Source organism: Spermophilus citellus (genome assembly GCF_964194105.1).
Source record: "Spermophilus citellus genome assembly, chromosome: 11".
In the NCBI taxonomy this organism is placed as follows: domain Eukaryota; kingdom Metazoa; phylum Chordata; class Mammalia; order Rodentia; family Sciuridae; genus Spermophilus; species Spermophilus citellus.
In genome coordinates, this window is record NC_138192.1 from 99,496,894 (window position 1) to 99,568,982 (window position 72,089).

Sequence of the window (72,089 nt, forward strand, 5' to 3'; positions counted from 1 at the left end):
TCCTACCTAGGACTGCAAACTCCTTTTGTTTTCTAGGTTTGGGAGAACAATTATAGAAAACAATTATAGACTCATGTTAATATATGAGTCCATGGCAGCATGACTCCAACACAAAGCTGCTTATTCTTCTTCTGTTTTTTTCTATTTAGGAAAAATGTCAAATCCTCTCTGTTACTCTTCCTATGAAGCTCATTGTGTGAAAGAACAGTGACTCTTTTCTGGGTCTACCCTGGATTTGGTTGGATGCCAGGCCCATAAGGATGTAGAGAAGAAATAAACTGATGAAGTAGATGGCCTTATCTACTCCAATAAGTCCTGAAATTTGGATGGGAGAAGGGAGCAGATGTAAAAGAGCAACATGAGGCAAGAGAGAGAGAGTGAAGGAAAACTCTGTCCCTGCTAAGAGACAATTAAGTGTTTGCCATGTAGCATGGGTCCAACCTGAACTTTTGACACTTTTTCCCATGAGAGAGCAAAAAATAATATTTTCAAGGGTAGTGGCTGGCTTTGGAAAGGGCATCTCCTACACTCTCCATTTAGGAACACTGTAATAAAGAAATGAATGGATTCAAAGGCTCATAGCTATGAACATTTTAGGAGGTTGTAGAAGTGCAGTATAAAAATAGAGAACACTTTGGAAATAAAATCACCATTCATCCCAGACATGGAGAAGAGCTAGTCTGACAGGGCCTGTATCTTCCAGTGATATCCAGACTGTGGGCTGAGGATGGGTTTGCCATGGTTAAAATCAGTACTACAAGACTTGTGTGTTTAAAATGGAAAAAAGACTGGTGGTTGGAAACCTCATTTCTCTTTGTTACTGTTTTTGAAACATCAGGACATCAGCTTGTCTCTTGGGCCTGTGCCCAGGAGGTCTAATTTTGCTGAAGGATCCAGTCAAGCCTTTGGAGTTAGTTTAGTATTCTAAATTAGTTATATTTTGATTTTACTTGGATTTGTGGAAAAACTAAAAAAGTCATCATCTAAGAGAGGCAACTCCAGGTTCTTCCTACCTCCCCTGAAATTGTATTTTGGTTGTTATGTTGAACACACAAAAGTAAAAAATATCTCTCTGAAAATGTTCATGCAGCACAAGCAATTCCTCTTTGAGAACTAACTCATATTCCCTTGGACTGAACGGCATAATTTCATTCTGAGAAGCATAATAGGGATTCCCTTCTCTTGCTCAGTGATTAGAATGTTGGAATAAATCCTTGCGGCACTACAGTGTAGGTACCTGGAATGCTGTGTAGATGTTTCTGCATCACTAGAGAAATGGAAGGGAATGGAGAGTGGGGAGGGAAACAGAATTAGATATTCAAGTTACAACCACCCAGTGAAGCCAGGAAAAAAGTGAATCAGAGAAAGTCAAGACATAAGAGATGTAGGACATAATCAAAAACTGGAAATCAAAGTGGAGATCTGACTCAGAATCAAGATGGCAGTGAATGTGGAACTGGAAATGGAATAATATTTATAAAATAAGTGAACAGAAACATACATAGTTTACTAGACCTATCTACATGGAATTCTGCCTTACCTTATCATTTTTCTGACAGAATGAGGACCAATGACTGGTATGAGGAGACTGGTATGAGGCTCAAAGGCCTTGCAGCGCATAGCCACACACTGTTGTCTGAGCGGGTGAAGGGTTCTGAAATGCCCTAGAGGTTTGATTTTGGAAAGGATGATTATGCTATGAATCCTTGTACTTTCTGTAAATTACATCAGCATTCCTTGGTCTATGCTATTCGGAAATACGTATTGCAAATTTAATTTGGTTAATTCACAAGCCTATTTTTTACCTGTTCAATTTAATACCATTCAAATTTGCCAACAACTGATATACCAGTTTCCTGCCAGACTGCTCAGGAAAAATGTGAATCATCAGTGGCTAAATGGCTTTTCTTGACATTGAACAAATTTCCAATTTCCTATTTAGCAATGATGCATGTATATCACTGACCTTAATAGGAAAATAAGGTCTTTCTATACTTTATCTAACTCAGGTCTTCACATAATTCTGCTCCACTGTAGACTTTTGTGCGTGCCAGTACAGCTTGTTTTATATGTATATACACATGCATCACATGGTATGAATACATATAGATTTACATATAAAATACTCATGGATATGTATAATAAAATTATCAACTTATAGCTTTTATTTAATGTTAATTTTTTAATGTGCCCAAGGAATAAGCACTTTTCAAGCTTATTTTACTTAATCCTCTTAACATCAGAAGAAAGATATTTTGAGAGGTTAAATAACTTTCCATAAAACTCTGATTCAAACTAAATTAAAGCTTATATTTATTTCTGTTTTCTCTTGTTGCCTTCATTACTGTGTTCTTATCCTTGCTGGAAACATGGATCCATTTGCTTCATTGTTATACACCACAGATCCTGAATCTAAGTGCTAACCTATTGCCATGCTACATTCATTATACCTGTTGCCCTCCATTGCTGATGCGTGGGACTGAACCAAGTGTATGGATAATACATATTAAGCATAAATTCCTAAGAATACCAAAATGCTTGAATTCTTTCTTGATAACCACATCAAAGGTAATTCTTGTGGTTTAGAGACAAAAATATTCTTTGGAAAAACAAAAGAAAATTAGCAAAAATTAGTCCAAGCACAAACACCACAAGGAGAACTGTATAACTATATTCCCATAAGTATATGTCAATAAATTTAGCAACAAAAATATATAGTGCTTCATGATGTGACTCATTAAAAATGAATTTAACTAGATGGTGGTAGAATATGAAGGCATGTACAATGGTTACAGTAAATGTGCAAGTGTAGTCTTTCTTTTAGACCAAGTATTAGGGAAGGAAATTGCATACTTGATGTCTCGTGGTTTCTAGAATGCTGTTTTTGTTTACGGGTTGGGAAAATGCCAGTGGTTTCAACAAAATAAGAATAGAAATCGTACATTATTGTGAAGTTATTTTAAAACAGCAGATGCAAGGCAGGTCACAGAATTTTTTTTTTTAATGTTGGCATGAAAATGGAACTAGACTCAATAAAACTCCTGATGGATTGAGGGCATAATTTTCATTTGGGTATCCCTATACTTAATATTGTTAATACTTCCCCTGATAAACAAGTTATGGAGAAATATAAGATTACTAGAATATTTGACCTAATAAGTAACTGAAAACTGAATATTTTTATTGAAATATAGATGGAAGTTTTTCATTTCAACAACCTCCATGAAGCTAGAATGATGTGGAAATCTAAAAATCTGTATTTTACCTTTTGAAATTTTTCTTAGTGCTACGCTCACTGAATCCATGGATTGCATTTTAGTGTCACACAAGTAGCATCTTAACTTGTCTTAACTATGGCTAAGACCTTCTGAGTCTTTGGCAAGGTGCATATTTCATCATCTCAAAGATTGAGATAAAGTAGTTTATGGAAAGGAATGAATCACAAGAAAATATTTTCAAAAGTGTGTTCCTTTATTTTCAAGCCCATACTATTCATTGGAAAGGACTGCTTTATGTGAAAATTTGCAGAACTTAAATCAGTAAGAGTGATTCACAAGGTGAAGGCTTTGGTGATCAGAGGTCTTATGCAGTTTGGGATATTTTATATATAGCTTATGGTCTTCCAAATGGGTCACTGTCATGGCTATTTCTTGAGAAACCATTGTTTAGGTGTTTAATTCATTTCTTGAATAATCTACTTACTGTAATGATTGCTTTCTGGTGACATTTAAAGGTTAAAATGTAATATATAATTTTTCTTTTTTGTAGGAATTTCCAAATGTGTGTGGTTATTGCAATCTTTCTTTTAAACACAATTTCTAAACCATTGTGCTATTTTCCTCAACTCCTCCCACAAACAGACATTTAAAATTTTTATAAGTCATGTTTTCATTGCTCAATGTGATCCTCTAATGGTTCCATGTACTTCCTGTTTGGGACATCCCTGGTAAATGTCTTAGGAACTCATTTTTTTCCCCTCTGAAATCTGTTTGTGTTATCTTGGTTTATCTGTGCCAAGATAGCAAAGGGCCATGCTGTGTCACCTGGCTAATACAGGCCAGGCATAGACATTCAGGCCTTAGTTCATTCCATTCCGTTCTCAAAACCACCAACCAAGTGTCCTAACACATAAACTGTGTCCTTACTGAAATCCTTCAAAAGCCTTTGGGATGAAGTACAAACTCCTCATAGGGTACACAAACTTCATGATATGGCTCTGGGCTCATCCCTAGAGGTCTAGAGAACTGGTTTTGACTGCTCTGAGTTCATGGCCACTAAAACTACCTTCCTAGTGCTACAAGGACCTGGGTTGGTTGCAGCTGCTTAGCAGTCCCTGCTATGGTGAGCAGAGAACTGTCCCTTCTCTGGATTTACTCTCACTGAGAGGTGTTTACAGGAAGTTTTCTGGGGCTCTGACTTGCTGCATAGCCTATGGACTTATTTCACTTGATCAAGGATCCTCCTTTGTCTAAGGCACACACATACCACTACATTTGCCGAGTCTGAATGGTAGCAGGCACAATGTTTTACTTTAAGCCATTCCTCCCCACTGATACTATTACCAGTGGAATCTGCTCACTCTTCCAAATACTTGTCCATATGATACATTCCTTCCTCTGGGGATATTTTAATACCTACTCAAGATTTTGGCTTCCCCTCAACATTCAGATAAGACTAAACACCAATTGTAAATGCAGCTCAAGTTGCTTTATCTAGTCAGAATTTCTTTAGCCACCATATGAATCAGTGGAAGCAAAATGGGATATTTGGAGAAAGGGATGCACTTTTACCACATGGCTCTGCATAACTACTTTATATTTCACAATATATTGTATTAAAATTGTCTATTATCTTTCTCTTTCACCAATCTATAAACTCTTTGAGGGCAGGGATTGTTTCAATTCAATTTTGTACAATGGAAGTGGAATACATGGCACAAGAATAATTGTATTTGGAGATAATGAACAAAGAGGAACAGTGTTCTGTCTCTAGGAATGATTCCTCAAGTCATTTGTTTGCTAGTTCATTTTTTTCAGAGCAAAATGATAAAATTTCTATTGCACAGACCCATTCCGAGTGGTTTGAGTGTACGTGGAAGATTAGTATATTTGTTGCCATTGTTTATACTGTACCTGCTTGGTGGCAATAAACATTGGTGTTCTTGGAAATGGTGCTTGCCTAAAAATCTTCTGTTAGTCTTTGTTCATGAGGTCACACTATGATAAGGAAATGGGCATGAATGGATTTACCAAATCTGCCATCATGTGACAGATCTATGGTCAATATATATTTAATGCTGAATGATTAATGTATTATGGCATGCATGTAGAGTAATGATACTTTAAAAATGTCACAGACAAGCAAACAGGACACTTGATATATATGTACTCTGTCTTTGTCTTCATGTAAGAATTACTTTGTCAATAATTTTAACAAAAAAGAAAAAGTACACTACACTAAAAAAATCACTTGACAGAAACATAAATAATGGTATAATTACAAATAAATGCTAAAATAAGTTTACATTTTTAAACATGTAGGTCAGGTTACATATGGAAAAGCATAAACAAATAGGCATCATTACTTCATTGTCTATAATTATTTCCAGTCAATTAGTTTATAAATTCCAGATTCTTTTTTTATTTCACAGCATAATGTGATATGAATAAATACCTGTTTTTCAGAAGGGAAACAGTGCACTGTGGGTATTGGCCTAAAGATATAAGCATCTCTCTATAATTTGTGTGCTGTTTTTTGCTAGCCATATAATTTTGTTTTGATAAATAACACATGATACAGTTGGCCTTGCTGGCTGACCACCCTAAAGAAGATGCCTCAAAGACTCTCTGTAATATTTGCAAATGAGCTAGGTCAGTGACCACAGACAATGACTTCTCCTAAGCAAATAAACATGCAAAAGGCCAGTGGTGGTCACAGCCCACGGAGAACAGCAAGTCAATCTACAGATGGCAGAGAATAGAAAACAGTGGAATGGGGAGGCCCATTCAGCTCTTCAGTAAGTTCTTCAGAAGGGCATGTTCACCTACCATGCTGCCTTCATCTCCACCAGAAACCTTTTCTTTTAATTAGAATTTAAAGATATAGTTAAAGTGTTAATATAAAAAAAAGAACAAGACATTAGTTAACTCTTTACTTACATCCTTGTTTTCTCAGTTTCTCCGTCTTTGGTCTTGGGTCTGTCCTCCTTATTCTTCAATTCCCTCATCTGCAGCAATGGAATAATCCCTGAACTTTAGAATTGAAAAATAAAATCAGGTAATGCAGGTGAATGTATCCAGCACAGTACCTGTCATGTGGCAGGCAGTTCACCAATGTTAGTTTCTTTCCTCCACCCATTTAATCATGAGTCTTTCCACTGAACATATTTTTGTGGAGTGCTAGGCCCTGTTTTTGTTTCTTCAATTCCAAAATTCATGTCCCTGCAGGAATGTAGCTTCCACTCAGACCTCCTTACTTTTTTCTTATTGTTGTGTTGTGAATGTCTTCTATGAGACATTTTATATTTTTTAGCCAAATGTGTGCAGCATTCCAAACATGGTAACTAATTCTTGACACCTAATCTCTGTAGATGGCAAGCCCTCCTTCTCTTTCTTCTCTTTGGCTTCTTTTAACCTGTCATTGAAAAGTCTTTTCTAAGTCTTTTTAGACCTCATAAAATCAGTGACTGTGGTCCCTAGAACTTTGTCATGCTTGTATATAACTCTAATTAGCAATGCATGTCCAATATGTTTTTGGCCATTTGAAATTTTTTCCATATTATATCATATGCAGTAATATAGAATATATTTCCTTTGGATTCCCAAGTCCTAATAACTGCTCTCAAGGAAATGAGTTTTTTTTTTTTTAAAGAGAGAGAGAGAGAGGGAGAGAGAGAGGAGAGAGAGAATTTTAATATTTATTTTTCAGTTATCGGCGGACACAACATCTTTGTTTGTATGTGGTGCTGAGGATCGAACTCCGGCCGCAGGCATGCCAGGCGAGCGCGCTACCGCTTGAGCCACATCCCTAGTCCAAGGCAATGAGTTTTTGAAAATGAAGACTGATCCATTAATCTTCCTTTATTCTTTACTTTATACTTATCATGATAGAGATGGGGTGCTTCTTAATGCTCTTGACTTGGGGCACGTTTTATACTTTCATCACACACAGAGCCTCCACCTCTTTTAATTAGCATATTTTTGCTTCAGTGCTGTTCACAATCTTTACCTGAAGCTTGAACTGAGCTTCCAGTGGAGTCTTCAGCAACCCTAGGTTATGTAGATGGTTGTGTTGCAATAAAAGACCTGATGCCAAACAGTTATTATTCCATCTGAATTGTGTAATGATAATTTTAAATTCAAAACGATGATATAGAATATTCTACTTATAAACAAAGTGTAAGTCTTTCAAGTTTCACATGTCAAATATATATATATATATATATATATATATATATATATATATATATCATGAGATATAATTCAAGGTAGCTAACTGAAGGGTTTGGAAGAAAAGTCATCTTCTAGAAAAAGAAAACTATGCATTATTACATTTTAGGATTTGTTACTTGAAATTAGCAAATTTGCCTTTCCACTATTTATGTTAAAGTATGTGGCCAGTGCAGTTTATTCAAGATGAAACAAAAGCCCTTATATGAACTACACTATCATATTTATTAACCTCTAGAGAATCAGCTTATAAGCCATCACTGCCTGTATGAACTTTGAAGGTGAGCCAATGATCAATTAGATCCTGAAGGAGGATTCAATGATCAATCATAAAAATCTGATATATGTCTTAAACATATATCATAAAAAATACTGAAAAATTGACAGTTTTCAAACATAAGAAATGTGGATTTCCCAATACTCTGTGCTCATAAAAAGGGTAGGAAAAATAAGAGATGCTTAGGTCAGCCCATGCAGTTGTTCAACAGAAGTACAGTCAGAATGGTGATGAATATAGTGATAAGACAAACCAACACAGGGAGTTCTGTCCTTGGAAACCCTGTATAGCCTTCAACAGACAAAATTTGCATAATAAGCAAATGTGAAAACAGGCAAAACAAGCAAGGAACTGACAGATGATTAAGGGACCTACTGAATAAAGCTTTTTGAAATGTTCAGTTAACTTAATTATTCTTATGTAAACTCGTGAGAAATTTAGGGTAAAAAATTAGGATGTATAAAGGAAAGTCATTTGATTTTTTAACAAAAAAGGAACAGTCAAAATGTTTCCTAAATTTATGCTTTTTATATTTCCATTACACATTTTTCTAGGTGATTGATTCAATGAGAAGCAGATTTAATCTAATAATATTGCAATGGAATATTATATTATCCTGTAATATCAGAAAAAAACAAATATAGTGAGTTATATTAGATTACAGTCAGTATCATCTGAAATTTAGTTCTATAAAATCAGTTTGATTTTTTTTTTCATACTAGTCAGAACAGGTGGCAACAGCAATGGTTTCCTTCTGTAATTCTTGGTTTGAACTTTTTACACAGCAGGCCTCACCTTTGCTTGAACTTCAAAGAGTGCATAAGTAAGATACAGGGCAGCCACAGTCCCATTTTATCCCATTAAACTTCCCTAGGTCTTGGAAGTTCTTATTTGATTTAAGATGTGGAGGTTGGACCAGGAGAGTCAATTTTTTATCAGTCTGGTACATGATTGACATTTTAACCGTTTGTCTTCCTCAGAGCGCACCATGTTTCCTAGACTTTTGTAACTCAAATCAGACAACGATGTGAAAATGAGCATTTGACTCAAAATTTATTAATTATCTTAAAAGTGCTGTTCAAATTGATGAATGCTGCTTTTCTGAGTGTTTCCAGAATATTGAATTCATCTAATACTTGTTTTCTTGCAGTTTGAGCTTAGGGAAAATACAGTTCTCCATTATTCACTCTATGCTCTTGCTTGGACGAAACTCCTTTGCCCCCAACTTTCCTTTCTTATTCTTAAAGAGGGTTGAGGTCATGTGTAAGATCTCTGGTTAGGGCTACTTCCATGACCTTAACTTTTATATGCTCTTTCTGGAGACTTTCTTGTTATTAGAGGTTGAAAAATATCTATATAGCTTCTCTATTGCTTTTTTTTTTTCTGAATCTTCTATGACTTCATTATACTTCTCTCTCTTTTCCTAGTTATGGCTTTATCAAAAAGTTCACTCCTTTAAATTTATGTCCACTATAAATGTTTCTACCCTTTTAATCAAGATTAGCTGATACAACGAGTACCTATTGCTTTGGCACAGTTTACAAGCTAATAAGGGAGAGAAAAATGTAGGTAGGAGATCACATGTGCGGTAAGTGTTGCAACAATCATAATGCACGATGAACATGTTTGTCTGGCTGCAGGAATAAACAAAAATCAGTGTCACTGCTAGCTGTGAGAAGAGGAATTGAAGCAATCAGATTCTTTTTTACAGGAAACTGAATTGGAAATACTGAATAGGAAATAATTAGCCAATTAGCATCAGGAATTTATCAGAAAGGTCATGAGAAAAGGTAAGAATTTAGTATCATCTTGAGGTAGCAGATCATACAGGAAAACAAAAGACACTAGTTAATGTCTGGAGAAATGTAGAACAGGCAATATTAAAAGAGAATCATAAGCACCACAAGGGAGCAGGCAGCTCCTCCTAAGTGGTATAATTGCTGGAAAGGTTATGGAGATGGTGGGAGCATGGGAAAGAAAGAGCCTTAATAAGGCCTAGTAAACCACACATTGGAATTGTGATTTTTCAAGATACATTTACTCTGTTTTCAGAGGTGAGGCAGGAGATAATAGGGTATAGCAATTATCAGTACTGCATGTAGAATGATATGGCTATATTGTGTGTACAGAACTGTAGCAAACCAACGAACAGTTCTACTCAATGTTGTCCTCTATAATCTGGAGTAGCACTTAACTTTTAGGGTTATCTTAACGATTCGATGAAATAAACCAGATAAAGTACTTGGCACAGCTTCTTGTTCTTATGTTTTGAAATACATTAGCTATTATTATTTAATTCTATCTCAAAACTAAAAAGCATACTAAACTGGTGGCTTTTTCAAACTGTGGATCGCAATCATGAGTATTTTATGTGGTAAATTTAAGGAAGAATAGCCAGCCATTTTAGATAAAGAGATAGCTTAGAGTAAGAAGAATTTTCTACAATAAAGATATTATTTGTAAAACCTTTTTTCAGGTAAATGTGTGTATATCTGTGTGTATGTGTGTTTACACGGACCATGCTCATGATTTGGTGGCCACTATATTAGATTAGTGCTAGAGAGAACAGATTGGTCATGATAAACATCTCTGTATTTTTACTATAGTTTGTTCTCAACAAAGAAATCAGAGTAATCCTTATAAATAAAAACCTTATAATCCTCATAAGTACAAGTAAGTAAAACTTATTTCAGGCCATTTAACAACTCCAATGGGTGTCCATATCAATAAGAGTAAAAATAAAATTCATTGCTATATAAGCTTTCATTCAATACCCTTACTGAATTTATTTTTACCTATTGGAATATATCTCCTATTACTCTTTTTGCTGTCCAACACTCTCTTCCTAGAAATCTCTTCCTGTGGTACTTTGATAACTCAAATATTCCCTCATCTCTTCAGGTTCTTCTAAAATGTCATTCTTTCCATAACTGGACTTGACCACTGAATTATATCTCTGTGCTCTCTGCTCTCGCTCCTTTCTTGATTTATTTTTCATCAGTCATTACTACTTAACACACTCTGCATTTTACTTTTTTCCTATATTTTTCCACCATAACTATGCACCAAGAATTTTCATTGGTTCTATTTTCCATTGTATTCCTAGTCCCCAGAATAGAGCAATGCCTAGCACATAGAAGAGACTTGCTGAATAATTCTTGAATGAGTATATAAGTCAGTAGACAAGGCAGGTATAAAGGAAATGTATGCAAAACAGGTGGCAAGTAAAGAATTAATACCTACATAGAGAAATATATTTTATTAATTCATAATAAGAAGACAACTCAATGGAAAAAATGAGCAAATAATATTATTCTAATGTTCAGATGGTCTACCCAATGTCCTTTCTCTCTTTCTAACTATTGGAGCACTAATCTCATTTAGTACAGCCAAGATTCAACTAAGGAGCTTCCTCTACAGCTGGAGTGTCCGTGCCACATGGTCTTGGCCCTGGAGATAGAAGCACAAATCGATCTGTGGACTTCTGAGAAAGTGATTTTGGCCTTTTGCACTTTCTTTCTTCTCTGATTGATGGGGGTTCTGTAGCTATTTTGTGAGTAGGGAGATGAGTTCATGTTTCAAGGAGGGAGAAAGGGAATGTCTAAAGCAGCCTAGGTGCCCACTGGCCTAAGAAGCCATTGCATCAGGACTGGACTGTTTACCTTTGCTCTTGTTCTTATGTGAAAGAAAAATTATATCACTCTTCTTTGGGCTTTATGTAAAGGCAGCACAATTGAATCCTTAACATAAACATAAACAAATAATTCTTTGAAGAACATACCTAAATTGGAAAATAAAAACCTGACTCTATCACTTTAGTATTCAGGAAAAAAATGGAATTAAAGGAAGAAAACATATCATTTTTGTACCATTTTTCTGGCAAAAAATTAAAGCAAAGTAGCGCAAGATTAAGAACAAGAGCTATGAAACCAGATAGTCTAGGATTGACTTCCTGCTTCTTCATTTAAAACTGTGTATCCTTGGGGAAATTCCTTAATCTTGCTGAGTCTCCATTGCATGAGTTAATATGTGTAGCAAGTTCAGAATTACGCCTGGAATATAGTATTTTAATTATTGTTATTTAAACTCCTTCTATAGTGAGAGCTGAAGAATGCAGGTTATTATCATATATTTCTGGTAAATTGTAGCCAATTTAGAAATGATTCTGATGATACCTTAAAAATGGTGCATATATAACCACCAAACCAGTATTACCAAACAAATAAAGGATCCAGTGTGTAAGGATATACATGCAAGAACAATTAGATTGCATCAGTTTCGAAGTAGCAAGAAACAATTGGTTCACACAATCTGAAAATCAAGTGAGTGCCTAGAACCAGAGGGGTGTCAAATAATTTGCATTGCACATCTATAATGTGACATTATACAGTCATCAAAAAATCAATTTGGTGTATATCAGTTAACTTGGAAAAATCTTTGCTATGTACTATTATCCAGGGTTTATACAGATTCAGAAACCCTACATACTGTATCACTGTATCTTTGCAAGCAACTATATGAACAGGAAGACTTGTAATGAGGATTTAGATCAGGTGGTTAATATTAGCTACCATAATTAGGGTATATTGACATTTTAAAGGGGTGGGACATAAAAAATGAACATCATTTTAGAAAGATGACAATAATGAAGTATGATACCATATATGTGAAATTATTGGTATGAGAGGGCTTACACACAAGAATTGCAGCATGCAAAAATGTATCCCAAATATTAATGGTGGTTATCTCAGGAAGGTGGGGTTTCAGACTATTTTTGTCTTCTTTCTTGCAATTTAATTCATGGTTTGCTTTGTAAAAACCACTATGTATTTTATACAAGCAGAAAAATTGTTTTATTATTATGAGGTTTAAAAAAGGGAAAAGAGAATGGGAAGAAAGATGGTGGAAATGCCTTCTATAGTTTTTGTTTTTGTTTAAGATGCTGAGTTTAAAAGAGACATAGACGGGATGTGGAAACTAGAGGTGTCCATGGGCTTGTGGAGGCAATGGTAGTTACCAGAGTGGGTTTCAACACTCAAAGTAATGATTTTATAGGGTGGGAGGATTTGAAGATTCAGTTGACAGAGGGTGTAACTGAAGAAGGGAAATCCTGGAAAAGGTGAGAAGACTGGAGGATGAGATCCAGAACCAACATGTAAGGCTTGGGCTTTGGCAAGAGGAAGGACTGACCTCAATTTATTAAAAGGAAGATATGGAATGGGTGGAGAAAAGAGAAAAGGAGAAGGAGGGGAGGGAAGACAGAAGAGACAGGAAGATTTGGAGTTGGAAAAGATGGGATGTTCTCAACTGATATCTTTTATGCTCTTGTGAAGTTTGAGGAGTTAGGAACTTGTTGGGAGTGTCCCAGAAGGCAATTTGATGAGAAAAGCTTAAATAGTTATAGGGAGAAAAGAGACACAGGGCTCACTAGGAAAATATGGAATTGCCTGGCAGTGGACAGTGTGTGTGTCCTGTTTCCTGGCCAGCTGCCTTTATGCTCTGGCTAAGCTGGACCAACAAAAAAAGACAGTGTTCCAAGTAGTGAGAAGAGTGACTCTACACTGGATGTGAGCTTAAAGAATAATTCCCCACTGAGCAGAAACATGGATACCATGATATTTTCTACATAACAATGTTTAACAACAACTCAGTATTGTGTGTGCAACAGTGGAAGTGCCTGTAAAATAGGAGCAAGACATGGCCATGTTATGGGGAAAAAATTGACCCATAATTGGTAAACATTGAACACCTTTTATGTATGTACAATTGTAGGCATAGAAAAATACAGTATAGTTGTTTTGCTCATCAAATATTCTAAGACAATTAGAAAATGATTAATGGAGGTGATGTATGAGCCAAATTTTACACTGCAAATGAGGAGTCCCAAGTTATTAGTTGTTAAGATTCATCTAATGATGTACAGTATTACATCTACATTTTTAGTTTTTTTTGCCACTGTGATCAAAAGACATGACAAGAATAATTTTAGAAGAGAAAAAGTTTTATTTGAGGCTCATGGTTTCTGAAGTCTTAGTCCATAGACTGTTCATTGCTCTGAACTTGAGGTGAGGCAGGATATCATGGTGGAAAGGTATGGAGGAGGAAAGCAGCTCAGGACATGACACCAAGGAAACAGAGAGAGAGAGTGCCACTTACCAGGGATGAAATATATACCCCAAAGTCATGGCCACAGTGACCCACTTCATCTAGCCATAACCTACCTGCCTACAGTTACCATCTAGTTAATCCATTCAAGCAGATTAATTCATCGGCTAGGTTAAAGCTCTCATAACCAAATCATTCACCTCTAAACTTTCTTGCATTTTCTAACACATGAGCTTTTGGGGGATACCTCATATCTAAACCATAACACTTAATAAAGTTGCTCTGTGTTTTGGAGTACCCCTTCCTTTTCTATTGAGGTAGTTAAACCAAATTTTATGAATCTACTTCTAACTTTGACATTCTGTTAGTGATGAGTGTTATAGTTCTTAGATTTTGCATGGTTGAGGACTTCTTGAGGTGTTAGTTTAAATGTCACCTCCTTAGTAACTGCCTTGTTTAAGTAAATACTCGAAATATTCTCTAGCATTGTTTAATTTCTTGATAACATCGATTACAATAAGTGATTATTTAATTGTTTGCCTCTTGATTTTTGGTTGTTTTTCTGAAGTGACAATGCCTTTTGTAAATTCACCAATTAAGTGCCAGTGCCTTGCTGAAGTGACTCAAGAGATGATTTGATATGAATATGGAGGCAGCAGATACTTAGATAGAGAACTTGCTTTTGTTATAAAAGGACTTGTAAACTTGTCCTTAAAGGAATCGTAGGATTCTGTGGAAGCAAAATGAGATGGTATTCTTTGTGTGGAGAAGAGTAAGAGCTATGATACAAGGGAGAATGGACATGTGTTGTGCAAGTGATAAGGAGATCTGCTAGATTAGACTGGAAGGTTGTGGCAGATTGGCCAGGATGAGCAAAAGGAAAAAGACCTTAAATGGGAGAAACTTGGGCATCATTTTTGCTTCTTAACACATGAAATACGGCTCAAAGGATGAAAGTGGTGTAACTCAGGAGGGGAAGCCAACCAACCCACCTTTTGATAACATGGTTCTTTTGCGTGGCTAATAGGGAAGGTAGGAAACTAAGTAGGATATTAGATGCTCAGTATTCTTTTAACATACACTCAATCCAGAGATATTTTCCCCCATGTTGAAAACATCAAATCTACTCTTAATTTTTTTTTAAAAGGTCCCATCCTAAAACTCTGGGTAGGTTATCTATGCTAATGGTTTATATGGCTGGTATTAAAATTTTCAGATGGCATGTACCTTCCCTCTTCATCTCATGGACTCCAATGGCCAGCTTGCAATAGGGCTATCATGATTTATGGGTGTCTTACTCCTTTCTAGCCTTCCAGTCTTGATTTGTCTAGCAGCCACTTCTCTTGATTCCAAGCAATTTAGCAGTGCGTAATGTTTGAGAGTGTAGTGTCCCTTTCACCCTCAGACTTCTACTGGCTATCCACAACACCTCCCACAATGGTTTTTTGTTTGTACCGATTTATAATCTGTACAAATTAGGGTACTTTTGGGGAAGACAAAGGAGGCATTGTTAATAAATAAGCTGGGATAATGGGTGTAAACTGAGATCATACTGAATAACTTGGACATATAGACACCCTACTATACTATATTCTTCCCATATATTCAATTGGAGTCTATTGGAATCACACTTTTTTTTTAACTTTTTTTATAGCAAATTATCACAAATTTAGTGACTTAAGATAGCACAAAGTTATCCTCTTACATTTCTGGAGGTCAGAAGAAGTCTGAAGTGAATGTAACAGTGTTAAAATCAAGATGTGACATGCTGGTTCCTCTGGAGAGAATCTGTTTGCTTTTTCCTGTTTCTAGAAGCCTGCCCTCCTTGGCTCGCAGCACCTAAGCATACTGACTTTTTTCTCCTGCTTCTGTTGTCACCTTGCCTTCTTCCTCCTGTGGTTCTCCTGCCTCCCTCTTCTAATGTTTGCTATGATTTAGGACCTGTCCAGGTAATCTAGGAGGCTCTCGGATCATCTCTTATCACAAAGTCCTTAAGGTAATCACACTTGCAAAACTCCTTTGACATAATACTCACAGGTTCTAAGTACTTGTGGACCATTATACCCATTATTCCAGGAGAGCTTTCTAGGAAACTATGAACTATTTCCCTCTGTGATATTTCTTGATGTTGACTTCTGGGAGCATATACTCATTCTCTTATATTGCATTAGGATTAGTTATAACTCTACTTTATTCCCCTAAGAAGCATAATGTAAAACACAAGAGATGAATTAAATAAAAATCCCATCCTCCAGCACCTTATATTTGAGCGAGAGAACTGCTAGAGTTTTATCAAATATTTGTTCTTCCCATAGTTTCTCTCAGGTAATGACAAGATTAATTTTTTTAGCTGGCCATCGTTCATAGCTTCCCATTGCACTCAGAATGAAGTTCAAAGTCTTTATATTGACCTACAAGGTCCTAAATGATCTAACTTGGCTACCTTCCCTGGTCTTGCTTTGCACCCCTCCTTTACTCCATTGTCCAAAGAGTGCTAGACTTGGTTATCTCCTCATATCTGTCCCATGCTCCCCTATAGATGAATGTGCTTATGTGTGAACATGTGCATGCACACATAAATACACACTACACAGCCTTGCCACTAGAATATATCTTTTTTTCTCTTTGAGATCTTAGCTTAGAAGGCAATCACTTATACTCACTTACCCGACCCTTTAATTAGTCTGGGTCTGTTTGTTACACACTACTAGTTCAGTATATCCACTTAACATCTCTTTGCACAATTATTTAATTTGTCATCATTTGTTTGTCCTTCTCCCTTTACTTTCCTAAATTGACACCTTGTCTAGGGAACTTGTCTGTTTCATTCATCTTGATCCCCAGCATAATGTTTGACATATAGAAGAGGATACCTTAGCAAGTTTTTACTGATTAATGTACCCTGAAGAGGACCCTCATTTTGGTGATAATTTTCTCGATATCTGCTCATTCATTTGACTTTAAGAGAATATTTCCACTTTTTAAAAGATCCTAGAAAAATCTTGATCTTTTAAGGTACTGCAAAACTTTCCCCATGTATATAAACAAAGAATCTGCTTCCTCTTAGAGTACTCTTATTGTCTGAGCTCTGAATTCAAGGGCAGGTGTAAAGAAATCTAACTGTGGTCCAGTTTTATTGTAAAATATAGGAGAATCTTTGTTTTATGTGCTTTGATTATTTTCACCACATAAAGTTATAAAGAATAAGTTCATGAAGGGACCTGACAGGTCTCTTTGACCCCCCAGGAAGGGCTATTTACCCTAGGTATGCATGGGGCGCACCTCTGATATATTACATCTTCAAGGAAAGCTAGGTATTTTTTTTTCCTGTTAAGTGTTGACCTTGATCTGCTACAAACCAGTTTTCCTTTTGTTCACAAAGTGTTTTCTGTTTTATTACAAAAATTTTATTCTGTCTCAGTGTTAAATATGTGTGCTTTTGCTATAGTTGCCCAAACTGGGCATGTGCTAGTATCATATTTCTCTTTCTAGTAGATAATTCTTTAAATGTAGAAAAGTATTCATTTTCAGCTTTGCAGAGACTCTAACAAGAGTCTATTCTGCTTTTTGAACCTTTCTGGTTTGTAACAATGTGCGCCATATGGCCTCCACAAACACTCCTTTGCAATGCCTAATTTTTTTTTTTTTTTTTGCAGCCTGCTTTCCCTCTTGAATGTATGTACTCATGTGATTTTGCATATGCTTCTTTTATATAATGATCCAGATTCTTTGCTCTTCTGTTATATTCTTTCGCCACTGCTTCAAGGTCTTTAGCTTAAGTAAAAGATGACAGTGTCATCTACATATTTGAGGTATCTCCGGGTCCTTGAGTCCTTCTCTTTATCGTAGAAACCTTGAAAAGTTTTATCAAGGCAGGAGGTGAAGAGTCTTAGTGAGATACCACCTATTAATTCTACACTACAAGTTGACCTTGACCACCTAATTTTCGAGTTAAATGTGACGGTATCACTTGTGAAGATATGTTGGGGCACTTACCATGTGGGGCTTCTATTGCTGCTTTTGCAGGGCTCCCAACAAAGCATCAGTTTCCATTAAGTCAAAATTCTTTTCAAGTCCCACAAAAGTCATACAAAATGACTTGTTTATTGTCTATTGTTCAGCCTGCTCTGCAGTTTGAAAGCAAATACAAAATAATGCCCACTTTACCTACCCATACTCACTGAGTTACATCAGTTGTTACATGTTGTTTATTGTCCATAGAAATGGTGTATCTTTAACTGAGCTTCTGGGCCACAGATAATATTAACCAAATGATTAATGAAGCAGCAGCAACATTGAGTGGATAAATGTTAACAAGGGAAATGACCACACTTTCAAATTGATGCAGCAAACACTGTCACCCAATTCAAAAGGCAAGCAGAAATAAACAAAAAATAAATAGAAGTGTTGTAAACATCAGGATCACTGTACATACCAGGAAAATGCAGAAACAGTTTCCATCCAGGCAGACTGTAACTATAGTCTCTTACATTTAAGTTCAGAGTTTCTCTCTAGGATAGGGGATACGCTGAGGTGCCTCTGCCATATCTTTTTTCCCCTTCCTGCCTCCTTCCCTTCCAATATCTTCTTTCTTTCTTTTTTTCCTCCCATCTTGCTTCCTATTTTTCTTGGTGAAGGTTGTTTGTGAAACAGGCTTTTATGACAAAAATCTATGTATGGGTGGTTCAAAATGGAATATTATAAGGAGAAGCTGAAGTGTGTGAAAGACGCTTTATTGATTGTTTATGGCTGAGTCACACATTACTCCAAAGCAACAATTTAAAACAACAAACATTTGTGACCTCATAGTTTTGGGGGGTCAGGGATCTGGATACAGTTTAACTGGGGGATTCATTTCTCTCATGAGAATTGTCAGTGGGGCTGGGGAGTCATTTGGACTTGCTGTGAGTGGGGCAGCAGAATCTACGCTCAGGTTTACTGACCTGGTTGTTGGCATATTTCAGTCTTTCACCACATGAGCCTTTCTACTGGCCTTTCTTGTTTGGCGACTGCTTTCACTGCTCACACTGTTTCAAGGAAATATTTGGAGGGAGAACTCAAAATGGAAGCCTCAGTCTTTTTATAACTTGTCTCAGGAGTGACAACCTTTCTGCTATATTTTAGTCATGAAAAGTGAAGCCAACAGTTCCAACCACCCCAAGGGAAGGTTGTACCAGGACATGAATGTCAGGTGGTGTGGATTATTGGGGGCCATTTTAAAGAGGCTGCCTACCACAAAATCCAAAGACTTCTGCCTCCTCTTCTATCTCCTCCCTTCACACAGAATTTACATCTAGTTCATATATTTTCTGCAGTTAAATGTAGAATTAATCATTTGTTTCTGTTTTGACATGTTTGTAAATATAGATATTTTCATGGGGGAATGCTTTTTTGTTCATAATCCCTACCCTGCTTCATCTCACTGAAATTCTGCCTATCCACGAAGGTGGCTCACCTAACCTACTTTTGTTATTTATTTGCCTTTGTATCCCTGGTGACCAGCATAGTATAGTGTGCCCAATTGACCATCAATAATATTTGCTGAATAAACAATATATGCTATATCCTTCAAGAGTCATTACCAATGACCTCTTCTAGTCGGGCACTCTCCTTCCCACTAACCTCCATGCCTCTGAGAGGCTGTGGTTAAACACCCCATCTCTGGAGACAGAATTAATACATTCATACCCTAATTTGTCCCAAATGTCCCTGGGAAAGCTACTGAATTTTTCTGGGCCTCAGTTTCATCACCTGGAAATAATAGTAGGGTGGACGTAAGAATTAGACTGAGATAACTCATATCAAGTTTAGCAGAATGTTTTCATTTGGCTGATATTTATTAATTCTTTACATGATTAGTTTTCATTACTTGAGTATTTCTCATTCTTCAATTATTCTCATTCCACTTTTCTTTTGAAATCATGCATTGTTGTTGTTTATATGCTTCTTTTATCCCAAGTAGAATATCTCAGAACAATTACAGTGGAATCATTCATCCATCTCATTTTTCTTCGCTGTGAGATCCTTTAAGCCAAGACCATGTCTGATTTGTCTTAGTCTCCCCACTGTAGGGTTGACACACAATTACTTTTCAACATGAATTTTTGGACTTCAGACTAAATGGGAATGGTAGCTTTTCTTTTTGTTTTTTTGTTTTGTTTTTAACCCTTATGATTTAATAGTACAATATCTTTTGTAAAGCTGCTCAAGATTTTTGTTTTGAATTATTTTGAATAATGTAGATAACTTGTCCCTTTACTTCTACCTAACCCTATCTTTTCCCCCGGAATTCTCAGTGGATGAACATAGCAAATCCAGGCATGCCATAATTTATTTTAAGCTACCAAAATACATTTCAGACTAATGTGGGGCCTGCCTAAATAAATGACCTGACTCACATGTATATCTTTAGTTTCAATCTAATTTTCTTTACAACATTTTCTATTTCCCAGTGATCTCTAAGACAAATAATTAGGATTATTTTCCAAAATACATAATTCTAGGGTTTTTTTGCATAGGTAATAATGGTTAAGTATTAATGACTATGATAATGAAGTATAGAAATGCTGCTTCAAACAGATACAAGAAGGGTGAGAATGTATGGTGTACTGATATTTTCAATAACAGGATTTGTTGGGTTCTTTCTTTTCTATACAAAGTTATGGCACATCTACACTTGAAGAATGAGAACTTCCGGGGAATGTTGCATGATGTTGAGCTTGAATATATATATATAATAAGATGAAATTTAGGGAATTCACAGATATAAGAAGGAAGAAACCAGATAACAGCCAATGATTTATTTTTGATGTTTTATGAAAAGAGAAAATGGCGGCTAAATAAAAACTAGGCTCTTCATTTTATTGTAAGTATACAAACTAAAAAGCATGGTTAGATGCTGCATTTAGAAATTGTTTAGTAGTAGAATTCATTAAAATATTTTATAGTTAGCGTTGTTTCAGAAGGGTGTTCCAAAGAAAATTCAAACAAGAGACTTGCCTAGGTGTTCAAGAAAATGTGGGACCAGTTTTAAAATAACTTATTTTACTAAAATGTAAAGTATAAATTCTCATTTGGAGACAGTTCCTACCAGCTGTCTTGTAAGTATTTATGATTATAGCATATAGCAAACTAGAATTGAATAAAATAGTATGATTCACTTTCTATGTCTCCAGATTATAGATTTTCATTTGAGGTTTGTACTAGAGACATGTTGTACTTTTGATCATTATGGATACATGTAGACTTATGGTTAAAATTTTGAAAAACTGGTAACAAACAAAAAAAAATTGGTAACAAACAAAAATAGGTAAAGATGGTACAATGATGTCCCCTTTCTTACACTAGAAAGAATACATTCTTCCTATTCTCCTATATGCAAAGATCACTCTGAATTTCTCTTGTCAGACATTGCAAGACTATTTCATGTCACTATAGTGAGTATCACATAAGAATGTCCAGATATCCTTAAGTTGGTTGATTTGAATCCCAAAAGCAGTGGAAGAGAAAAGGAGGTGGAAATCCCTACAAAAAAAAAAAACATGTAGGATACTGATGCTAAATAAAACCCATAATAAACTAACTACTAATATAGAATGTTAAGAGAATGCTGAGGAGAGTAGTGGGTAGGGAGGGCTGGGTGGAAGTTGACCATGGATTCTTAGAATCAAGAAGTTTGGGTGTCACTGCACAACAGAGTGACTAGAGTTAATGATAATGAACTGTATGTTTAAAAAATCTGGAAGAAAGGATTTTGAATGTTTTCACCACAAATAAATGTTTGAGGAGATAGATATGTTTCCCCTGAGTTAAACAATATCCAATGTATACATATATCAAAATATCTTTTTATGTTTTTTTGTATCAGTAAAAATAATTAGGAGAAAAAAATAAGACTTTCAAAAAGGAAAAAAAGCTAAGAGAAAGAAAAATGGAAAATATTTAAGTGAAGCTCCTACAGTTTGAGCTCTAACATTAAACGAGGAAAACACATTCACAAACTCACTGCCCCTTTCTTCTGCTTCTCCTAGACTTCACTGTGGTATCACCATGTACTTTTCCTATCAAAACATGGTGGTGCCATGTCCTGTTCCCTCTGAGATCCCTTCTGCATCAGGTGAGAAATTCTGGAAATGGATCCATTTATTCCATAATATTAGAGCCTTAACAAATTAAAATACTTATTCTTTAAAAGGATGAATTAGAAATGATTGTCAGTATTGAAGGAGTCTTTCTCCACTTTCCTGGATTACCCAAGATTTCTCTGTCTCATATCACTTTTGAGGGAGAGGGTGAAAAATGAGAAAATACTGAGTTTTGGAAAAATAAAATATTTTGCATTCTTAAGAGAGAATTTTAAGTTTTCTATTGCATTGGTGAAGTAGGATGTTAGTGACATGAATAGAACGTGATTCCTTTTAATTAGTAGTTGTTGACTTTATTTAATTTAGTAAAAGGACCTTTAGGTAATTAATTTTTATTTACTGGACTCTTTAAAGTGAAATGATAAATACAATGAATATGCTTAAAATATAATATGGGCTCTTAATTTGTTCACCTGAACTATTTTTAGCTTGAATTTACCCTCCTTTTGAGTCTGACATACCAACATTTAGATTGTACAAAGTATTACACAATAAGAAAAGATAAAAATTCGAAGAGAAAGTGTTTTTATTACAATTCCCAGGCCTATGATAGAAATGTTAAGAAACATAAAAGGTATTACAAACTGATCTACTTAATAAGGTCTTTCCTGACAGCAGATGTTAAGTTCTAGGCACTAATTATATTCTTTCTTTGTATGTGGCTTTAGGTTCAACTGGAACCAAGGTGGTACAGAAACATCAGCCACTTCTTAGCCCTGGTTTCAATTATTGTAGAAATGGTAAATTTTCCTTTAAAGTTCTTTTGGTTTATAAAATTGCACATGTCAGATATTTTAAGAATTAGAGATGGGTCGAGTGATTTGAGAGCCAATACTTTGCACTCATCTTAGACTGTGCCCCCATGATCTCAGAAGGTTTAACATGCATAGCTTTACCCTGCCCATGGGGGTGGTGGTTGCTTAGGGCATGCCCTTGAAGCTGCTTCCCTGGGACCCCATGGCTGCTCACAGGTGTTCCTTTTCTTCTTTACAGGATCCCAAATGCCATTACAAAATAGAAATCACCTTACTTCTGGTTAATTTATGTTTTGATCTGAATCTCAGTTTGGCTCCTCAGATATAAAACTTTCCAATTTATTGACTGAAGTTAGGCATCATGAGTCTTCCGAGACTGTGTGTAGCATAAGAAGGTAGTATGAAAGAGCGTGGTTTTGGAGCCATGGGTTTGTATGAATAGCCCACTCAGGGTCTCAGTGTTTTCATCTGTGAAATGGAAATTCTGGAAAAGAGCATAAAGAGTACTGCATAGCACTGCAGTGGTAAGCAAATAAAATGACAGATAAAAAAAATCTAGCCCAGGATTTCATTCATTGTAAGCATACAATACTCCTTTATTCTTTTCCTCTAGGACCTCCTGAAGTTCAGTTTAACTCACTGTGGGGCCCCTGATTGTCGACCAGCTCCCATGAACTTTGTGCCTTCTTCCCAGGTAGCAACATGAATAGTGGTCTAAACATTTAGTAAGTTGGGATAAATTGACACTATCATAAGACAAATCAGGGCTTTTAGAAAAAATATAACTAATGTTTTGTGTTCTTAAAAAGAATATGTGTTGAATGTAAAGATTTTTTAAATTAAAAAACAATAAAAACTAAAACAAAAAATACTCATAATTTCTCTTCTCAAATAAACAATCGATAACATTATTTCAGATCTATTTTTTGTGCCTATGTATATCCATGTATCTCTCTCTTACTTTGTATAAATATACAAGATATAATTAATTATATACTGTTCTGTTGCATCGCTTTCTTAATATTTTATTATAACCATTTTCTGTTGTTATTAAGTATTCTTCAGAGTTGACTTTTGCAGGCTGATAATATTTATCATATGACTAGTTTTTCTCTGATTTTTCTTCTTGTTAGTGACATTTAGGTTGATTCTAATATTTTGTGTACTGGTAGTAATACTTTATTAAACATCTTTGCATACAAATCTTCATGCATCACTCTTAAAGTAAATGCATCTGCTTAAAGTAAATCCTAAAAGTAAAATTGTTGAGTCCAAAAAAATGGACAATTTAAGGCTGTAAACATATTGACAATTTGCCTCCAAGATTAAAAGGTTGAATCAAATTACACTGTCATTAGTGGCGTGTGAGAGTGCTTGCTTTCCTAAAATGCTCACCGACATAGTGCATCTTGGATATATTTAAAAATGTGATAGTGCCATTGGGAGGAGGCAAAATATTTTAGGTTAAAAAAAATGGTATCATAGAGAAAGGGCACGGGGAGTAAGGAATGGAGGGAAGGGGATAGATAGTACGGGGTTTGAAGTGAAGCAAATTATGTTACATGCACTTAGGCATATGTCAAAAAGAACCCCACAATCATGTATAGATATAATGCATTAATTTAAAAAAAAACATAAAAAAGTGGTATTTTGTTATATCAAAGGTATTTGTGTCTATATATTTTGTGAATTCAGTTTGGAAAAGATGTTTAATTTTTTATATTTAGATTATTTTATATATCATACTCTTAGATTTCTAGGAGGTCATAGGTTTTGAATTTCAGTAAATACTTGTTTATCCTTTATTAAAATATTTTTTCACCCTGTACTTAAAAAATGTTAATATTTTCTTGTGATTAGTCAATGTCTATTTAAACTGGAGCACAGTAGCCATAATCTAATTCCTTAAGGGTCCTGAACAGTTGGGTTCTTAGGAAATGAAGTTTTTACTTATCAAATTTCAGCTTTATTCTCTGAATATTCAAATACATTTGTCAACTGATTTTAGAGGAGAAACTGAGACTGTGGAAGGATGAGGATAAATCTGGAAATATAATTCTAATCTTTTGAAATGTAAATCTGTGGCACAAAGAGCAGTGGTCCATGGGTTCTAAATCTTGGCCACACCAGAATCACTGGGGAGATAGGAAAAAAAATCTCCAAAAAGTGGCCCTGAACACATGAGCTAAGAAAGTAGGGAGGGCTGAAATGTTGGTAATGCTTTTCATGGAGCTTTCTAGTTGCTTATAATGGACAGCTACAGTTGAAAACCATTAAGGTGATGGGGTTCAGGTCCAAATCTAAAACCTGCCCCTCCGACTCAGTTGTGGCACCTTAGATGGTTCACCTGGGCCTTCAAAATGGCTGGGCCTTGAAAGAAGGGGGAAGAATGCAAAGAGCTCCTGAAATTTAGGCTTTCTACCTGCTCTATAATAAGCTAGTACTTCTTATATGCCCGAATGTCCCCAGCCTGATGAAATGGGGAAGAAATGTTAACATCACAGGTACACAACGATGTATCTGATAGAGCATATATGTGTGGTTTATATACAGAATATATCATTTGAAATTAAAATAGAGGAAGTTTTAAGTGATTTCACTTCAGGGTCCTTGCTAAAGGCCGGGTAACGCTGCCAGTTCTTCTGTGAGAATTACAGATTAGCAAAGTGAGAATTGTAGCAGTTTGGCTGTAAAGATATTAAAAAGTCTAGTAAGTTTAAGTTATTTTCACTCCAGGAAAACTATAATCATTTGAAAGATCAAAGAACAAGAGTGAAATTTAAAATAAGATTACATATTCGCCAAGCACCGTGTTGTTGGTAAAGAGGCATTGGTGACTGTTGACCTGCATGTCATTGTACTAACTGGTGAATATCTTTATTTTGAAACCAACTTGCTGAAGCTACTATGGATGCTTTAACTTTTTAAGATCTAACAAATTTGCTTGACAGGTTTTTGTTGCTTTTTGTTTTTAGGGAATCATCTCATTTCATACCAAGAATTGAAATGTCACTGTATTAATGGATAGAAATGTCAAAATGTCGCTGATGGTCTTCTCTGTATAGCTCTCAAGATCTAAGCAAATACAATGATTTCTTGCATAGAAATTCTAGAATTGAGAGTTTGCTGACCAAACAACTTAAAAGCAACATACTATAACACAGCTTTTTGAAGTGGAGACTTAAAAAATTTTCTAGCAGTTAAAAAGTGTATGTCTGAATTTATAAGTGTTGATGTGAGTTGATGTGAATTTCCATGGCCTTATTATTTAATCTTTGTATATGTGCATCATTATTAACTTTTTATGCAACAACTGTCCCTGTGTTGAGTACAAACAATGCGAGAGGTGAAGACAGCCTAAGTGGCAGGCAGAGATTTCTTGATCCAACTCTTAAGGATGGGTTACTTCAGGAAGAAAGTAGCATGAAAGATGGAAGAACCCAGCTTTCTCATGAAATTTATATTGTATAAATTCGTAAGCTAAAATTACTGCTTTTAGCTCTCCTGTTTTACCGGTATATTTTCTAAACTAGGGCAACTAAACTAAAATTCATAATTTATAAACAATCTGTGGAAAAATTAGTGAATTATTTATAACACTTTCGAAAAATGTGTTTGTATCTTATACAAAAATTAGCTACACTGTTAATCACAGTGGTGCCACAAATATGCTGGAAATTAGGACTTGCAAAGTAAGTGGAAAAAAAATGGTCCTGTAACTCAATCTGTGATCAGAAAACCAAACTGATCCTGAATGGTCTATTTAAACAAATGCCAATTATTGAATAATTCTCTGACCTAAACAGAAAGTTATTGTATATGGAAAGACTTTTTTTCCCTTAGAGTGCTTTATTCCAGATGCCCTTTTAAATTGTTTTTAATTCTCTGTGGGCAGTAGATAACTAAACCTACAGAATGCAGTAATGGCAGGGAGGAAGCAATCACGTTGGCCACTTCTAGTTAAGAGTCATGGAGAAGGCGTCTGTTCTGTATGAATTGCAGACTATAAGGACTTTGACAGTTCATAGACCAGACCTAATTTATTAAACTAAGTTTCTAATATAAACAGTAATTTGTTTCAGGCACTGACACTGCAGGTCTGGATTATGTGAACCAAATAGAAAGAACTGTATTTCCTTTTTGGAAAGTGTGTGCCTTTGGAGTGTTAGAAGAAAATAATCTAATATGTCATATAGTAAATATGATGAACATGGCTGCCTTCCTGAGCATGGGTTGATCACACTCCCTGCTTGTTAAATTTTCCAGAAGTTGTTTTAAAAGTATGGAGGCATGGTTTGTAAACTTCAAAGAACACCTGTGCATAATATTCCAAAAATGATGAGAAAAGGGTGAGACTACAAGAATACGTTCAGTCTTTTGTGCACTAAGATATAGGTTAGTTTAAATTACTGGTGAAAACAGTCTCACTATAAAATCAACTGTTTAATTAGAAAAATGTGAAGATTCTGTTACTCTGTTGTGTTATTTTACAGACAATGTTTGGAACAGACATCCTCACATTTGCATATTAAAATAACCTAGACGTTTGAAAAGACTATGTACTACATACAGCTGTATTTCAAGACTTTGGAAGATATGTTTCAATCAGACCAAATAACATGTGGCTAGATTTTTAAGTGGCTATGTTTTTTATTGTTTGTGAAAACATTAACATACATTCTCACATATACCCAATACCAATTATTAAATTATTTAGATGCTGCCAATTTCTATGTAAGGTAAGAAAGAATCTACAATCTACTTTTTTCTTGATCTAAAGGACAGTATATTTGTTGGAATGATTTTGGCTATGTTTGGCAATGATTCAGTGTACCTATATTGTATTGCAGCATAACAAACTCATCATAAAATGTGTCTAAAACATAAAAAGCATTTTATCTTGTATGACATAAAGTGGCTGGTTAATTCGATAGTTCATTAGTTATTTTAGTGACTTTCTTTTAGCATCCTCACCCAACATTACCCCAAATTGAGACAAGGTAAGGGCTCAAACTAATGAACATATCACCCTCTATTGTGAAGAACAAGGCTTTTGAATACCTAAAAAAAATCAGGGCACATTTAACAAGTAAGAAGTGAGAAATTGTTGTTAAGTAGGCAGTCAACAGTGTTTGCCAAAGGTAGGAACAAGAAAGAGCATAAGTTTATCGGTAACATGTTAGGTATATATATCGGTAGATGTTAGGTATACAAAGAAAATCTATACAATCTATACAATATTATTTTATTACCTACCTGAGTCTGATAAGAACTTTTAAAACATTTTACTATAATGTTTTATGTAATGCAAATAAAAATACTTATAGCAATTATATGAATTAGATCATTAGTCAAAAATATGATTAGTTTTCTCAAGCCATTAGGACTTATATAACCCTGAATTGACAAATTATTGACTGATACAAGCAGCCAATAGGTTGTTTTCATGTTTTAGAGAAGCATTCTGACTTTTCCTCCTATCTAATCACTTACTTGTCAGAAGTGATGTTACACTGGTGTGGGGAAAATGGGAAAAGATGGAGAGGAGATTCAGACAATGAGAGAGTAAATAAACAATACAAAGGACACCAATTGTTGGGCACAGTGCATCATTTAGGGTTCCTTTATTTTACTAAACTGAGTAAAATACTATATTTTATTTATATTTATATTTACTTTACTATATTCTTATTTTTGCTTGCAGCATAATTTATTTAAATAGCTTTCTTTTTTTTGGTTAGACTCTATAGCCTAAACTCAATATAATATAATATAATATAATATAATATAATATAATATAATACTCTTATAAATGTGTTATCTTACTGAATGGGCTATCCTTATTGATAATGGCAGTGATCTGTTTGAAGGGATTTTTTTGTTGCTGCACCTTAGGGTCTTCAAATAATAGCTTCACAAAATTGTCTTCTTCAAACAATAAATGGTGAAGTCCTACTAGAACTACAAAGTCTAGGTATTTCTACCACATAAAAATTATATAACTCTTAATATTTGAAAGTGTTTGAGAGTAGAAATAGAGATTCAGAAATAAAAAAGATAAAAAAGCCCTTCTCTAATCAAGAACATACCAGTTCAGGATGTATCTTTCAATAGAGAGGTGATATCATGGAGAATAACTTCAAATAACTTCCCCAACTACACCTAAAATAGTACATGGTCCTTTAGTTAAATGTGCAACAGTGGCTCATCTGGCCATGGGTTTAACCCTTCCTACAAATGGTCTGTATCCATGAGGTATGACATGCAAATCAGGAAACTGAAAAACATGCAAATGGCAATGTAATCAAACCCAGTCTTATTTTCTAGCTATGCAGGTTTTGGGACTTATATGTGCATGTTCACATATGCAAGTAATTCCTTGGCAAAGACATCTATGTAGTTTTTGAGACTAAAATTTGCTCAGTTGGGGTTATTGTTGCCTTTTTGTTAATGATAACTTGTTTTCTTTCAAATATAATTTTACTATTCTCTTTTGGGTTGAAAAGTTTAGGCACAATAGCATGATATGTAGGAAGGTTAATCTGGCATTTGAATCAGTCAGGAGTTCACATCAAAATGAGTTTAGGTAAAAGGCCACTTTGCTCAGTTGTGTCTCTGGTCCTATCACGCCACCCACCCCCATATTTTCCTTCCCTTCAGAAAAGAGAAGAAAATTGTTTGGAAAATGGCATTTACTGAGAGAACAATTCAATTCTTGTTCCACCCACTTCCCTCATCTTTACTATATCCTCCACTCATATTTTAGTGAGGATAATAGAATTCAAGAGTTTCTGACTCAATCTCACTGATTGCCATTTTGACCAAGATGGTATGCTTCAGTTTCCTCATCTGAGTCAGTAAAACCCCTTGATTCTTAAAAGCTTGGATTCCTGTTCTTAGACCAATGATCTTTATTTTGCACAATGTGCCTAGAATTACTCCGGAGAACTTTTAACATACTAATGGAAGGAATTCAGTTACAGCCTCATTCTCACTGCTAAGGAGCTACATGGCTGTTCCATCCTTGGAATGAGGTAGACCAGTCCTGAATGTAAGCTGTTAATTAGAATAGTTTATTTCAAACGATATATTTTCTGAAGCTAGACATTGCAGATGTAGAATCACACCTGCAAAAAAAAATTAAATTGAAGATTTTCTGTGCATATGTTTAGCAGTGAATTTGGTTAAAATTAAAGTTAATTCTATAAATTCACTATGGTTTTCTTATATGAGAATACTTGAATACTTCCATTTGAGTCTCTCTTTGCTTCACTGTTATTTTTGGTTTTAGTGTAAAATTTCCAGAGGGATTTTAAAGTTTGATGTTTGCATTGCTGACTTTCTTTGAAAATGGAAAAAACAAAATTAGCTGAGTTTTTAGGGTTATAAAAACCTGGGTCTTTTTTCTAAGTTAAATAAACCTATAGAATGTACACTTTTGAAAACTATTCATTTTAGGTTGGTATTTAAAAGAATTTCCATTTATTAATTTTAGACATCATTATTTTTAAATAAAAGAACAAACAGTTGTTATAAATATCTTTAGGCCTATATGACCTCCCCACTGTATCTCATATGAAATGAGAAATCCCCATTAGTTTCTGCTTGGAACGTGATAATCCCATCAAATACAATATGACTTATTTGTGATTTTGTTCAACCAAGGGAAATTATTGAATATCTTAATTATTAACTTTTTGATAGGGCTTAGGAAGCAGACATGGTGGTAATAAAACAGATTATTGATCAATTATATTTAAAATCTTTGAGATTATTCATATGAAAGAAGAAATTTTACTCATACATTCTGAATCTGAACTTAGCATTATTCCAAGTGATCTCTCTAGACCGTATTAAGGATATTAAATCTGAATGTATTAAATTTCTTAAAAGAATTTCCAAATTTTATTTTCTATAAAATTCTGACTCTCCCCCATATTTACTTCCATTAATGCTTTAGTTGCGATATTATAATTGATGATATAATTCATTATTACAATAAACTGTGTATTTTTCATCAAATCCATTTTTTGAAAATGACTTTACCAATCATATTTTTCTACCCATGGTTACATATTACCAATTAGGAGAGTATCTAAATATCAAAATGTGGAATTTGATGTGATGTCTTAAATGTGGCAGATTTGCTATCAAGCAAGTAGTTATTGCAGAATCTAAGGGAACAGAAAACTGTATCATTATCTCACTCCTAAAGATTCCACTCTTCAACATTGGTGGTAGAATACCAGTTACATTGGGAATCTGAATACCACAGTCTCTCCTCATCTTCTTTTACCTTCAGGGTCAATATCCCTGAATAGTTTATTTGGATACTCAGAGAGGACTTGGTAAAAGCAGACCATACTTTATGAATTCCTCAAGTAGTTCTTACACTACCTGTATTTGCCCATCCTATACACTTGGGAGACTCAGGGGTATATGTGTAATTTACATTCACAATGTATCATTTTCTTACCCCCTGGATCTTGCTTCCTGAGCTGTGGGATGTTTCACTAGAGAACATACTAAATAAATTGTGATTATGGAAATGAAAATGGGGTACATACTGGTGAGATTTACTTCTTAATATAAGATCCCTTGTAGGAAGTAAATTATACTTCTGATTTTAATGCTGTTTCCAAAACTATCACATATAAAATGACATTAGATTAATGTTAAAGAAGCTAAAATAGGCCCAGTGCAATGGTGCATGCCTGTAATCCCAGTGATTTGGGAGGCTGAGGCCTTAAACTGAGGATCACAAGTTTAAGGTCACCCTGAGCAATCTAGGGAGACCCTGTCTCAAACTAAAAAATAAATAGGTCTGGAGATGTAGCTCAGTGGAAAATCCCCAATAACTAACACCCCCCAAACACACACGCTTGTGTCCGCACACAGACTAAACTAGGAAAAATGAAGAAACAGGATAGAAGTTATTTTCTGGAAAGCAGAGTGAGTAAGAATATGGCCTTACAAAAGTAGTAACAATAAGCAAAATTCTTCCCTGCTTAGAATGAGAAGTGAGCCTTTAATCTGAGTCAAGTATCTTAGGTGTGACCTGGCCATCTGGAGAACACATGCTCTTTCTCAACTGGGTCCTGAAGAGAGCCATAAATGGGAATGTAATCACAGTGGTACCAGATATTCCACTTTTCAAGAGAAGCCACACTTTGGGGTTTCATGCAAAAGATAAACTTTTTAATGTGAAATCTAACAGTTTTTAAATGTTGGCAACTGAATTAAATTTTTTTTCTTTTCTCCTTTTTTTTTTTTTTGCGTGGGGGGGTACTAGAAATTGAACTCAGGGGCAATTGACCACTGAGCCACATCCCCAGCCCTATTTTGTATTTTATTTAGAGACAGAGACTTACTGAGTTGCTTAGTGCCTCACTTTTATTGAGGCTGGCTTTGAACTCATAATCCTCCTGTCTCAGCCTCCTGAGCTGCTGGGATTACAGGTATGCACTACTGTACCTGGCTCTCAATTTAAAAATTTAAAAGCTCAACTTTCATTCAGATTGGAGCAAGGGGTTTGATATTTCAGATATAGATTTGGCTGCTAGTTGTAGAAACAATAGTAGTGACCAAAATTATCCTCCTAACAAGCCATTTGTGCCCTGCCTAGAGGAGAAATATAGTCAGATGTATTCATTAATACAAACTATGTACTTGGAAACACATGTGCAGAGTTTTTATTTATTCAAAAGGGAGAATTTGACTTACTATTTTTTAGATTTTTTTTTATTTATGCTCAAAGGTAGAAATACTAGTTTTTAGTATTCTGGTTACTTGAAATGCCAATATTATTATTAAAATAGGGCTGTTATTTTGGTATTAAAACTCTGAAACTTGAATTAATATTATAAGGCATATCTAAATATTTTTGAATCAAAGTTCAGAAAGTATGTTTGTATTTCCACAGCCTTCATAAGGAAGAAGAAATAATGCAATCAGAAAAATCTTTTGCAACAAAACTTATACAGTCATATTCCAAAGACCTTCTAAACAAATGGAATGTATGACAACTTTAAAATTATACACATAACACTACATCAGAATCTCTACCTAATAAGATAAAGCTAACAACTATAAAGTTAGATTGGATATTATTTCTCTTGGAATAATATATTTTTATCAATAAAACATCTGTAGTAGTAGTACATTATTTTAGTATAAAATAAAATGAACAGAGTAAAATGTTAGTACCATGGTCACTATGGTACAGGTATTACATGCTTTGATCAAGTCTAGCTGGTTTGAATAAATGGGTACATACTATACAAGTAGGGTTTAGTAGCATAAAATAGTATATTAATAGGATGATAGTTTTACTTATTTCTTTTCTAGTGACATATAATATACTAGAGATATATTTATATGAGATTATCACTTCTTAAGCTCATATACTTTCACCTAATTGACTTATTCAAGATCAATACTCTGGTTATATTTCCTTAACTTTGCATGACATTTTTGTAAATTATGTTTTCCTGGACATATTTTCCCATGATCTGCTACCTGAATAAATTAAACACATCTAAGATGTATTTTTGTATGGATAGCTTTCAATCTTGAGCAGTTCAGTTTCTTTCTGTAATTCACATCAAATTAATTGAGTCATTTTCGCCCCCAAACTGTTACTAACTATATCAGGTTATGAGAATAAAAGATGACACCAAACAGTGCTAATTTTTTTTTTGTAAAAATGAAATGAATACAATGAAGGATACTATTGAAATGACAGTATTCATGAGAGAGAGAATACAGTTTCATTTGTGGAGGGAATAAAGGCTAAATCTCAGGCAGACAGATTCAGACTTTCTGATTGCCACTCAGGTGCTCAACTGCAATGCTCTGAACTACAACCTATGCCTTTGAACTACAGAGCTCACTCATAGCTGCTTTTGCCCAACTCCAGAGATGTGTGTGAGCACTTGCTGGAAGGGGACAGGATGTGTGATATTTCTGAATAGATTCCAGTGGTTGTGAATGCTCCATTCTGTTTTTATGGAGGTTATTAAATTTTGCCATATACTTTATGTATCTGCAATATATTTGTTATTTTGCTTAAAAAGCAACAGCATTCTTTACAGTTGAAGTAGAAAAACTGAGGTAAAAATAAAGAGTTCTTGTTAAATAAAATATATACAACTTCTGCTTTGATTTTTTCCCCCCACGCCTGAAGAACTCATGGGGTTGAATCTAGATTTTCAGAGCAAAAAGTGATACTGAGCAAGAACTAGGAAACTGCAAGGAATGTAATCTATCAGTGCATGAAAATTACATTAAATCTCACAGTAGTGTTTAAATAGAGATAACCTACATATGTCAGGCTAAACTGTCAATTAGTCTTAAATATATGGTCAATTAAAACACAACCAAAACTAGTTTGACTTCAATATTGCTAATATGGAAACAGTCAGTAGATTGAATTATTTAAATTTACAGTGATATCACAGGAGTACTTTTTCATAGTTTTATGAACAGCTTTCTTTGACCTGAGATCCTCAATGATACTGAAATAATCATTTGTTATTGTTGGAGAGAAAGAAAGGACTAGACTATGTATAACTCAGAGTTTATGCTTCCTGGGAGAAAATCCATTTTGGTTTTGACACACACGAACACCGAGTCTACATAACAGACACTTACACTACTGCCGATTGATGATAATGCTCTCAGGGGAAAGGTGGGTGGTTGTCTTATAAAAAGCTGAGATGAATGGTGGCTACTTTTACAAATAAATATAAAGATATTTCCATTTCCTCAAATGATGATAGTAAAATACTCTATATGAAAATAGATACTCTGTGAATACAAAAATTATTAGATGTGTGTATCCAATCTATTCCTGAGATGACCCAGAGAAAAAAATTAAGTTCCAGTGATTTGGAATTAAAAAAAACATCTTCTTGGTTCTGCTGGAGGAAAGGAGGCAACATATCTCGTTTGTAGATAAGCATGACCCTAGGGAAAAGGAGATTCCTCTTCCCTCCTTGGTCTGGAGGTCTCTGCTTGAAAAGTCTTGACCCCTACCTAGATACAATGATTGTGTATTGGTTTTATCAGACTTCAAAAAAGGGCTTGAATTTATAAGTCTCTGAAGTCTCTTTGATTTCTAAACCTTGGTAACCTTCTTTTCTATTAAAATAGGCTGCAGGGGTTTTGTTTGCGTTTTTGGCTCTGGGCCTTTCTCATTCCTGGAGCAAAACTCAAATACCAATGTGGAACCTTCCTTCCTGGATCCATTGTGGAGAAGCCCTGTTTCTTTTCTGAAAATTTGCTGTAGGTCTTCAATCTTTGTTTGCAGAATGCTCCTATCTCATTTGGTTGTATATGTTGTATGTGCTTGATCCTTTGTACATTTCTTTAAAGTTTCCTGGAGCAAATATTTCATTTCAAAATATATTTAAAAGATTTTTAAACCAGGATTGTAATGTATCAATTTTAAAATTCCAAATATAACAAATTATTTTTATTGTTAAGAAGAGAAGAATGGCTATATGGAAAGTCAATGGGTAAGGTATTTTGAATATCATTGACATATTTTAGGTGAGTTGGGATTTTATGAGTCTTTGTATGAAGGAAGAAGGTTATATGCACCTAGAGTATGTGACTTTCAAGCAGTTTTTATTTGCTGATTTTGGTTTTAATTGTTTGCCTACATGTTCTCATGAGACACATAAAACCTCTATTTCTTATATATCTCAAATGATTGTGGAAAGGCAGCAGAAAGCTGCTTCTTTAAGGGAGGAAAATTCTTTGTGAAAAGCATATATGTTAAAAACATGAGTTTGGGAGAAAGCTCATGAATCACCTCAACCCTGTTATCATTTACACATGAGGATTTAGTCCATTTATGAACACGATATTTTTAAAATCAGGCTGTACTTTAAAAACCTCATTACAAAAGAGTTGAAATGTTCTTTAAAAATAATTTGCAGACTTGGTGCCAGGAAAAAGCAATATTTTGTTCCCAAATGTGAAAAATTTAGGAATATTTGATAATCATCGGATCCTCCATATCTGCTTTTGTGAGAGTTTTCTGAATTTTCTGTTTAAAGAGAATTTAACTCTTTAAGTTTAGGTCTTTCTGCTGAAGAAATGGGGTTTGCCATTTCTCATCAAGCTCTGTGGGTGAGCAAATCCTGAGGCCATCAAATCCTGAAGAAGCAGGATTTCTTTGTCTATAATAATGATATCTCATGCGTAGCCCCTGTGGTGACCATACAACCATACAGAAGCAAAATGATATTTGAAATCACTGTGGTCAACTTTCATTTATGTTTGTACTTTATTTTGAAATATAAGAAAAAATAATAAGTTATATAAATATATAATATATATTACATTTATATACATGAATTTTATTTGCTGTGAAAAATAATATTCTTTATTTTCCTGTTAAATAGTAATTTCTTCCTTTTCAGTCAGCTTCTTTTGGATTCTGTTAATTAAAAGCCATTTACTTGGTTACAAATCCCTAATAACAATAATTATACCTTAGACTAACAGTAGGTGGATAGGCTGAGCATGTAATTTTCCCCTTTAACTTCTGTTCCTCAGTTTCGAAATAAAGGTTCAGTAGTTACTTTAAGTGGATTTAAAGTGACAAAATATGCTGATATTTAATCCCTTCAGGTGTATGATTTTAACAGAAGGGCTCAGTGGTTCTAATGAGATCAGGATGTTTTTGCAAAAAAGGGTGTTTTCTTACAGAGGAGTAACAAGCAGGTGGCCCTGTGTTTAAATAAGACTGAATTCTGAGACAGATGATGCAGTGGACAGAGAGATACGCTTCATTAAGAGTAGGCACAGTAAGACGGCATAATAGCTGGACTGAGGAAACAAGAGACTCTATAAATGCTCTGATTGAATCACTGTGTCAGAGTAACTGTGCAGCCCACCTTCCAGTAGGGCCTTACAGACGCAGTGCTTGTGTGTATGGCTAAGAGCGGCAGCTCATATGATGATCAGTGAGCAGAAAGAGACTCCACTCTCCAGATACAAAATATATACCCCATAGTCACCCCCCAATGAATCACTTCTTCCAGTCACACCCTACCTGCCTCCAGTCACCACCCAGTTAATCCCATCAGGGATTAATTCACTGATTAAGTTAAGGCTGTAGGCCAATCATTTCTCCTCCAAACCTTCTTACATTGTCTCACACGTCAGCTTTTGGGGGATACTACACATCCAAACCATGACACTCTTGTTTTCTGAAATATTAAAATATAATATTTAATTCAAATGAGAATTTGGAGGATACTTTCTATATGGAAGGCACTTTGTAGGATTTGCCTGAACTCTGACAAGGACAAGACACTACCCTTACCTTTGCTATACTTTTAATAGAAGGGAGAATAAGGCAGGTAATCCTGGGCACCCTATACTTTCATTCATTTATTCATTCATTTATTAATTTGATGAGTATTTCCTGAACCGTGTTATTTGTCTTGTAGGATTACAGTGGCCGGGAAATTCAACACTTTTACTTAATCAGGAGCTCAAGTTTGCAGAGGCTGTGAGCATAGATCCTTTTTATTTTTTTTCAAAAGGGCTTGGCTGAGTCAAAGTGTAAAAGACTTAGCTGGCTGGAATGACCCGGGACTACTTGGTGGGTAGAGGATTATTTGAATTAAACCAAGGGAATGGGAGAATATGTTCTTCAAAAGGCTTCTGTGACCAAGTCAAGGGAGCTATCATCTTGGTGGGAAAGATAAGTATACATGATGGTGGAATAACAGGGCAATAGTCCTAGAAAGGTACCTTGGGAATATTTTGTCAAATGTCACATTGAAAAATTTGGTAGGCAGTGTGTAGCTATGGAAGAATTTTGAACAATCACAAATTGAGAACATTTTTTAGGAACATTATTATGACACTAGTTAAGATAGATTAAAATGAGGAAATCTGAAGACAGGTTGACTCACAGAGTATTATTACAGTGTTAGAGATGAGTAGCTTCCAACCTGAAGTTGTGGAGGTGGAATGAACAGAAATAATGATCAAAGAGCTTGAGATTACTCAATATTTTAGATGATCTGGGATCTTGAATTCTTTGAATTACTAATCAATGCCTACATTATGGGTAGTATTACTAGCAGTACTTCATATTTCTTTCTTACCCATTTTTACTCTGCTTGGAGATGCCTGTAGCACTTTTAACTGCTGCTGTTTATCACAGTTGCTAACCATAGTTACCCTTGTGAGTAATTATTGTTTGTGGAGTTTGTGCTGCATGCTTGGTTTATGTTTTGGAAACAGGTTATATAGAATAGTTTTACCACTTAGAGAAGTAATTGACCCTTATTATAAATTACTGTTTTTTAAAAATATTTTTTCCTATCTTCTTTGCAATGGAAACTGTGGCCTGTAGCTCATTCCTGTGGCATAAGGAAACATGTGCATAGGAATTTCCTGTGTATGAGAGGTGAGCAAGGCTGGGGAGTGAAAGGGTAGGAAGAGGGCACTGGGACACCAGACTTCCCTCTCCTCTGGAGGTATTTCCTGAGTTCCAGAGAGAGATGACAGATGCAGAACCAGCTGTCTGTCTCTCGGAGGAGGACGTGCTTACTGTTCTTTCTTTTTGTGTTTTTGTCCTTCTTTCCTTCTGTTTTTCTGTCTTAGTCCTTAGTTTCAATCATTCTTTCAGTTTGTGTTTCCATCTGCCTGTTTCCCCCAGCCTCTCTTCCCTCATTCCTTTCTTCCAGTCTTCTTTCCCTTCCTTAGAATCCAACTGGTGTGTAGCCACTTTAGTGAGAGAAGTGCTCTGGTCGGAACAGAACCACAACAGCAGTTTAATGAATTCAGTGAGCAGCTCCAGAAGCACTGTGCTGTTTCTCTCTCTGGTTTCTTTTGGTTCACTTTTCTTCCATATGAATTCACAGAGACCTCTGTTGTGTGTTTGAATAGGTAAACCCTGAGCTCTTTCATTTGGTCTTATAGTAGATGCTATGGTTTGGATAAAGTATCCACGAAAGGCTCACGTGTTAGAGGCTTAGTCCCTAGCTCAGTGCTATTAGGAGGTAGTGAAACCTTAAAGAGGTGGAGTTTGTGGGAGATCTTCCAGTCATTGGTGACATGCCTTTGGAGAGGATAGTGGGACCCCTGTCCTTAGTCTTCCTGTCTATTTCTTCCTGGGCATGAGGTGAGTGATTTTGCAATATGCTTCTGCCATGGTGGTCTGCCTTGCCAAAGGCCTCAAAACAACAGGGCCAATTGATCATGGGCTGAAACCTCCAAAATTGGGAGTCAAAATAAACCTTTCTCTTTTATGTTGATTATCTCAGATATTTGTTACAGTAACAGAAAGCTGACTAACATGGTGGATGATATATAGTTTTTGATCATGAAAACTTTTCATACAAATATATGATATATGATATGTCAAGATCAATGTAATGTTCTGAGCAACTAATAAATTTCTGATGTTTAAAAAAAGAAAACTTTTCATAAAAGTTTTAAAGTACGAACATTCAAAAAATGTCTGTTTTCACATATTTATTTTATGTTATCATGAACAATACATCATGTAACATGAAATGTAACAAATAAATATTATAATGTTTTTAAAAAATAATAAAAATTATATCCTAAGGCTAATGTACTGCTTCAGTAACATCTCAAGACAAAATTATACTCAAAATGAGGTTTAAAATAACAAATAGTGGATATAAATTCTTATTTCAAATGATGTTTTTGAAGGGTACACAAAATTGACCCTAAGTCTTCTCCTTTTGTTCATCCTTATCCCACAATGTAACTGGTGAGCTCATCAGAGGAAAAAGAGAAATGGCAATACTGTCTTTCTCCTTTTGTGTGTTTCTGTTCATTTTTTTGCAACTCCTTCAGTCCACAGTTTCTTTGCAATAATCTTTTAAAGTCTTTGCTCTTTTTGTGAGTGTTATTTTAGTTAAAATTTGGTAATAAAATCTGTAAGTCCCCTTTTCTGAGTCCACTTATTTTTCAAACCACTAGAGTATGTGAAAGCTGATGAAGTGCATGAGTGCCTGTTGTTCACAATGGATTTTCCATCAGAATATCTTGACTACTGGATGGCACACACTACCCACCAAACAAGTACACCAGAGTCAGCCTAAATTTAAATACTAATAAAACTTTACTTCTTTCTTTTTTTAAGAATAGTAAAGATCAATGAATCCCTGATGTTTTTTTTTTCTCTTCTGCTCATCTCACAAAGTTCATGAATCGTTTTTATGGATGCTGCTGCTTAGAAAATTCACAAAACCCCTTTAACCCACTATTACACACATTTCTGATACATGAGCCTGATAATTCATTTGTTGTCTAAATGTATTTCAGGAGGGCCAGACAATCCCTTGATAACACAGTCCTCTGGGCTTTTATTACATTTTATAATATAATCAGATTAGATTTCCAAATTTAGTTTAAAAAAACAAAAATAAAAATACGTTACACCATTTCTTAGCTGGAGTTATTATAATCAGTATTCTACATAAATAACATTCACCTTTATTTTCCTAAAAGTGGCTTTTTGAACTCAATTGATCTCCTGGATGTATCTTTTTAGTTTAAAGTTCACCAATTCATATTTTGGACATATTTTAAAATCTAGGTTAATGCTGATATTAATTATCATATTTTCATTTGTTTTCCAATGAAAGAATTTTGGTATGTGTATATATAAAAATAAACTCAATTCAGTAAAATGTAGGGACTATATGGTAGCATGGGGTCATAAAAATAAACAAATTAACCAAGCAAATATGTACAATTATCTTTCATTCATCAATGTTTATGTCGTAGAAGTGGGTGTAATGGAAACATTTACAGATTCAGATTTCACATGCTGTTTGGTTGTGTAATCAGTGCAGCAAAGGAATTTTGAATGGAAGTATCACAATTCCCTGGGTTTTCATAAGGGTATGAACCAGGTTCCTAAATAAATGTTCAGAAATTTAATTTCTGGGACAGTTAGACTTTTGTATTAATTCAGACATATCCAGAATGAAGAAGCTCATTTACTTGAATATACTTTCAAGGGTTTAAAGAAATCTCAATATCTAAATGGGATTGAACATTGAGTCTCTGGAAGATGCGTTGTGATTTTAGGTGAAAAGAAATTACTCAAGTTTTAGAGTTCTAGTTCTCTTCTACACTCTCTTAATTATTTCCTGTATAATTTAACAAAAGTGATTTTTATTAGTGATTTATTTTCCTATCTTCAAGATTATTCTCACAGTCACAAGGGAGTAAAATCTCATAGTCTCATATTTGACTATATTTTAATACTTAGGAAGAGCATCTGTTTACATATAGGCAATTTTATCCAAAGAAAAAAATCAAAATCACAAAATTAGGTGAGTAACCCTTAGCTTCACTGAATAAATTCGGTTTCTGATTCCATATCAATTTAAGATTTTGGAACAAAGAAAATTTTACATGAAAATGAAGAAAGACAATGCCTTGTATTCAGAATTCAACCAGTTTTAAAGCAAGCTGCTTTTCAGACTAAAGCATCACTACATCTTATCATGCTGCCCTAGTTCCAAAGGTATTTCATAGCATCTCCCCATCCATTAGGCAAAGACTATTGAATGCTCCATTATAAAGAATGAACATTTTTAACAGCTTTTACTTAAATTACCATGACAGGTACTACAGTGCAGTGTTGTTAATCTTTTCCTAAAAGCTTAATGTTGCTATTTAGTTGTTTACTAATAAATCAAAGAAAACATGTCTTGTCATTTTAACTTAGACATAGATGGATGAATCTTTAGTGTCTTTGGAGATGGAGAAAATGTCCTACAGGAAAAGAAATAATTGTTTGCCTTAAAAAGAAAAAGTACATAAACATAGCCCCTCTCTCTCTCTCTCTCTCTTTCTCTCTCTCTCTCTCTCTCACACACACACACACACAGTGTCATAAGTACCATAGTTAAATAAATTGATATTAGAAGAAATTACATACTTAAAAACACTGTCTACTATAAAGAAGTAGATACAAATATTACTCCACCTATTAATCATTTATCTTTGCATTCATTGTTTATTTGGGTCTCTTGTTTGCTGCTTCCTTTCAAGTCAACCAGAATAAAATACTTCTTGAAAACTTTGCAATTTTAAATCTTATGGCTTTCTAATCCCACTCCAGAGTTTTGTGTTCATTTTCTTTGGGTGTTTATTTCTTTAAAGTTTTAGACCAGACTATCCTTATTTTCCTGAAAGTTTATTTTTCTTAGTTTTTTTTAAAAAATTAGTCTGTTTGGTACTGATAATTTGGGATTGGAAATTACTAATAGGAAATAAGATAATATTCACATTTAGGCTAGTTTTATTTTTGTATTCTTTTCCAGTGCTTTGTGGTAATTGATGCTAAATAAATATTTAATGAAATGGTTGGGTTAGTGAGTGAATGAAGCTAAAAAGGACAATTTTGGAGATTTGAGTTATGAGATATCACAAAATACTCAAACCTAGGTTTCCCTGAGTCCTCAATAAATATTCTTCTTTTTATTTTGGATGAAGTAGGACTAAAGATACAATGTATTTTCATATGACTATATTTATATGCTTTTTTCACATAAACATAATTTTGTGCAACTCAACTATTTTTTTGATCTACCCCCCCAATATATATGAAAAATGAAATAATGAAAAAGATTAAAAGAAGAAAATTTGTCCAGAAGCCCAGATATAATTCTGTTTTTCCCTAAGAAGAAATAATTCTTTGAATTATTTTGTAGAGTTATAGACTGATAAAGTTTTGGCCTAATAATTACATAATAAGCTGGTGCCTTCCCAAGTTATTAAGCTTTTAGAGTAATTTTCTGTGTTTATTGGGTTTCATAAAATGTTAATGTTGGTTATGAACTATTCAAAGCCTCCAGGAATTTCAGCATTTCTCTGGTATTACTAACCAAAAAGATTTAAAAGTAAACACATTGAGCAGAATAAATGATAACAGGAATTCAATATTTTTATCATTTCCCAGTTTGCTGTCATTGTTAATGATGGATTACTGATAGCCTCTTGACATGATTGGAGACTTGGCAAAATATAACTATACAAGCATTTTTTTTTAAAAAGCACAAACTGTGTAAATTAGTTTATGACACAAAACTGTTGATAAAACAATAAATTATCCAGTTTTATTGGTAAGAAAGTCATGACAATTAGAAACACTTTAGAAGTTTTGAACTATCTTTTAAATTATCTAGCCCTCAGTTCTATAGGCCTTTCATGATCCAGGTCAGAAGGCAATGAGAGACTTGGTCTCTCCTGACCTCTGACTCAGGAACTCAGGGGATGAAGTGAGATGGGGTTGGGTTGTGTGGTATGCTTTTTTTTGGGACACCAAAGAATTTCTTATCTATGTCAATAAAATGGTTTAGTAACATCTAGTCTGATTCAAGTTATAGAAGCCTAGGAAGAGAGTTCAAAAATAGGAGTGATAGGGTGTCATGCTTAAAAAATGCTATAGGGTTCAAGAGGAAACACAAAATCTGTTAGTAATGAGCAGTGGGAAAAATCCAGGCTCAGTAAGATCTGGAAAACAGCTAGGAAGATCATTAAAGGAATTCATAGAAAAGCATTTAAAGAAAAGTCCTTTAGTTTTCCTTCAAACCTGACCCTCTAGTCCTTTTCTGATAACTGCTGATGGTCACTTCAGTCTCCTTTTCAGTACAGCTAGAAACATCACAAATTTTCTGCTTTCTTTTCTTCTCCCCCATTAATATAGCCCCAAATTTACCAAGGCCTGAAGAGTTAATGTGATGTATTCCTTCTTTTATTTATTCAGTCATTTTTTGTCCAGTCTTTCCCTCCAGTGCTTCTCTGTATTCCAAAAATCTAGCTCTAAAATACTGTAAGGTTAATCTCCTGAAGCACAAATCTGATAATGACCTTCTCTTGATGACTAAATAAAGAATACAGTGGCTCAAGCTATACTTAGCCTGATGTCAAGGCCCTTGTTGACTACTTGATCATGTTCAAACATTCTCAGTTTTCTCCTACTACTCCTCCATGCCTCTTTTAGCCATTAAGCTGGAAAGATCACCATTGACCAAACAACCCCAACATCTCCAATTATTTGGGGAATATTTTTCAGTCTGGAATGTCTGTCATCTTGTTATGTGTTTGAATATTCATGTTTGTCAGGATCCATCTCAAACATCCTTTCTTTAATGGTGCCTATCTGATTCCTTTTGCTTAAATAAGTGACATTTTTCTCTCATTTAAGTGGCCAAGCTACAACTTCTATGGCATTTATTATTATTTACTTTTTACTATGAAGTCATTGTTATCCCATACCAACTCATCTCCCTGATTATAAACCGTTGAACTTTGTTTCTCAAAAGTAATGTTATTTAACATATGCCAAAAAAATAAGTGGATAATATGTCCATGAGTATATTTCCCTATGATGTCATTTTGGTGTGGCTGACACAAGATAAATTTTCATAATTGTTTTTCAAGGATACAATAACATAATCAATAGAAAATTACTTTAATGAATAGTATATAATTTCAGAAAAATCACCTGGGCAATGTCTCATTTTATTCATCTCACAATTTCAAAGACCCTTCTAAGCAGGGTGTGTTAAATGATTTGTAATTATTTTGTGTTTATTGCCACTTACTACATTTAAAACTTTGATTCTTTATGTTTTTTGTTACACTTGTCTTAGCTTAGATTTTCTATCTGTGTATTTCATTATGAATTTCATCTACATATGGACCTTTCTTGCTAAAGTGGGTCACAAAGCATTTTGGGCTTTGTTTATAAAAAGCTTTATTCTAAGTATGATTTCAAAAGATAGAGATGATGAAATAGCATTTCAGGATCACAGAACAGTTTGAATAAAAGTAGACAAAAAAATGTTAGGTTGATGTGGAAGTTGATGTTTCTTGCTTGTTGCTTGCAAGTTAATTGTATCCATGCTTGACCAGGATAAAATAGCAAAAATACAGGTATTCAAGACCAGAAGACATATTAAAAAACTTGGACTTATAGGTGTCCACAGATGAGCTAATGAAAAAGTCTGTTGTGATGGGCCAAGTAAGAGATAATAAACTGAATAAGAAGGAGGGCTGGGTTTTGAAGATGTGGCAGAAGTAGACTATATAGAAAGGTGTTGGATCCTCAAATGCTGGCACTTCTTTCTGGTGATTCTAGTGTGGGTCATGAAAAGGATAAGGATAGCTGAGATGGGGAACAGAGGAAGAAAACTATAGGGATAAATTCAGTTTCTGGCCCTTTGGATCTGAAATATTGTGGACATTGCTATGGAGAGAATTGGAAATTTAGATGAGATTCAGGAGACAAGGGACTATAAATGTAGATGATAACATCATCATTTGATCTGAACATCAAAACCCAAAGAAAGGCCAGGTATGGTGGTGCTCACCTGTAATCCTAGCGGCTTGGGAGGCTGAGGCAGGAAGATCTGAGTTCAAAGCCAGCTGAGTAACTTAGGGAGGCCCTAAGCAACTCAGTGAGACCCTGTCTGTAAATAAATTACAAAAAGAGGGCTGGGGATGTGGCTCTGTGGTTAAGTGCCCCTGGGTTCAATTCCTATACCAAAAAAAAAAAAAAAAAACCAACAAAACACCCAAGGAAAGGATAGAAGCAGACAGAGAATTTATAGCCATAGGAAAAGGAGTGGAACATAAAATCATAAAAAACAAGTGAAGGATGAGGAATTAATGATGGCAACTCAGAAGAAACACACGGGGTTACGTTAGGGGTGGGAGCAGCATGTTTTCCTGAGAAAATGTCTGAGGAACAAATCCGGACCACACCTTTTTAGGGAAATTAAGCCATGAGGACAGCTAAGAAAATTCAGGTAGAATGTAAATAGAAAAAACAGTTTGCAATGATACAGACATGGTAGGAAATGATGAGCAAATGGTTCCCTTTGCAAGATGTGATAGGAGCCAGGTTACAAGGGAGTGGTCATAAATTCATGCTCTTACTTTTGTCTACAAATATCTCATGATGAAGTACTCAACTTTTCTTTTATATACCTAAAATTATTGTTATATATTATCTTTTAGCTGTTTTATTTTTAGGCAAAAAATGGGCCAATTTGTTTTTGTTTAACCTCATAAAGCATAGTCTTGAAAACTTATGTGGTTTTGGGTTCTTTAAAGAGCCTCAAACCTTCCATACCTCATTTTGCCTGTGAGCTCATTGTAAGATATAGATTGATCAACTAAAGAACATTGTGAGACCATTTTTCCTTACCTGCCACCAGTTACAGAATTCTAGTAAGATATTTATTTGCCTTAAAGCCTGTAGTACTTTGTGGAAGGTTCATATTTGGTGTCAACTAAATTTCTTTTGACCTCTGCTCACATTCTAACACCTTTCACAGGTTCTCTAAGAGCACATCAAGCATGGAGAATTGTTTGCAATGGATCCTGAAAATGAGTTTAGTCTTAATCAACTTAATAGCTCTTTTTAATGTGGCATGGTATAACCTAAATGTGTACCTATAAAACCATCTAATTTAGAGATGGATTAGTCATTGAACTGGTCAAGTTAATAAAAACACAATTAAAGCTAACTTGGTCTCTTATTCAAACCTTCCATGAATCATAAAACAAGAGGCCAAGTGAATTTGAATTCCACTTTTTCTTTTTAAACTCAGGCATTTAGAACGGACTATTCTTTCCTGCTATGTGTGTACACATGTGCACATACTAGTTGTCCATACTCTTGGGTACTAGAGCACTTTTTTTTATTGTCTCTTATTTCATTCTCAATCCAGAGTTATTTTTAGTTATATGCATATCATCTTTCCTTCATTGTAAACTTCATTAGAGTCTAGGTCAGTATCTTACTTTCTCTGTGGCCTGTACAACAATCAACCTCATGCTTTGATCCAAGAATATAATTAAAAATGAGTTGTTAAAAAATTAACCCAATTAATATCTAACAGGGGAAAATTACAGTCTCTATTTTGTATGATTTATTGAGATTCCTTACATCCTTGGGGTTGTTTCTGAGTTGTCCTTGTTATCTTTTTACCTGTATCTAACATACTGTCTTGCTCATGGTAGGTGAATTCATAATACAACATGTAATTCTTTCATGTGAAGCACTGTGTGTGGCACTGGGGTGGCCAAAAGGAGAAGATGTAATCACTTTGGGGTCAATTCAAGGGGTAGGACCAGTTCATTTTCTTGAAAAGATGATTGGGTACAACGGGAGCAGAAGGATTATAAGGCATGTAGTGGAGGTACAGTTATCAAATGCAAAGATGTTAGGGATCTTGAAAGCCAGCCTAAGTGAGGACCTAATATGCAGATGAAAAATACTTAATTTGATCAAACTTTTAAAATATTTCATGTTTGTTAATTTCCAAATAGTTTCACATGTAGACTGCAGAAGAGACTGGAATATTGGTTCACTCCACTTCTATTCTTTTAAGGTAACCTTGAGTTTCAGTTGAACATTTGGCCATCTGAAAAAAAAGTCTGTTTCTCACCCTATTACATTTAGGTATGAGCATGTGACAAAATTCTGACTTATAAGATGTGAGTGGAGTTTTTCAGCATTTTGGGAAAGCTAACGGACTCTGTTTTGGTTGAAAGGGTCCAGTCTTTGGTCCTTCTGTCTTCATTGTGTTTATTATACCTACATGATGGCTAGAGCATCAGAAGCCATCTTGGACTGTGAAGTGATCACATAATACCCATACACTGAATGCTGAAGCAAAAAAAAAAAAAATAATAACAATCATCTAGGTCCCTGATGGAGCTGCCTTGCCAGCTCTAAGCTGTTGGTCTCATGACTTCTTACATAAGAGAGAAAAACCTGTATTGTGTAAATTTCATTGGTTTTAGAATTTCACATGAATGTGCCCGAGTCCAACCCTAACTAGTACAAGGGCTATTTAAAACATTTTATTTTAATCTTCTTTGGGACATAGAACTATATTATAGGCATACTAGGTCCTCTTAAGGCATTAACACATGCTTTGATTTCTTGGCAGTTTAAACAAGCTGAGCAAGGATATTATCATTTACAAGATTGTTGACTCTTGCTACAGAAAAAGTTTTCAAAATAAAATATCTTTTCTTAGTTTTTGAATGTAAGCTGTATCTTATAAAGGAAGGTTACATATACAGTGAAGAATGGGTCTCAGGGTCCTGCACCAGTGCTGTGACATGGATAAGGCATCTTCTCATCTGAGAAAAAGGGGTTGTATTCTACTGCCTGGCTGATTGTGAATATTAAATGATTAAATGAGGTAACATAAGAAGTAACATATGTTAGTTCTTATTTCCCCCTTTTCTTTTACTAAGAACAAGAAATTGGAAAATTATGAAATAAGCCAGGCTGCTTCAGATAATTAAAAGAAACAGTTTGCCTGAGCATTGCTATTGATATCTTTCTTGGTATTAGCATTGCACTTAATGTCAAAAGTCACATTCTTGAACTTTTGAAATATTCTTGTTTACTTGCCTTCTATACTATGTAGAAAAATTTTGTTTTGAAATTATTACTAAAAAGATATCTTTTAGTTATCATGCACATAGAAACTGATCATTTTTCTTTTTTCTTAAAATTTAGGATGATTCAATGTCAGTACTTTAAGGCTCTTCTTAACGGGTTGTCATTAATACTGATTACTGTTTTCTTAACTAGCTTCCTCATCTGATTCCATATGGAATTGTAAATGGTATAGCTAATTTATTGGTATTTAACTTTGAAATAATATATATTATGTTCCTGTGAAATTTTAATTATCATCTTATGATAGCCCAATTTTATGATTCTAACATAAATATAAACAATGTCTTTTTAGATGTATTTCTAGAAGTGTTCAGAAGTACATTTTTCTTAAGATTTAAATTCATATGGCTATCAATATATAACAGGTGGTAGTAGAGAAGACAGCCATACTAAATTCATTATTTTCATCATATATTTAATATTTTGAAATTAACTAATCAATTTTTATAAATAAGGAAAGTAGAGCAGAGTCTGGTACAGATTAGAAAAATAGAGGATGATATGAATAATTAACATATGGGTTTCAGAAGAGCTCTTCATTAATCATTAGCAACTGTTATAAATATTTTAGATTTTTATTAAAAATCTGATGCCAAACATTTTATAATTTGCATGTTGAGGAGTGAGAGTGGTACTCAGGAAATGGTTCATAAAATGAATTCAGAATCAGCTAGAATTTCAGAACTGAACATATAAAGTTTTTTTCACTTAATCAAATAGTGGATTTTATCATGTAAATAACTGTTTCAGGTAAGTGGATCATTTCTGAAATCTTGATTTGATTTTTTTTGTAAATATATTGTAAGCTCTCTACAAAATATAGATTAACATGGTATGTTAATTTTTTTTCAAAAAATTGTCATAAAAGTATCTAAGTTATACTTATTTGAATCTTACTGTTAAACAATCAGAAGGTGATATCATGAAAAATATCAAAATCATTATAAGGTAATTATAAAGAAAGTCTTTGGAGAACAGTTGCTCCCAGGATAAAGAGAAATATCAACATGGCTTGCCCACTTCTCTTACTTCCTCTCACACTGTATTCAACCATCCTGTATTCCTTATGCTTGCTCTAAGCCATGATGCTTTCACTTTTTCTTGGTATTGCAAATGGTGGTCCCTATGGCCATAAAAGCCCCTCTCCCATCTTTCATTCTACCTTCTCTTGCTGGTTACATCTCATGCTCCTTAGTGTCAGCTAAGAGGTTTCTTCCTCTGCAAGACTTGCCTGATTATCCCTCTAGCTCAGATTAGGAGTCCTGGTTTTGTATCTTCAAAGTACCCCATGTTTTCCTACTATAGCAACTACTATGCCTACTCTACTGCAACTGTCCTATAAATCCACCATATAGCTCCCCATCCCAGAGTGATATTAATAGGCTGGGCTTTTTGGAGATCATTATGTCATACATGTGATTACTGCCCTTATAAAAGCAGCCTGAAACATCTTGTTGGTCCATTGGATCATGTGAGGGTACAGTGAAAAATGCCACCTATGAAATAGAGAACAAGCTTTCACTAGACACCAAATCTACTGGCAGTTCACTCTTGGACTTATCAGCTTCCAGTTCTGTGAGAAACAAATTTTTCTTGTTTGTAAGCTACCCAGTTTGTGGCATTTTCTGTTATAGCAGCTTGAACAGATTAGGAATGCAAAGTCAATGTACAAATCTGTCAGGATGCTGACACTTATTAGGCTATCAATAAACACAATGAATGAATGAAAGTGAAGAAAATGGGACATCTTTAGCTTAAAAGCATAAATGAATGTAAAATACTAGTTCTGAACACATTTGTTCCCTGTTATTGAACTGGACTGCAACAAGGCCAATTCAATTGTGATTACCTTTAAGAATAAGTGCAGGATATTTTTTGAATTCTTTAGTTACAGTTTTGGTGCCAATTGTGAAGATGACTGATGATCAGAATGACATTCACATAGCATTATGCTTAGGCTGTTCCATTTAAATTAAAAAAAAAGATATATTAAAAGTATATAGGCACCAGCTCTGGGTCCTGGCTCCTCTCTGGAATAGTCTACTATCTCTGTTCTCTCTCTTAAATAAAGCTTGTTGGGAAAAAAGTATATGATTTATCAAGATCAGCACAACTAAATTACAAACATTAATTCAAATAGTTTTTAATCAATGACCAGATATTTAAAAAATAAGATGTAAAGAAGAAGTTCATAGCAGAAAAATTTACATGATTTAATTAAATTAATAAATTTAAAAAAATAAACCTTTGATTCAAATGCATGATATATCAAGGTCATTGATCTATCATGTGTAACTAATTAAAAGAAATATAAAAAAATTTTTGAAAACACACATACACACACGCACACACAATAAACCTTATCTCAGCATTACCTCCATTTTGTATTTCAGATTTATAGATGTTTAATTACACTTAAAGTTGAGGCACATGTAGGAGACTAAACATATCACAAAGAAATTGCTAGACTTTCTTTTCAAAGTCTAAAGTAGCCTTTCCCTCCTTTCTATATTTATCCTTCAACAGTAATAATAAAATAAGGTGGAAGAGTTGAACCATGTAATCACTCCTCCCTGGCTCCATTTAAACAACCCTGTCATCTAGGCCTGTCTCCAGCCCAGAAGCAGGCTGGGCACATTTTCAGGCTGCCAGGCCATCAGGTGGAACACTGAAGTGGTAAGGCCACCAAAAGTGACAACCAAGTCCAATGCACAAAATCTGTAGTTGGGAATCAACACTCATCTCTAAGACTTTTTGTGTTTGTTGAGAAATTTGGAGGCAACCTTTCATCTCATTTGTTTTTACTTTATTTCCCTTTCACTTTGTCCTTCTGCCACCTGACTCTGTCCATATTTCCTTTGCATTTTGTGTTACTTTCTCTTCGTTTTTATTCCCCTATAGTCTGCCTGACCCACAGCACATTATTGCTCTGTAGTGAGTGATGTATCACTGTCGAGAGCCATCCATGAACTATGTGTGGACCAAATCTGCATGGAAGCCCATTGAATAGGAAAATCTTATATTTGGGAACTTCTAGTGGCAATCCTGCTGATAAGATTGCCCAGATACCAGTCAGTCCTTTTCAGCTCTCTCAGGTCCCACATAGCACTGGAGATGGGGTGACCTGCTGTAGCCACACAATCTTTCAGAGATGAATATAGCCTGCCAAGATGCCAATCAACCTGTTGACTGCTGCAAAACATCATGAAGCAAGACTCCACCCCTGAAACCTTATCCCCGCCTTTGATGTACCTCCTTAAATAAGACCACTGGAGCCATTTTGTAGTTGTTCTGTTTCAGCTCCTACCAGCACTAGAAGATGCTATCAGTAGCTCTGCTTTTAAAAACTATTCTTTGACTCTGTCTTTTATTTCTTCACTAATTATTTCAGACTCTATTTTTCTCAGGAGGTTTATTGCCTCCTGAGCAGGAAAAATTACCCTGGCAAGGCGCTGGCCGCCTCATCATATATCACTACTGCCTAAAAGAAATAATGAACAAAGTGATCTATAGTAGATCACAATAACAATAGTTAATAACATTATATTGCATACTTAGCAATTGCTAAGAGAGTAGATTTTAAATGTTCTCACCATAAAAATATGGTATGTTAATGAGATAATACATGTTAATTAGTTTCACTTAGCAGTTCAACAATCATAAATATATGAAAACGTCATGTATACCATAAGTATATACACATTTTTATTTGTCAATTAAAATTTAAAAAAGAGGAAGAACAACCTACCATCTATGGGCTGTAGAGTTGATGACAGAATCTATAGTCAGGGAACTTAAGAATGATTTCAGAAAAAAGAAATAAACCAATTCAAATAAAGAAATATTTCTATTGACTTATCCCTCCTACTTGCTCACTCCTGTGTATTTTGTTCTGAGAAACTGCTCCTTGGGTCAAGAGAGCCTTGGGCCAGACAAGCTGCTGCAGAGCATGGGTAGAGTGGACAGTAGTGACTGCTTTAGGGAACATAGCTCTGGGGCAGTGCATACCAGTCTGGTAAGAAAGTTTGAGGTGAAAAATTGGACAGCGACCAGGGAGAGAGGTTTGGGGCATGCTCACAGCAGTCCTTGCATGGCGAAGTGGTGCAGCAAGAATGGTTCTCTCCAGCTATTTTATAAATCCAGAGTTGGGAAGGAAAGCCTTGGAGTGTGTTCAGTCATCTGCTTGCCTCCACCTGGGCACTCTTCACTCAAATTTACCATGCTTTACCCCAGTCCCAGGAGCAGCATCTCTGGCTCAAGTGCACGGAGGGATATCGGAGGAATTGCTTCAAGGGCTGAATATTGTGTCCCTGTCTGTGATATAACAAAGAAGCCCACTGATTGCCCTGCTCCTAATCCCTCACACCAGCTACTGGGCTTAAATTATTGCATGCTACATCATGTTTTAGTTATGTGAATTCTGACATTTTAGCTGGAAATAGGGAGTGACAATGGAGAGAAGGAAGAAAGGAGAGGAGGATGTAAGGGAGAGATGGGAAGAGGAGGGATAAGGAGAGGATAAATGGAAGGAGAGAAAGAAGGAGAAGGGAGGGAGAGAGAGAGAGAGAGAGAGAGAGAGAGAGAGAGAGAGAGAGAGACCGACCATAATGTCAGGAAAATAGTAAAACAAAGGCTACTTTTCATATTTCCTCATCTAAAAAATTAAGTGTTTATGAGCATTTGGATAATATTTTAAAATACAGTTCTTAAACATTTTAATTCTCCCTGAAATTTTCTTTTTCTTCAAGAAAAAAGTCTTTAATTCCTTTAATACAGCAAAAAAGGCACTATATCTATACAAACAGTAGACACTAGGAAAGGATAGCTATTAAACAAGTACCTTCATATTCCTCCAAGAGGAATTAAAATGGCACAACTGGCTTGTAAGCATTCCATTCTTTATTTTTTTAGTGAGTCTAATTCTGAACCTGATTATAATAATCTTCACTAGAAATAAACCACCCTTTCCCTGTTTAATAGAAGAATTATGTTTCTCACTCAAAAAAAAATGTCATGGCGGTCTAGTATATTTGTTGTTCAGCATGATCCTTGAAAGCCCTTGTTGCCCTTCTTTTCTGAAGATTTTTCTTTTTCTTTTCTTTCTTCCTTCCTTTCTTTTTTTTTTTTAATGGACAGCTTCTCCCTGCCACTGTATTAGCTCCTTCTGCTTCTCCAGCTCTTTGGGCACTGGGGTAGAGGAGGGGCCAGGGGACTGCAGTGATACAGGGAAGTGTTGATCTGGCTAGACCTGTACAGGTTCTGTAGTTTGTTTCTGGTTCTTCCAATTGTATCTGTACATGGTTGGGAAATAAGCTTGTGTGTGACAAATGAAAGAGATCCACTCCCATTGAAAACTTTGACACATCAGATGAGGTTGACAAATTCTGTGGTCCTTTTTCCTTCTTCATCACCACCTACTGGAAATGGAGCTATTCAGAGACATGATCATCACTAGGACTTTTTCTTAGTAAACACTCATTATGGTGTGCCTATTAAGGAGGTATTATGAGGCCTGTCTGGAACATGGCCACAAGAGGCAAATTTAGGTCAGATGTATTATAGATAGGATCCTATTTTTTAAAAACATAAACTCAGACTGAGTTAAGTAAATCAAAAAGGCACTATATCTTGAGTAATGGAATACAGAGTAAGATGCTGCCTTGCAATGGCATTCAACAACATCTCTTATTGCTGTTATTTTTTTTTTGCCAATGGCCACAAGGAATGACTTCTCTGGTGACTGGCATAAGACCCAACAGGTCCTCGAATTTCTCTTAATTCTAGTTGGACATCTTTCATTTCTAAGGGACTAACAGAAATATCACCGTGCCTCATACTGCTCTTGATCTGAATTTTTTTTTAAATTAGAGCATGTTTCAGATCTGAGCCATCACTTCAGACCTCAACTTCTCCCACTGTATGTTCTTCCCTCACTATCACACCCCATTCCCAGCCCCTCTCCTTGTCTAGTGGACATCCAGTGACTCCCAGACTCCCTGAACTTTTACTCTGAAGACAACTTCAACTCTTTGCCTTGATTAAAAATTGGTTATTTTCCATAAGAATACCACTTTCTCTTTGTCCCACTGAAGCATGTCCTCAGGGTCACAGGGACATGAAAGGTGAACGCCTTTCAGTAGTGTTTATTCACAATTTATCTACCTCACTCCTGTACAATCTGTAGCTACTCTAAACTTCAAGTCCTAATATATCACATTCCCACCATCTCCTCTTACAAATCCACCAACTTTCTTGCTATTTTCTCTTGTTTAGTGGATATTAATGTCAGACTCCAACATTTAACCACATGGCCGGGCTATTTAAACACTCATGGGGTGGCCACGATGACTTCTTTTCACAGCTATTCCTTTCTTAGGGCTCCTTGGTAAAAGGAAGGCCAGTTTCTGAGCTCATAGTTTCTTGACAGTCTCATTTCTTATGTTTTCTCCTTGGTTATTTGCTCCTGCATTGCATCATGGACTTCATCATCAAATGTGCAGCATCTCCTAGTTATTAATTTTAATCATTTTACTCTGATATCAACTCATCTCCTCCTCCCTTGGAGTTACTCAATTCTGCATAATTTCCTAAAGACTTCCAGTGCATTATCCACATCATTTTATCTTTGTTTATTAAACCTATTTTCATAGGGCAACATTATGATCTCTGACATTCTCAACTCTTTGAACATCTCTTTTGCCAGTAAACTCAGCTGGAAAATCTCCAGTCATATAAAAACCCACTCATTTGATTGCTCTGTGCCTGAATAATGATGGGAAAAAAATCACACACTGGGATGCCTAGTTTTTACTCTAAATTCATGATCACAATTAACATTTTTTCTTTCTCTAAATTTCCATTCCCCTACCAACAGACACTGAGATGTTTACATAGCCTTATTCCTATCAATGAAAAAAAAAGTAAGCCATGTTATTGGTATTCCATTTTCTCTTAACAGTAAATTTACAAATTTTACATCTGATCTAAGTTTCTATTTTCCTCTATTAAAATGAAAAAAGTATCCCTGTACCTATCACAGATAAATTGTTCCTCTTGTCCTATAGGGCATACCCCTTCTCAACTTGCCAAATATTTTTCTACTTCAGTTATCCCATCTTGCTGTTTCTTATGTACAGTAAATAATTTCTACCAGTATTAAAACATATTCTAGAGTTTCTCTTCCTGATAACACCTACTATTTTTGGTCTTCACATTCTATATAGCTACTAACTTACCTCTGAACATAGATGAACTCCTCAGAGTTTCCATACTAGCTATCTGCCTCATTGTTGCTCTCTTCCCTTTTTAATTCAAAAAGGCTTTTGACTTCACCAATCAATTGAAAATTGATCTTATAAAGGTCACTATAACTTTCGTTTTGTCAAATCTATCAAAACCTGTAATTTTTATATTCATCTTAACCTTTTAGCAGCATTCAACAGAGTTGACTGATCTCCCCCTATTGAAACACTCACCTTTTCTGGTTTCACTGACCCTGCAATCTATGGGTCTTTCTCTCGTTTCTCTGGCTTTTTCTCGTTTCTCTTTTCTTTTTCAGTTTCCTCTACTGGTTCCTCCTCCAACTGACTAGTAAATTTCAGAGCTCACTTGGGTTTGCTGTCTCTTCTCTTTATATCCTCTTGGGAAGCTTGTCCCTTTCATGATTTTAAATACCACCCATATGCCAACGCCTCCTAAGTTTCTATCTCCGGCCTAGCTTCTCCTTAACTCCAGACTCATATATTTTCCCCATGTCTACTTGTATACCTTACAGACATCTTCAACAAAATATACTTCAAACTGAAGTCCTGATCTTCTTAACCCAATTGCTTCTCTAACATGTCCGTCCTCCACTTTTCCTCTTATGAAATAAGAGAATCATGCTTGACTTTTTTGTTTCTCTTCATTTCTACCATCAAGTCCTATTGATTTTATTTTCAAATGGTATCCTTGAATCTCTCTGTTTCTTTCTATATCTCTGCCACTATACTGCTAATTCAAACACTGTTCACCTCTCACCTGACCACTTGGACCACAGAGAAGTCACCTTTACCTTTTAATTTATTTTCATATATTAGTGAGTCATCTTTTAAAAATGCCAATCAAATTATGGGCCTTTTGTTGTTTAAAATCTGTTAATATTGTCCTACTTCTCTGAAATGAAACCCAGACTTTTTTTTAAATTAGAGCATGTTTCAGTTATATATAATAATTAGATTCATTCCAACAAAATCATACATACATGGAATTTTATTTTAATTTATGTGCTCCCCTTTTCCCCCATCTCTTCCCTTCCCCCATTCTCCTTCCTCTATTCTACTGATCTCCCATTCACTAATCTATTTATTTATTTTTGATTGAAACCCAGAATTCATATAGTCAATAAGACCCTACATGACCTGATTTCTTCCTACTTTCAGCATTTCATCTTTGTCTTCTGCTCTTCAACTTGGTCCTTACTCATTTTGACTTTCAGTTTTAAACACTGAGCACTCTGAGATCTTTTCATCTTAGGGTCTGTGTCTGTGCTTTGTTCTTATACCTAGACTGCCTAATATTTTCCTGATCTTTCATCCTCATTCTCCAGGTCTGTTTAAATGTCAACCTTTTAGAGAAATCTTCCTTGACTCATGTAAAGTGAATATAGCCTCATTCATCTTTAACATATCACCCTGGTGATTTGTTTCCTTGATGGGAACATTATAGTTTATAAATTATGATCTTTACTTTTATTTTTTATTTATGTATTTAATTTGCCAAATCCCCCACTATATTTTAAGTCCCATGAGGTCACAGAACCCTATCTTTCACTCATTGCTGAGACTTGAATGCTTTGCACAGTTCTGGCATATAGTAATTACTAAATGAAGTCAGTACTAAATTCATCTTGAAACAAATGGGATGTTTTCTCTTACATTTCCTCTTTCATATTTTTCTTACATTTCCTCTTTCATATTATACCATATTCCGTAAAAAAAAATCCCTTTTAAAAAACATATATGCCCAGAAGAGATTCCATGCATTTTTCTTTGGATAATGGTAATCCCCTAATTATGCGTGCTCACATAATAATACTCTACAATTATGCAGTATCTTTTATTTTAGGGTCTCAAAACTTGTTCTAAATCATAATCAATGACCAAGTGGTTGTGGTGACTTTGGGTCATTAAAATAACTTTACATATAGACCCAAGCAAGCTTTATTTCTTAAGATCCTTGCTCAAACATACATCGGGTTTCTGATTCAAGACAGCTTGACTGCTTTGTTGAAAATAATTTAAATGAATACAGTAAAGATCCATAATTAAAGATTCATGAGATAACTTTTATTGGTAGCCATTAAATGAAAGAATATATCATTGTTTGGGGGAAAAGTTTATAAGAATAATCAAATAATGGGGCTGGGAATGTGGCTCAGGCGGTAGCACGCTCGTCTGGCATGCGTGCGGCCCGGGTTCGATCCTCAGCACCACATACCAACAAAGATGTTGTGTCTGCCAAGAACTAAGAAATAAATATTAAAAATTCTCTCTCTCTCTCTCTCTCTCTCTCTCCTCTCTCACTCTCTCTTTAAAAAAAGAATAATCAAATAATTATAATCCTTTTATATGACACTTCCTGTAGCATAGTTGGTGCTCAGTAAGTTTTCAGGACTTGGGAAATATAAAGCTCAATGTGACACAGTCTCTATTTCATTGCAGTGGACAGACGTATGTATCAGCATGTATATCAGCATAATACAATAAAATGAGGCAAACGCCACAGAATAAAGATGCATAAAATGCTTTAATAAATGAAAAAAGGAAGCCACTAGTTTGCTTGAAGAGGCCTCACAGATGAGACTCTTGGACTGCCATTTAAGGCTGGGGAGGAATTAGCCAGGTAGAGAAGGTAAAGATAGGAGGGGGACATTCTGAGAAGAAAAAAGGAGAGAGGGATATAGATGAGAGAGTGTTGAAAATTTTATAAGAATGATTACTAGGGTTGGAATAAAGTACGTCAGAAGGAACATAGCAAGAATGATATCTATGTTCTAGATGCAATGATATTTCTATAAAAAATGATGGTGTCTTGATAGGCTCAATTGAGAGCTGACAAGGGTATAAAATATGAAAACTTCATTCTATACAGGTAACCTTCTTTATCTTTTAGCTTAATATCATGAGTGAAGAGTTTATAATCTCAATAATGATATTATAAAAATGTTTAGATAACCAGACTCAATGTCTCCTGCTAGTTTTCTTTAAGAACAGAGGTCCTTAAGTCCATTCACATAGTAGTCTTTAAGCTGTATATTTCTGCATCTTTAGATGATTTGGGGTCTAAATTTTACGCTGTCAATTCTAGGATTGTTTAAAACTTAAATCTTAAAAAATTGACTCATTAGTGTTCCTGCCCATACTTGTTTTTCACATATGTAGAGTGGGTGGTCATCTGTGTTCCATGATGGGAGGGTTCCAGGAATGCCTTTGTGCTCAACATTTTTTTTGCAACTCATGAGTCATGGTGATAGACAAGCCATATTAGAAATTCCTAAATATTCCTAAACATTAAAATATTGTTCACAAGACTTCACTTTTTTATGTTTCTTTTCTTTTTATTTCTATGGTACAAATGGCTTTTTGTCACATTCCAAAGACATTCTTAAATTGTCATCTTACTTGACTTCTGCCAAATTTGAGACTTGAAGTGCATTTTTTTTCTCTTGAGTTTTTCTGCTCTCTAAATAGTCTTGGATTCTCCAACCCTTCAAACTCATGCTTAGTAGATATAAGCTAGGGATTAGAAAATAGCGTTTATTTAATCCCACTTTTTTTTTTTTTTTTTTTTTTAGTAAAGTTGCCTCACGGCAGCCTTCTGCTTCCTTGGTGTTTTCGAGAGAGGAGTTGATCTAGTTCCTTTTTCCAAGGAATCAAAAACATATGGGTGCAAGAGGGCTTTTATTGTTGTTGTTTTTTCATGGTGAATCTCTCTCCCATTTCTATTGGCAACCCTCCTTCCTATCTCTAGAGGAACTCAGTTGCTCTCCTTCAAGGCCTCTCCATACAGTGCTGCAGGTCTATCTTCCCCTTCCTGTCCTACAGAACTTAAATCCCTTTCAGTTTTGTTAAGTCAACAATCACTAGATGAACTCCTTTCCATATTTCATAGTATAACTGATGTTGTCTTCTGTCATTGCCATTCCCATTCTTTTGGTCTTCTGGGGTTATGTCAGTTTTATTCCTTTCAGTAGGATTTTGGGAGGAAACTACCAAATGTCTGGTTTTGGACGGTTGGGTTTAATTGGAAATCTTGAGAACTATTTTTCTAAAACATGAACATGATTCTGTAGATCCACTGTTTCATTATTTCAAGGGCCTTGTCTGCCTACAGAGTAAAATTTGAATTCCTACTGGTTGTTTTCCAAAGTGCTTCATGATCTGGCCCTTATCTACCTATCTATTAGGACTATCCTTTGCTTTCTTCAATTCTGATGCTTCAGTTCTCAAGCTCTGAGATGAGTCAGTTCAGGTATAACTACCTCCTCCTCATCATCCCTGGTTGAATAGTACAGAGAAATAGAACACCAATAGTGAATAATAAGCTTTCACCACATGCTATAGAATATGGGAAGACTCCCAAGATAGCATACAATGTGAGCAAGAAGCAAGGCAGAACACATAGAAGGTTTTCAACAAGGAAAAGAGGCCTGGGTTTCACCAGAACTTCAAAGGGGCTCCAGTCCAGGTTCAGGGGTATCAGGGACAATGAGGACAGTAGAAAGAACTGATGTGAAACAGAGCCTGCTTTGAAAGCCTGTTCACCCACTGTTACCAAAGTTGATGGTGTATACCTACTACCTTCTCCTTTTCCTCTCCTCCTTTTTTCTCTATTTTCTTCTAATTAACTTCTTTCTACTTCTTTTTCTTATGCTCCCCTTATCCCAATTTCTTTGCAACTGCTGGAATTGTTGGCCCGAGGTACTCACTCCATTGTAATAACATATACCACTTTGGTTTAGGCCTCATGGTTGGTATGATGCTGGACACACGTCCAATGATGATGGAAACAAAACTGAATCAGGCAACTGAACATGCAGGCAAGGCTTTTATTGGAGCTTCCATTTAAGGAGGGAAACACAGCTCCAATAAGATAATGTCATGCTGGATCTCTAGACAAAAGGAGGGAGCTTGTTTAGCTGGCTACTTGCAGGGGAGGGGATATTAATTGGCTTTATGTGTATTCTACTCAAGAATTTTGCCCTGTGGTAAAGAAATTTATAGTACTGTTTAAAACAACACATATAGGGCACCCTGACCTCAACTATGCAAAGCTACCCTGGTTGAGGGGTGTCACATATTAAGCCTCTTGGAGTCTGATGTCAGGCCCTCAGTCAAGACCAAAGAAGTGCATTTGCCCTTTCTTTTTCTTTTCTTTTCTTTTCTTTTTCTTTCTTTTCTTTCTTTCTTTTCTTTCTTTTTTTTTTTTTTTGTAGCTGTAGATGGAGAACATGCCTTTATTTTATTTATTTGTATGCGGGGCTAAGGACTGAACCCAGTGCCTCACACATGCCAGGCAAGTGCCCTGCCACTGGGCCACAGCCCTAGCCCTGCCCTTTGTTTTTATGGTGGCACTGTCTCAGGTGTGCCCTTTGAATCTGCATTTTATCATGTGAACTTGCTTTGGCCACTAGGATGCTAAGGGTAATAACATGATCAAAGGCTTCAACTGTACTAAAGCAGTTGGGCTTGCTCCTTTGGGCTTTTGATACAGTTCTGATAAGAACATTCTCCGGATACCCATTGCCTTTCTACTCTGGATGCCAGAATGAGACATGTGGGGCACAGCCATCCAAATGAACCCATAGACCTGCTTATTGAAACAGAGCTATCTAGGCACCTGTAAATGGACAAGAAATAACTTTTATTGTTAAATGCCACTAAAATGTTGTGTATCTTTCATGTAGAAAAAGGTAACTGATAGAGAAATTTAAACTAAGAGCTTCTTTTATTAGAACACTGAAATATATGGCATTTGATTTAGGTCTAAGTGGAAAGATGATAGGGAAACATTTTTACTAAGTTGGAACAAACAGCAATCTATGCTTTGTGGTGACAAAAAAATTGGTAAAATATTGCCTCTGGCATAAAGAAAATGAATCAAGTGAACCTGCTTAGAAAAGAATTAGTGAATTTACCCAAAGAGTTGAGAGGGAAAATAAAGAACCCAGAAATTTCAAGTTTAAAATATGAAAGAAAGCCTAAGGGAATAATCCCATAAATGTTTGACTAACCCCAGATTCCCAGAAATAGACAGTATGACTTAAAAAGAATGGTAGGTGTGGCTTTAGTAATTATTGTTGACAGGAATAAAATACATAAAAATCCACAAAGATTTTTAAGACAGATATACTAGCAATATCACCAGCTTGGAACAAAGAAAGTCTGGTTGTTTGAGAGATTTAAAAAAATGTATATATATATGTATGTGTATATATATATACATATATATATATATACACACACATACATATTTATAAATTTATATATATAAATATATATACATATATACACACATACATATATACTTTTTTTATTGGTTGTTCAAAACGTTACAAAGCTCTTGACATATCATATTTCATAATTAGATTCAAGTGGGAAAAAATATATATATACACACACACATATATATATACATTTAAAATATATATATATATATATATATATATATATATATATATATGTACACACACATACATATGTATGTGTGTGTGTGTGTATACCCAGTTTTCTACATTCAATTAATGCTCCATATTTCTCCATAAGTATTGTTTTAATAGTTTCTAACTAATTTTGATATATTCCATTTTCATTTTCATTCACTCCAAAATATTTTACAATTTTCCTTTTTTGATTTTGCTTTGATTCACAGATTATAGAGAAGTTTACAAATATTGGAAAACTTTCTAGGTAGTTTCTTGTTATTGGTTTTTTAAAAAGAATTTAACCTTCATTTTTGTTTCTTTTTATGTGGTGCTGAGGATCAAACCCAGGGCATCACCTATGCTAGGCAATTGCTCTACCACTAAGCTACAACCCCAGGCCCTTGTTATTGATTTTTTAACTCAAGTCCATTGTGGTCAGAAAACATACTTTGCCTAACTTACAATATTTAAATTTACTGAGACTTTTTCATATCCAGAACATGGTCTACCTTGATAGGTGTTTCATATGCACTTAAGAAAAATGTGTATTCTCTATAAGCCCTTTAGGACAAATTAGTCATCTTCCACATCCATAATAATTTTCCATCTACCTTGTTGTGTGAATTACTGGAAAGGCATACAATCTCTGGCTGTAATCGTGGCTTTATCTGTTTAAACTGTTTTTATTTCTATCAGTTTTTGCTTAAGGTACTTTGAAGCACTGATACAGGTACATGAATATTTAGGATTGTTATGCTACTTGTAAATAACTTCTTTATCATTATGGAATGAATTTCTTTGTACCTAATAATATTCTTTAACTGGAAATGTGATTTATTTGGCATTTAGATGCTCCAGCTTTCATTCAATGTGTGCTAATGTGATATATCTTTACCCACCTTTTTATTTTTAACCTGTTTGTGTCTTCATAAAGTGTATTTCTTGTAGGCAACAAATAGTTTTTTAAAATTGAATCTGACCACTCTGTAGCTTTTAATGAAGTATTTTGAACACTTACATTTAAGATGATTACAAGGTTAGAGTCTATGATCTTGTGATTGGTTTTCTGTTTGACCCTTCTGTCCTGTTTACTTTTATCTACATTCTTTTGGATTATTTGAATATTTTTTAAAAATTTGATCTCCTTTTTAGGTTAGCAGCCGTGATACTTTTTAAAAATTATTTTAGTAGTTGTTTTAGGTTTTATGGTGTTCTTTTTTTTAACATCATAAACTTTAGTGACGCTATATCTCTTTATGTTTGCTTAAAAAACTTATAATGGTATATTTCCATTTCTATTCTGATTTTTGTTACATTGTTACATATTTACTTTTTCCATGTGTTTTATATAAGATTACATTCTTATTGCTTTCATTTGAGGATTCAGTTATCTTTTAATGACATTTATCTATTTACCCCTGTAGTTACCATTTCAAAAGTTCTTCATGCCTTTGTCCAAATCCAAATTTCCATAGGTAAATTTTTCTTTTTCCTTGAAATACTTCCTTATTGTGTGTGTGTGTGTGTGTTTAATTCTTTTTGTGTACCTGAAAAAGTTTTCATTTTATCTTAATTTTTGCAAGATATTTTCACTGTGTATAGAATTCTTTGACATTTCATTGTTTCCCCAGGAACTCCCCTTCCTCTTCCCTCCCAGCACCCCCTGCTCCTTCCCTCTATTCTATTGATCTTTTTGCCATTTACCCATTTTTTTTAAATTAATTTCTTGTGGATGTACATGATGATGAGATTCACTATGGGGTATTCATATATGTACACAGGATTCAGATTCATTCCACTGTCTTTCCTTATCCTATCCCTCCTTCCTTTCCTTCATTCCCCTTTGTCTACTTCACTGAACTTCTATTTCTTTTTTTTTAAATCCCTCCTGCCCCTTATTGTGGATTAGCTTTCACATATCAGACAATACATTTAACCTTCAGCTTTTTGTGACTGGCTCATTTCACTTGGCATGATAGTCTCCAGATCCATCCATTTACCGCCAAATGTCATTAAGTCATTCTTCTTTATGGCTGAGTAATATTCTATTGTGCGTATATATACCACATTTTCTTTATCCACTCATCTGTTGAAGGGCACCTATGATGGCTCCGTAGCTTAGCTATTGTGAATTGTGGCTGCATCACTGTATGTGATGATTTAAAATCCTTTGGCTAAATACCAAGGAATCAAATGGTGGTTCTATTCATAGTATCCCCCCACCCCAGTAATCTCCATACTGCCTTCCAGAGTTGTTCCACCAACTTTCAGATCCAATAGCAATGGATGAGTGTTTCCTCCCACAACCTTGCCAACATTAATCATTACTTGTATTCTTGATAATTACCATTCTGACTAGAGTGAGATGAAATCTCATTGTAGTTTAATTTTCATTTTTCTAATTGCTAAAGATATTGAATATTTTTTCATGTTTGTTGACCATTCCTATTTCTCCTTTTGAGAAGTGTCTGTTTAGTTCTTTTGCCCATTTATTGATTGGGTTGTTTTTTGGCATTAAGCTCTTTGAGTTCTTCATATACCCTGGATAATGCCCTATTTTCTCCCATTCTGTAGGCTCTATTTTTGCACTCTTGATTGTTTTATTTGCTGTGAACCTTTTTAACTTGATTCCATTTCATTTATTGATTTTACTTCTTGCAATTTAGGAATCGTAAGTCTTTAAGGAAGTCAGTTTCCGAGCTGACATTTTGGAATGTTGGGCCTACATTTTATTCTAGGAGGCTCATGGTTTCTGGTCTAATTCCTAGGTCTCTGATCTACTTTGATTTGAGTTTTGTGGAGGGTGAGAGATAGGGGTTAAATTTCATTCTATTACATATTGATTTCTAGTACCATTTTTTAAAAGAACTATCTTTTCTTCAATGTAGGTTTTTGGCACCTTTGTCAAGTAGGAAATAACTGTATTTATGTGGGTTTGTCTCTATGTCTTCTATTCTATTCCATTCTTCCTACCTGTTTTGGTTCCAATACCATGTTGTTTTTGTTAGTATAGCTCTGTAGTATAATTTAAGTTCTGATATTATGATCCTCCTGCTTCACTTTTCTTGATAAGGATTGCTTTGTCTATTCTAGGTTGTTTATGTTTCCAAAAGACTGCTTTTCTATTTCTATAAAGAATTTCATTGGGATTTTGGTGGGAATTAGATTTAATCTTTATAGCACTTTTGGTAGTGTGGCCATTTTGACAATACTAATTTTGCCTATCCAAAAAACATGGGAGGTCTTTTTGTCTTCTAAGTTCTTCTTCAATTTATTTCTTTAGTGTCCTATAATTTTTATTGTAGAGGTCCATGAACTTTTTTTTTTGTTATATTGTTTCCCAAGTATTTTTTTTTTGAGGATATTATGAATGGGATAGTTTTCCTAATTTTTTTCCCATCAGATTTATCATTGGAGTATAGGAATGAAATGGATTTATGGGTATTGATTTTGTATATTTCTACTTTGCTGAATTCATTATGAGTTCTAGAAGTTTTCTGAGGAGTTTTTTGTGGGGCATCTTCTATAGGATTATGTCATTGGGAGATAGAGGTATTTTGAGCTCTTCTTTTCCTATTTATGTTCCTTTAATTTCTTTTTCTTGACTAATGGCCCTAGATAGACTTTCAAGTACCATGTTGAGTATGAGTGGTGGAGTGGGCTGTTTTGTTCCTGTTTTTAGCGGAAATGCTTTCAGTTTTTCTCTGTTCAGAATCATGTTGGCCTTGGGTGTGTCACATATAGTCTTTACAATGTTGAGGTATGTTTCTTCTATTCCTAGTTTTTCTAGTGTTTTAAATTTGAATGGGCACTGTATTTTCAAATTCTTTTTCTGCATCTATTGAGATAATCATGTGATTCTTGTCTTAAATTTATTTTGTGAATTGTATTTATTGATTTATGTTTGTTGTCACAATCTTGCATTCCTGGTTTAAAACTCACTTGATCATGTTGGCGCCATCTTTTAATGTGTTTTTGTATATGGTTTGCCAATATTTCATAAAGAATTTTTGCGTCTATGTTCATCAAGGATTTTGGTCTGAAGTGTTCTTTCCTTGATGTGTCTTTGTCTGGCTTTGGTATCAGGGTGAACCTGGCTTCACAGAATGAGTTTGGAAGAGTTCCCTCATTTGCTAGTTCATGGAATAATTTAAGGAGGATTGGTATTATTTCTTCTTTAAAGGATTGATAGAACTCAGATGAGAATCCATCTGGTTTGGGGCTTTTCTTTGTTGGAAGGCTTTTGATGTTTGCTTCAATTTCATTAATTGAAATTGATCTGTTTAGGTTTTCTATATCCTTCTGGTTCAATAGGTCATATGTATCTGTGGATTTGTTCTTTGACATTTTAAATAATATTCAGGAGGATGCGCCAATGTTATCTTATTTACATTGTTTCTTAAATAAAATCTCTTGTCATTTATTTTCTCAGTACATAACAGTTTTTTTTTTCTCCCCTATTATCCATTTAAGATCTTTGCTTTATCACTAGTTATTAGCAATTTGATTATACTATACCTCAGTACAGTTTTCTTCATTTATTTTGTTCTTGGGTTTTATTGAGTTTAGATTTATGGGTTTATGACTTTCAGCAAAATTGGAATATTTCTATCATAATCTATTCAAATATTTCTCCTGTCCTCATTTTCCTCTCTCCTCTTGTTTTGGTAATTTAATTTAATGTATTGTTATTCAGCTCACTGATATTTTTTAAAATTTATTTTTCTAAAATTCTATTTTCACCTTGCAAGACATCCAAAGCTATGTTTTCAAGTTCATTGATCTCTTTTGTATTTTCTGGGTTTCCTGCTCATACTATCCACTTTCTGGGGCCTATGCTTTTGTCTCTCAAAGAAAAGTTTGCTTTGAGTAATTTTTATATCTTTATTTTTATATACTTTTAAATCTATAGAACATAGTTTTAATAACTGGTTCTCTAGTCTGCTGATTCTAACATTTGTGTTACTTCTTAGTGGTTTTGATTGAGTGGTTTTCATTATGGTTTGTACTTTCCTGCTTATTTTCATGACTAGAAAATTTTTGTTGGATGCCAGACACTGTAAATTTTACCTTGTTGAATACTGGCTATTTCATATCCCTTCAAATATTCTTGAGTTTTCTTCTAGTATGCACTTCATATTATTTGAAAATACCTTGATACTTTTAGACTTGTTAGGCAGGACCTAACTAGTACTACTAGTTACCACTACTAAAGTGAAATCCTTTTGTATTCTCTATTAATACTTACGAATAGCTAATGAGCTGTTAGGACAGCTATTCTTTTTGTTCTTATAAGATTCTGGGTACTATTACTTTTTTTTATTGTTGGTCATTCAAAACATTACATAGTTTTTACTATATCATATTTCACAGTTTGATTCAAGTGGGTTATGAACTCCCATTTTTACCCCGTATACAGATTGCTGTATCACATCAGTTACACTTCCATTGATTTACATATTGCCATTCTAGTGTCTGATGTATTCTGCTGTCTATCCTATTCTCTACTATCCCTCCTCCCCTCCCCTAACCTCCCCTCCCCATTTCTCTCTCTACCCCCTCTACTGTAAATCATTTCTTCCACTTGTATTATTCTTCTCTTACCCCTCATTTCCTCTTATACGTAATTTTGTAAAACGCTGAGAATCACCTTCCATTTCCATGTGATTTCCCTTCTCACTCCCTTTCCCTCCCAACTCTCATCCCTGTTTAATGTTAATCTTCTTCTCAAGCTCTTTGTCCCCACCCTGTCCTTGGTTACTCCACTTATATCAAAGCAGTCATTTGGCATTTGTTTTTTAAGGATTGGCTAGCTTCACTTAGCATAATCTGCTCTAATGCCATCCATTTCCCTCCAAATTCTATGATTTTGTCATTTTTTAATGCAGAGTAATACTCCATTGTGTATAAATGCCACATTTTTTTTTATCCATTCATCTATTGAAGGGCATCTAGGTTGGTTCCACAATCTTGCTATCGTGAATTGTGCTGCTATGAACATCGATGTAGCAATATCCCTGTAGCATGCTCTTATTAGGTCTTTAGGGAATAGACCGAGAAGGGGAATAGCTGGGTCAAATGGTGGTTCCATTCCCAGCTTTCCAAGAAATCTCCATACTGCTTTCCAAATTGGCTGCACCAATTTGCAGTCCCACCAACAATGAACAAGTGTACACTTTTGCCTGCATCCTCTCCAGCACTTGTTGTTGGACTTCATAATGGCTGCCAATCTTACTGGAGTGAGATGGTATCTTAGGGTGGTTTTGATTTGCATTTCTCTGACTGCTAGCGATGGTGAGCATTTTTTCATGTACTTATTAATTGATTGTATGTCCTTCTCTGAGAAGTGTCTGTTCAGGTCCTTGGCCCATTTGTTGATTGGGTTATTTGTTTTCTTATTGTCTAATTTTTTGAGTTCTTTGTATACTCTGGATATTAGGGCTCTATCTGAAGTGTGAGGAGTAAAGATTTGTTCCCAGGATGTAGGTTCCCTGTTTACCTCTCTTATTGTTTCTTTTGCTGAGAAAAAACTTTTTAGTTTGAGTAAGTCCCATTTGTTGATTCTAGTTGTTAACTCTTGCGCTATGGGTGTCCTATTGAGGAATTTGGAGCCCGACCCCACAGTATGTAGATCATAGCCAACTTTTTCTTCTATCAGATGCTGTGTCTCTGATTTAATATCAAGCTCCTTGATCCATTTTGAGTTAACTTTTGTGCATGGTGAGAGAAAGGGATTCAGTTTCATTTTGATGCAAATGGATTTCCAGTTTTCCCAGCACCATTTGTTGAAGATGCTATCCTTCCTCCATTGCATGCTTTTAGCCCCTTTATCAAATATAAGATAGTTGTTGTTTTGTGGATTGGTTACTGTGTCCTCTATTCTGTACCATTGGTCTACCCGCCTGTTTTGGTACCAGTACCATGCTGTTTTTGTTACTATTGCTCTGTAGTATAGTTTGAAGTCTGGTATCGCTATACCGCCTGATTCACACTTCCTGCTTAGCATTGTTTTTGCTATTCTGGGTCTTTTATTATTCCATATGAATTTCATGATTGTTTTATCTATTTCTAAAAGAAATGCTCTTGGGATTTTGATTGGCATTGCATTGAACTTATAGAGAACTTTTGGTAATATCGCCATTTTGATGATGTTAGTTCTGCCTATCCATGAACAGGGTATATTTTTCCATCTTCTAAGGTCTTCTTCTATATCTCTCTTTAGGGTTCTGTAGTTTTCATTGTATAAGTCTTTCACCTCTCTTGTTAGGTTGATTCCCAAGTATTTTATTTTTGGGGGGGATATTGTGAATGGAGTAGTTGTCCTCATTTCCGTTTCAGAGGTTTTGTCGCTGATTACAGGAATGCATTTGATTTATGCGTGTTGATTTTATATCCTGCCACTTTGCTGAATTCATTTATTAGCTCTAATAATTTCTTTGTAGACCCTTTTGGGTCTTCTAGGTATAGAATCATGTCATCTGCAAATAGTGATAATTTAAGTTCTTCTTTTCCTTTTTTTATGCCTCTAATTTCTTTCGTCTGTCTAATTGCTCGGGCCAGTGTTTCGAGGACTATGTTGAACAGAAGTGGTGAGAGAGGGCATCCCTGTCTTGTACTAGATCTTAGAGGGAATGCCTTCAATTTTTCTGCATTCAGAATGATGCTGGCCTGTGGCTTATCATAGATTGCTTTTACAATGTTGAGGTATGATCCTGTTATCCCTAATTTTTCTAGAGTGTTGAACATAAAGGGATGCTGTACTTTGTCGAATGCTTTTTCTGCATCTATCGAGATGATCATATGGTTCTTATTTTTAAGTCTATTGATGTGGTGAATAACATTTATTGATTTCCGTATATTGAACCAGCCTTGCATCCCAGGGATGAATCCTACTTGATCATGATGCACAATTTTTTTGATATGTTTTGAATCTGATTCGCCAGAATTTTATTGAGGATTTTTGCATCTAGTTTCATTAGAGATATTGGTCTGTAGTTTTCTTTCTTTGAAGTGTCTTTGTCTGGTTTAGGCATCAGGGTGATGTTGGCCTTGTAGAATGTATTTGGAAGTTCTCCCTCTTTTTCTATTTCCTGAAATAGCTTGAAAAGTATTGGTGTTAGTTCCTCTTTAAAGTAAAACTCTGCTGTATACCCATCCGGTCCTGGGCTTTTCTTAGTTGGTAGTCTTTTGATGGTTTCTTCTATTTCCTCTATTGTTATTGGTCTGTTTAGGTTGTCTATATCCTCCTGACTCAATCCGGGCAGATCATATGACTTAAGAAATTTATCTATGCCTTCACTATCTTCTATTTTATTGGAGTATAAGGATTCAAAATAATTTCTGATTATCTTCTGTATTTCTGAAGTGTCTGTTGTGATATTGCCTTTTTCATCCCATATGCTAGTAATTTGAGTTCTCTCTCTTCTTCTCTTCGTTAGCATGGCTAAGGGTCTGTCGATTTTATTTATTTTTTCAAAGAACCAACTTTTAGTTTTGTCAATTTTTTCAATTGTTTCTTTTGTTTCAATTTCATTAATTTCAGCTCTGATTTTAATTATTTCTTGCCTTCTACTTCTTTTGTTGTTGTTTTGCTCTTCTTTTTCTAGGATTTTGAGATGAAGTATGAGATCATTTATTTGTTGGTTTTTTCTTTTTTTAAGGAATGAACTCCAAGCAATGAATTTTCTTCTTAGAACTGCTTTCAATGTGTCCCATAGATTCCGATATGTTGTGTCTGTGTTTTCATTTAACTCTAAGAAGTTTTTAATTTCCTCCTTGATGTCTTCTAAAACCCATTGATCATTCAGTAACCTATTGTTCATTCTCCAAGTGATGCATGATTTTTCCTTCCTTTTTTTATCATTGATTTTCAGTTTCATTCCATTATGATCAGATAGGATGCATGGTATTATCTCTACTCCTTTATATTATCTAAGAGTTGCCCTGTGACATAATATGTGATCTATTTTTGAGAAGGATCCATGTGCTGCTGAGAAAAAAGTGTAACTGCTTGATGTTGGGTGGTATATTCTATAAATGTCAATTAAGTCTAGGTTGTTAATTGTGTTATTGAGTTCTATAGGTTCCTTATTTAACTTTTGTTTGGAAGATCTGTCCAGTGGTGAGAGAGGTGTGTTGAAGTCTCCCATGATTATTGTATGGTGGTCTATTAGACTCTTGAACTTGAGAAGATTTTGCTTGACGAACATAGCTGCACCATTGTTTGGGGCATATATATTTATGATTGTTATGTCTTGTTGGTGTATGGTTCCCTTGCGCAGTATGCAGTGTCCCTCTTTATCCCTTTTGATTAACTTTGGCTTGAAATCTATTTTATTAGATATGAGTATGGACACTCCTGCTTGTTTCCGCAGTCCATATGAGTGGTATGATTTTTCCCAACCTTTCACCTTCAGTCTATGTATATCTTTTCCTATCAAATGCGTCTCCTGTAGGCAGCATATTGTTGGGTCTTGTTTTGTGATCCATTCAACTAGACTGTGTCTCTTAATTGGTGAGTTTAAGCCATTAACATTTAGGGTTATTATTGAGATATGGTTTGTTCTTCCAGCCATATTTGTTTATTAATGTTACTAAACCTGATTTGTTTTCCTCTTTGATTATTTTTCCCCCCTTTACTGTCCTACCTCCCACTGTTGGTTTTCATTGTTATTTTCCATTTCCTCTTCCTGTAATGTTTTGCCAAGGATTTTTTGAAGAGATGGTTTTCTAGCTTCAAATTCTTCTAACTTTTGTTTATCGTGGAAGGTTTTAATTTCATCTTCCATCCTGAAGCTTAATTTAGCCGGATACACGATTCTTGGTTGGAACCCATTTTCTTTCAGTGTTTGAAATATGTTATTCCAGGATCTTCTAGCTTTCAGAGTCTTTGTTGAGAGATCAGCTGTTATCCTGACTGGTTTACCCCTAAATGTAATCTGCTTCCTTTCTCTTGTAGCTTTTAAAATTCTCTCCTTATTCTGTATGTTGGGCATCTTCATTATAATGTGTCTAGGTGTGGATCTCTTATGATTTTGCACATTCGGCGTCCTGTAGGCTTCTAGGATTTTGGATTCTGTCTCATTCTTCAAGTCTGGGAAGTTTTCTCGTATTATTTCATTGAATAGATTGTTTATTCCTTTGGTTTGGAGCTCTGTGCCTTC